Genomic DNA, 72,089 nt, shown 5'->3' on the forward strand with positions numbered 1-72,089 from the left:
ATTTTCCCAAGGTAAATTCATTTTTTTCTCTAAATTGGGTGATATATTTAGATTGATTAACGACTAGATGATTTTAAGAACTTTTAAAAAAATATTTATACTTACGGTTTAAATCAGTGCTCTTCAGATTTGTTTAGCTCACCACTGTGGATCTTCAAACTATTTGTTTCTGTTTGTACTAAGTCCAGTTCGCAAAGTAATTAGAAACTTTTATAGCAATTTGACATTACTGTAACATTTTTATTGTATTTTACAAAAAATGTCAGTCCCTGATGGACTGGGGGAAAAGCCTCATTACAGAGTTTGAGTAGTACTTGTCTAAGAAAGTGTTTAACTTAATTACTTAGTAAATTTAGTAATAAATTTTGTTTCCAATAGCGAAAGTTAATTTAAAAATGGCTTCAGTTATCTTCAGTTAGTGTGGTCCTTACTGAGCACTTAATAACAGTGCACTTTATCTTTAATGCCAAGGGTCTGATAACTTGCAAAAAACACTTGGCCATACTTAGAGAGCAGAATTATGAGGAGTATCAGTGTTGACCTGGTCTACTTGACTATAGTTATACTATGGGACTTGGCTTGCCAGTATAGAAGATAAGCTTATTTGAGTAATTGTGTTTTGTGTGAGATTTTTGCTAAAAAAATGGCTATTTGACTGTTTGCTTAGTCATTTGCAATGCACTGATGGACCTCATGTGTGTGTTTAATAGATCTGAAACATATTTTTGAGGGGTCATATAGTCACATACTCAAAGTAAGAGTAAAGAAGGATAAGTAATTTCATTTTTTAATTGAAATGTTTTTATGATATAAATATATATATATTTATTGATCCTCTCCAAGAATGTAATTTTAATTAAAACATTTATTTAAATGTTTGCCCTTGAAACATTGATTTTAGTTTTCCAGTAGCACAAGTTTGGAAGCAACCTAAATGTCTACTAATAAGTGACTAGTTTAAAAAAATGATGGTGTATCCATTCAGAATGATAGAGGTCTCCATGTGCTGATAATGGTAGCTTGTCAAGAAATACTAAGATAAAAATACAGACTAGCATCTATAATATACTCCTTTTTTTTAAAAAAAAAAGAGGAAAATTACATGTATTTGATTTTGCTTGTATATGTGTAAAAAAACTCTGTAAGAATATTACATGAAATTATTAACAGTGGTTATTTATGATAGAGTGTGTATCGGTTACTAGGTAAATGGGCGAGTGAAAAGGAAAATTACTGTATAATTTTCTTTTAACAAAACATTTTGCTGTAACAGGTTTCAACAGAAAAATCGAAAGAATTAACACCCGTTTAGTTACCACCTAGATTCTGTAATGAAAATTTCATTATATTTATCATATATTTACTCAGTTTTCTATACATCTTCAATGCATCACTTTTTTAAAGTGCATCTTTCTTTTTTTGGTGCATTATAAAGTATGTTGTACATGAAGACATCATATTTTTCCGCTACACATTTCAGCTTACACATCAACGAAAATTCAGTGTTTCTTTATGGTTCTTTTTCTTTATTTTGAGGTAAAATTTTCATACATTGAAATGCTTAAGTCTTTATTACACCTTTAATGAGTTTTGACAACCTGTGAAACCCAAATCCTTTTCAAGGTTTAGAACATTACTGTCAGGAAGTTCCACCATGCTCTTTTCCAGGCAGTCCCAGCCCCTGCACCATGAATGTCTGATTTTCTTTTTCCTACCATAGATTAATTTTAGCTGTTTTAGCACTTAATATAAATGGGATTGTTCCAGTACATACTTCTTCATGCAAGGCTTCTTTCATTCTACATTGTATTTTTGAGATTCATCCATATTGTTGAGTACATCAGTAGAATCATTGTCTTTTTTTTTTCTGAGTAATATTCCATTGACTGAATATATCCACTTATTTATCTAATTTTCCATTGATGGGCATGACTAAAGCCACTAAGAACTTTCCTGAATGAGTCTTTTGTGGACATAAGTTTTGATTTCCCGTGGGTAACTACAGCTTTTTATATTAAAAAATTTTTTGAACCGTGTGATTGGATTTGGTGATACCAAATCATAAAATTAAATGAAAATTCAGCCTTGAATCTCTTAAGGAATGAGACTAGAAAATTATACTAGGAAATAAATGTTTAATGAATAAATGTTTGTGTCTTACTGCATGGGGCTTTCCTGATGACTCAAGTGGTAAAGAATCTGCCTGCAATGCAGGAGACACAGGAGATGCGGGTTCAATCCCTGGTTTGGAAAGATCCCTGGAGAAGGAAATGGCAACCCACTCCAGCATTCTTGCCTGGAAAGTCCCATAGACAGAGGACCCTGATGGGCTACAGTCCATAGGGTCACAGAGTTAGATATGACTAAGCTTGTGCACGCGCACACACACACACATCCTATTACATATGAAATCAAACGTGAATTCTTTGCATGGCAGTTAGGGTTGACTCTACAGAATGTTCCTTTGATTCTGTTACAAATTATTGACTGTCCTCCAGAACATCTATAACTTTTCTGACTTTTGTTGTTATGAGACTTAACCTTACAATAGGATTTATCCACTCACTTCTGCTCATCTAAATCTTGCTCATTCTCAAATGCCTGTTTGTTTGGTTTTTTTTTTTGTCTTCTTTAATTTGAAGGCCTGCTTTTTAATTCTACTTCCTCCTGAAATCCTTCTCTGTGCTTTATTTGAACATAAAATACTGTTGTAATTTCTGTCTCCTTTGAGCCACTATAGCACACATTATCCATGTCATTCATTTAGCAAGTATTTATGTCCTGTCTGGGAATGCTTTCCTTTTTTTGTCTTAAACTTTTGTATGTATCTTAAATTATTATTTATATCCTAACCGCCAAGATAGGATTTTTTTTTTTAAACTTTTGATAGCAAGAATAGTGTCTTTTCCTTATTGCTGAGCAGTTTGTTCCTTTACATATTATATGCTCAGTAATTGTTTGTTAATATAGTGTTGATTGATGTCTTAAAACTTGATTAACAGTTTTGAAATCAATTAGGCAAAAATAACAGCACTGATGTTTTTTATAGAGCTTAAGTAGTCTTCTGAAAGCTGTAATATTTATTTAAGTCTTTCTCTATGCAGAGTGAAAAGAAGATAAAGACAACAGTACTAACAGCTGCACTTCTATTATCTGGAATTCCTGCTGAAGTGATAAATCGATCAATGGATACTTACAGCAAAATGGGCGAAGTTTTCACAGATCTCTGTGTCTACTTTTTTACTTTTATCTTTTGTCATGAACTACTTGATTATTGGGGCTCTGAGGTACCATGACGCCTGCAGAACTCAGGAAGAAAAGCTTATAAAAAATAATTTCTATATTGCAGTGTCTTTAAAGGAAGAATATTGGTTTACACCTTCATGTGATTCTTTTACTTTTTCAGTTTGTAAAACCACTTGATTAGGAATGGAATGACTGGTTACCTGACTAGAAAGGATTGAGTTTGTATTAATACTGATGCGATGACTAGAATGCCAGTGTCAGTAATTGATTTTTCTTGTTTGATTAGAATTCCTAGTCTACACTTTTTCCTAACTTCTCGGATTTGTGATTTATCTTTTGGGAGCTGAGCTTGTGCTTAAGAGGGCAGATGAATGTGGTCTCAGCCAGTCCCAAGAACTGCATCTTGTATTTGTATTGTTCTGTCCTAAGAAATGGAGCCATCTTAAAAATAAAATGGAAGAACTCAAATTGTCTGTTAAGTTTGCACATTTTAACTTATAAGGGCTGCATAAGGTAACCACATTGAGTCAGTATTTTCATTTTCATTCCAGCACAAATATTTAATGGAGGTAATGATTAAGATTCATACATGTGAAATTAATAGGTATTTATGAAATCTTTCTGAAAATTTTTATTAGCAAACTTAAAAATTGGAAATTTTTACTTTTGAGTTTTCGATTTTCAGAAGTATTTTTTTTTTAACCAGTAGAATAGAATGATTAGATATAAAAATGGGCTTTGAAAAATTGACTGAGGAATGCAACCCAATAGGAATACCTCCTTTTTTAACTAACTTAACACTGTCATATTTGGAAGGTTTGTCTTAAAAGAGTATAAAGCATAAGTGTAATGTCATTTGGTATTACATTTCCTTAGTTTTTTGTATGGTCTGTTTGATTAATTCTTTGATATTAAAAACACACATGCCTTTTTTTTTTATTATTAATTACAAGTTCTTTTTATTTTGAACCATAATAATGGATAATAAGTATAGCACTGTAAGTCTATTCCTCTGACTCAGAGTAAGATTATAAGCACACATTTTCCCCTAAGTCCATAGAAATCTAATATCTAGAGGATTAGATAGCATTCTTGAATTTGTCACTCTCTCCCCAGTCCCTGGGAAGACATTTGGGGTTTTTGATTACATGTTTTATTTCTTCCATTTTGTCACTTTATATTTGCACAGTTTTTGTATTTGTAGATCATTATCAAATATATTTCAAAGAGACGACATGAGTTTGCTTAAGTGTGTTGAATTGTATCAAATGGGAGTTTATTAGTGTTTGGGATAAGTAAGAAGAATCTTTTTACTTAGAAATTTCAGGGATCTGAAATGTTTATGAGTTAAAACTATATTGACAAGAATGGTTGTTGAGAGGTGACGTCTTTGACCAGTAGCTTTTTAGTCTTAGTTGTATAAATGGACATGTGGACACAAAGTTGGTACTAAAAACGAGAGTTATGAGATTCAGGTCTAGGGTAATTAGAATCAAAATCGCTTTGGAAGCCAGGTTAGTTTGTTAAATAAGTGATGTATTGGAGACATAGTGGACTATAATTACTTCTTTCACCTCTGCTAATAGGTAAAGGTAACTTCTTCAAGGACACATAAATTCTGTAAACTTACCGTGCATATCCTGTGGCATAAAAAGCCAGTTAGAATTGTCATGTGAATGTAATCTCTTAAAAGGGAGTTAGAAATGAAGTATCTGGGAAAGGACTCTAGCCTGGGTATCAGATACCTGAGTTCTGGTTCCAGTTTAGATTCCAAAAGATCAGTGGTCTGGGATTGAATTTGTTTCCCACGACTCAGTGGCCTCACTTAAGAAATTTGAGAAAGTGACTTGAAAAATCTGTTCCAGCTTTATCACTAAGTCCTTCATGGCCTCATCCAGTTCCCTGGCTTCAGATACCAGGTACAGAAGGACCTTGAATTAGGGTGGTTTGACTTAGAATTTTTTGACTCTATGATGATGTGAAAGTGACACATTTGTTAGAAACCGTACTTCAAATTTTGAATCTTGATCTTTTCCTAGGCTAGCCATCTGCAGTATACTACTCTCTGGTGATGCTGGGCAGTGGCAGAGAGCTGCAGCTCCCAGTCTGCCACTCCATGATGATCCACTTAAAAGTTTTATTCACATAAGCCATTCTGCTTTTAACTTGCAGTGCAGTGCAGTTCAGTGCAGTCGCTCAGTCATGTCTGACTCTCTGCAACCCCATGGACTGCAGCACGCCAGGCTTCCCTGTCCATCACCAAGTTCCAGAGCTTGCTCAACTTGTTCATTTGAGTTGGTGATGCCATCCAACCATCTCATCCTCTGTCATCCCTTCTCCTCCCACCTTCAATCTTTCCCAGCATCAGGGTCTTTTCAAATGAGTCAGTTCTTTGCATCAGGTGGCCAGAATATTGGAACATCAGCTTCAGCATCAGTCTTTCCAATGAGTATTCAGGACCAATTTCCTTTAGGATGGACTGGTTTGATCTTGCAGTCCAAGGGACTCTCAAGAGTCTTCTCTAACACCACAGTTCAAAAGCATCAATTCTTTAGCACTCAGCTTTCTTTATGGTCCAACTCTCACATCCATACATGACTACTGGAAAAACCATAACTTTGACTAGATGGACTTTTGTTGGCAAAGTAATGTCTCTGCTTTTTAATATGCTGTCTAGGTTGGTCATAGCTTTCTTCCAAGGAGCAAGCATCTTAATTTCATGGCTGCAGTCACCATCTGCAGTGATTTTGGAGCCCAAGAAAATAAAGTCTGACACTGTTTCCATTGTTTCCCCATCTATTTGCCATGAAGTGATGGGACCGGATGCTATTATCTTAAAGTTTTTTGAATGTTGAGTTTTAAGCCAACTTTTTCACTCTTTTTCATCAAGAGGCTCTTCAGTTCCTCTTCGCTTTTTGCCTTAAGGGTGGTGTCATCTGCATGTCTGAGGTTATTGATATTTCTTGTGGCAATTTTGATTCCAGCTTGTGCTTCATCCAGCCCGGTACTTTGCATGATATACTTTGAATATAGGTTAAATGAACAGGGTGAGATTTGATTAAAGACTTACTGAGCATGGCCCTGCCCATCAGAATAAGACCCAATTTTCCCCACAGTCAGTCTCTCCCATCAGGAAGCTTCCATAAGTCACTTATCCTTATTCATCAGAGGGCAGACAGAATGAAAACCACTATCACAGAAAACTAACCAAATTGATCACAGATAAGACCACAGTCTTATCTAACTCAATGAAACTATGAGCCATGCTGTGTAGGGCCACCCAAGATGGACACGTCATGGTGGGTTCTGACAAAATGTCGTCCTCTGAAGAAAGGAATGGCAACCCCTTCAATATTCTTGCCTTGAGACCCCCATGAACAGTATGAAAAGGCAAAAAGATAGCACACTGAAAGATGAATTCCCCAGGTCAGTAGGTGCCCAATATGCTACAGGAGAGGAGTGGAGAAATAACTCCAGAAAGAATGAAGAGACAGAACCAAACAAAGTGAAAACAGCGCCCAGTTGTGGATGTGACTGGTGATGGAAGTGAAGTCCAATGCTGTAAAAAACAATATTGCATAGGAACCTGGAATGTTAGTTCCATGAATCAAGGTAAATTGGAAGTGGTCCAACAGGAGATGGCAAGAGTGAACATTGACATTTTAGGAATCAATGAACTAAAATGGACTGGAATGCGAATTTAATTCAGATGACCATTATATCTACTAATGTGAGCAAGAATTCCTTAGAATAAGTGGAGTAGCCCTCCTAGTCAACAAGAGTCTGAAATGCAGTACTTGGGTGCAATCTCAAAAATGACAATGATCTCTTTATTTTCAAGGCAAATCATTCAATGTCACAGGTACTCCTAGTCTATGCCCCAACCTCTAATGCCAAAGAAGCTGAAGTTGAACGGTTCTATGATGACCTACAATACCTTCTAGAACTTTGAGTACAGTACTCAATAAACTACATGATAGTCAACACTTTATTATAAAATAGGGTTTGTGTTAGATGATTTTGCCCAACTGTAGGCTAATGTGTCAGTTCTGAGCACGTTTGAAGGTTGGCTAGTGAAAAAGTTGGCTTAAAGCTTAACATTCAGAAAACTAAGATCACGGCATCTGGTCCCATCACCTCGAGGGAAATAGATGGGGAGACGGTGGAAACAGTGTCAGACTTTATTTTTGGGGGCTCTAAAATCACTGCAGATGGTGACTGCAGCCATGAAATTAAAAGACACTTACTCCTTGGAAGGAAAGTTATGACCAATCTAGACAGCATATTAAAAAGCAGAGACATTACTTTGCCAACAAAGGTCTGTCTGGTCAAGGCTATGGTTTTTCCAGTGGTCATGTATGGATGTGAGAGTTTGACTGCAAAGAAAGCTGAGCACCAAAGAATTGATGCTTTTGAACTGTGGTGTTGGAGAAGACTCTTGAGTCCCTTGGACTGCAAGGAGATCCAACCAGTCCATCCTAAAGGAGATCAGTCTTGGGTGTTCATTGGAAGGACTGATGCTGAAGCTGAAACTCCAGTACTTTGGCCAGCTCATGTGAAGAGTTGACTCATTGGAAAAGACCCTGATGCTGGGAGGGATTGGAAGCAGGAGGAGAAGGGGACGACAGAGGATGAGATGGCTGGATGGCATCACCGACTCGATGGGCATGAGTTTGAGTAAACTCCGGGAGTTGGTGATGGACAGGGAGGCCTGGCGTGCTGCGATTCATGGGGTCGCAAAGAATCGGACATGACTGAGCAACTGAATTGAACTGAACTGAGGTAGGCTAAGATGATGGGTAGGTTCGGTATATTAAATGTATTTAACACTTACAGTATTTTAAACTTAACTATGGGTTTATCCGGAGAAGGCAATGGCACCCCACTCCAGTACTCTTGCCTGGAAAATCCCATGGAAGGAGGAGCCTGGTAGGCTGCAGTCGATAGGGTCGCTAAGAGTTGGGTACGACTCAGCGACTTCACTTTTACTTTTCACTTTCATGCACTGGAGAAGGAAATGGCAACCCACGCCAGTCTTCTTGCCTGGAGAATCCCAGGGACGGGGGAGACTGGTGGGCTGCTGTCTTTGGGGTCGCACAGAGTTGGACACGACTGAAGAGACTTAGCAGCAGCAGCAGCAGCATGGATTTATCAGGAAGCAACCCTACCCTCAGTCAAGGAAGATCTGTATTATACGTTCTATAAAGTATGATCCCTATCTCTCCAATCTCATTCTCCTTTGAACTCCAAACTCACACATTCGCTTTCAGCCATTATCATCTTCTGGATACCTGGTAGGCAGAAACACTGATTTTTCTCTCCTTTTCCCACCAAATCTGCTGTGTCCAAGCCTTTTTCATCTCCACAAATCCACCACAATCCACAGTAGCTCTGTTCAAAACCTAGGAGTCATCTTTATTCCTCCCCTTACCAGTGCATTTCACATCCTTTTTATCAATTCATGTTTGGAAAGCTGCCTGGGGAATACATCCAGAATCTGACCACTTTTCACTGTTCCACAGTTTACATCTTTACATCTTCTTATTTCTTTTAGACGTAAACCTACACTCCTTAACCTTCGGCCCAAATATGAACAATTTACAGTGGCTCTGATACCAGACTCCGTGATGTCCATTCTGTCACATACTGGCTCAGGCTCTCTTTACCCTTGGTGTGGGCTGAACTGCTGCCACAAGTGGTCAGCAAATCACAGATGAAGGGCAGAAGCCTGTCTTGGGGGTCTTGACTTCTTGATTTCATTTTCTAAAAATTCAAATTTATTGAGGTAAGATTTCCATACAGTAAAACACACCAATTCAAAGCATATAGTTCAGAGAAGTTCTTGGCTGTCCAGTGGTTAGAACTTTGTGCTTCCACTGCAGGGGATTCAGATTGATCCCTGGATGGGAACTAAAATGTCCCATCGGCTGTGGCATGGCAAAAAAAAAGCATAAAGTGTACAGTTCAATGAATTTTGACATGCATCCATGCAATGATTGCCACAGTGAAGATATGGAACTTTTCTATCACGTGTAAGAACATAAAATAGTTCAGAGACATGTAAATGAGAGCCTGTCCCCAACTCCTTTATAGATTTCTGCTAAAACAACTCAACATTTCAGTGTGTGTCCCAATAGGTGAGTCATTCTCCACCTTGACTGGATTGTACTTCAGAAGTATCTGAGAAGCTTGAAAATTCCCATGCATAGGAGGGACTCCAGCCCAATTAAATCAGAATATCAGAATGGAACACAAGCATCCATATGTATATATTTAAGCTCCCAAGTGCAGACAACGTTAAGAACCATGATAATCTTTGTTTTTTTGTGGCTCCTCGTGGCATGTGGGACCTTAGTTCCCTGACTAGGGATCCCAACCTGGACCTCTGTATTGGAAGCACTGGAATGCTGCCAAGAGAGCCATTATAATCTTGTGTACAGATATTTAGCTCATCCTCCTCTTCACGGAGTTAACTCCTTCTGAGTCTTCAAATCTTACTTCAAAGGTCACTTCCTCAGGGAACTCTTTTTCTGAATCCTGCTCTTATGGTAGAATCTCTTTGCTGTTGTAAAACTTCTGCAAGTGTTTGTATTAATGTCTATGTATGCCACTGGGCTTCCCTGGTGGCCCAGACAGTAAAGAATCTGCCTGCAATGCAGGAGACCCGGGTTCCATCCCTGGAATGGGAAGATCCCCAGGAGAAGGAAATGGCAACCCACTCTAGTATTCTTGCCTGAGAAATCCCACAGACAGAGGAGCCCGGCGGGCTACAGTCCCTTGGGTGGCAAAGAGTTAGACACGACTGAACAACTTTCACTTCACTTCATGTCTGCCACTACATTGAAAGCTCATTGGAATCTAGAACATGCCTGACACGTAACAATATGTATAAATGAATATATAAATGAATGAGAGTGAATTGAAATGTTGGTAGCATCACTTAGCTCAGGTTAAAGCAGATGTCAGTATACTTCCTGGGACAGCTCGGGGATCTTTATGGGGCTTCAGTGCTAGTGAGAAAGACCCTCCCAAGGTCTGCAAGGTTGAGGCATTGCCCACTACCGCACCAGACCGGCGGGCTCCCGTGACTATGCAAGGAAAACTCAGCGGAGGCAATTTTCGCGTAGCCGGTGCTTTGCGGCCTCCAGCCTATAGGGGGCGGTGTGGAGTGACAACCACTTCCGGCCCGCTTTTTCCTTCCTGCCTCTGGCGCCAGCACGTCTTGATTTCGTTGGCCGCGTTCGGATGGCAGCTGCCGCTGTGGCTGCGGCCGCCTCTTAGTGGTGCCCCTTTCCCGGCGTGCCGAGGGCGGTGCGGCCTCCTAATCTGTCCGGTTCTCCTGCGCGTGGTTCCGAAGGGCGCCGGTTTCCCGCAGCAGGCGGTATGGGCAGGGAGTCACGGTAAGGCGGGGTGCCGACCGCCGAGCGGTACAGGCGGGAGGCGAGGTGGCCTCGGGGCCCGGCCTGGCTAGCGCTACCCCACGTGTGGCCGGCGCTGCCCGCGGCTGCTGGAGGGGCTGGGGGACCTCTGCTGAGGCGAGTGGCTGCACTTGGGTGCGCGGTAGGCACAGGGTTCCCCTGCCCTGCCGTCGGCCGGTTCGAGCCCCTGGAGCGGGAATACCTTTCCAGGACTTCTAAGAGATCCCGCCATTTCCGCGGAGCTTACCCAGATCTCCTCATTCAATGGCGATCCCAAGTGAATTTCTCACCACTTCGCGTTTGGACCGTATCTTTGATTCCTATCGCTTCTTTAGTTCTTTGTGAGCGCGGGATATTTTCTTAAGTTAATTGAAAGGAGCGTGTGGTCATACATTTTTACAACACCCGTAACTTTGTACATGACTAGGCTTTTATTGGGCTACAATAAATGCTTGTGACATAGACATTTACTCTGTAGATAGATCTCAGATTTCTTTGTTATGTGTTTTTTATCCTTTTAAAACTGAGAATTGGGAGCTCTTATTAGAACTCTTTTCAAAAACAGTTTATATTGTTCCCTGGTTTGGGATCTTGAGATCTTTATCTTAATGTACACATTTGGTTAATATTTAGCGGTTCCTGAAAGATAATTTATATGTAGGATGTAAATAATAAGTAAGGTAGTAGTAGTTTACTGAGGTATAATTAACTTTCAGGGAAATGGGCAACGCTTAAGGGTAGAGCTCAATGAAATTTAACAAATCTATAAAGTGTTTATTCTTTTACCTGGAAAAAGAGTTTCCATAACTACGGAAAGTTTATTTAAAAGTCTTTGAAATCTCCGTGAAAGCATTGGTATTTGTCTGGTCACCCAGGTGGGAAACCTGGAAGTGGTATTTATTTGACTCATCCTTCTCTCAGTGTTTACATCCAGTTAGATTCTGCACTCTGTTGCCATTCTTGCTCCCCCTGACTTAATTCAGGCCTTAATCATATATTGTTCAGACTGCTACATCTCCATCATCTTCCTCTGATCTTGCTCTCCTAACTGATTCCACACTGCAGCCAGAATGATACTTCTGAAATAAACATAAAGTTATGTATTTCCATGCTCTCATGTCCATTGATTCTTACTGCTTTCAAAATGAGTCCTTGAGGGCCCTTCCCAAGAAGGTCCCTTCCATCCCTTAGGCCTCTCCCCCTCTGCTCTGCCTTCCCTAACTTGTGCAGGAGATTTGCTGTTGTACTTGACATTTAATTAATTGTTAAAATACCCAATACCCAGCTTTTGATACTTGTCAACAGCTCTACACCTAATGTTCTGATCCAGGCCACCACTGTCTCTGACTTGCTTGCTATTTACCTGTTTTCCCTGCTTCTGCCCTCACCTTTCTTAGGTTTGTTTTCTCCTCAGCAGCCAGAGTAATGCTTTAAAAATAGTAATGCTTGGGGCTTCCCTGATGGTCCAGTGGTTAAGAATCTGCCTTGCAATGCAGGAGTTACAGGTTCGATCCCTGATCCAGGATGATCCCACATGCGTGAAGCAGCTAAACCTGTGAGCCGCAACTACTGAGCCCAAGTGCCTAGATCCCATGCTCAACAACAAGAGAAGCCACTGCAATGAGTAGCCTGCTCAAAGCAACAAAGGGTAGCCCTCACTGCAATGAAGAGTAGCCTCTGGTGCAACTAGAGAAAGCCTGGGCACAGCAATGAAGACTCAGTACAGCCAAAAATAAATAAATAAACTTAAAAAAATAAAAATAAAAATAGTAACAAAGTCTTGCAGTAGCCTTCTCAAAGAAAAAAAAAGACTGTCCTGATAACTGCCTATAAAACTCTCCATATTTGGCTACCATGCTACTCTCAGCTGTTTTTCTCCATAGCTCCAAATGACATTGTATTGACTTATTCATTTTTTTTAACTTGTCTTCTCTTCCTTTACCAGAGCACAAAGCTGCTTGAGCCTCAAAAGCAGGAACTAGGTCTCTTGCTTACTGTTCTTGCTTCTCTAACAGTTTTTCCTCTCTACATGTGCTGTAGCAGAAGGGTTCACTCTTCCCCTCTAATTTTAAAGAAGTTGATCTGTAAAAAGTCCTTTCAGTGTTTATCTGCTGAGACTTTTAGGGAAAACAGTAAAATAAATAAGATGTAATAGAGGCTAAGTGTGCTTGCTAAGCTTAATCTTTAACTTAATATTCTAGCCACTATCGGAAGCGATCAGCATCACGGGGACGCTCTGGAAGTCGATCTAGAAGTCGTTCACCCTCAGACAAAAGAAGTAAACGTGGAGATGACAGACGGTCTAGAAGCAGGGATAGAGATAGGAGGAGAGAGAGGTCTCGTAGCAGGGATAAAAGAAGATCTCGGTCCAGAGACAGGAAGCGTCTGAGGTAAGACACTAATCTCCAAAGAACTCTTGATAAATTGGGCCTTCTCAGCTAAATTATGCTTCTTTTAAAAGTTTTGGTGGTCCCTTTAATTGGTGGTAGAATTTGGTGGTCTGTTTGCTGGCTGTCTGTTTTAATCCCAGCTGATTTGATTAGGTACATAAGTGGTTTGCCTAGAACAAAATCTTTCTAACAGTGTTTTTTTTCCCCCTTTCTACTGTCAAGCAGTTTTTTTTTTTTTTTTTTTCTTTTTTTGGTCAAACAGTATTTTAAGTTTGTAAACGTTAGGTGGTATTTCTTGTAATCCAAAGAGAACTTAAAAAAAATTTTTTTTTAATTAGAGAAAAACTGCTTTACAATGTTCTGTTGGTTTCTGTTGTGCAACACCACAAAGAACTCTTAAAGCCCCCAGGAGAGGTTTAAAAAAAAGAAGTAAAAGTTGAGGTAATATGTCATTGAGGGAGTTCTAATCTAATCCTGTCCCAAGAAAGCCGATCCACGTGTTCAGAGCCACCACTAGAGCTGATTGGAGAAGGGAGAACAGAACAGAGCCATGTCCACTTGTTTGAAATGAATTTAAATGATTTAATGATTTTAATGGTTTTGTTTTTATTATTATGATTTTAATTAAATCATTTTTAAATGATTTAATGATTAAATTTAATTTAAATGATTTTAAAGAATTTTTTTAGATTTAACCAAAGAACATCCTAGTTTTTAAAAACTTATGCTTGATTAAATATTCCTTGGTACCACCCAAGCATCTGTAACTTCCCTGGTGGTGAAAAACAGTCTTTAAATAAAAATAATCTCACATGCCAAAAAAAGTTTTCTAATAAAGTTTCTCTTTAAAATAGGAAAGAAGACACAGTTAATACAGGTGCTGTGAACTGATCTCAGAAAGAACTTTTATCTTTTTGAGATATTGGTTCTTAGGAAAAATATTCATCCATAACAATGTGGATAGTATTAACTTACTCAGTTTTATATTATGTGGCCTCAGGAACAGTTTCATACAATACAGTCAAGTACTTAGTAAGTGCCATATAAGATTTGGTCTCTTAACTGGTTTTTTTTTTTTTTTTGGTCTCTTTTTGATGTGAAAATAAAATTACAAGATTTTAGAGCAAGAAGGATTTTGAGATTATTTGGTGATGTCTCTGCATTATATAGATAAGGAAACAGACCCAGAGAGTTCATCTACCCTGTGTGTGTCACTAGTTAGTAGCAGCGCCAGGATAGACATTCTTATCCCCTAATTTTTGTATCTGTAATCTTTCCACAGCCCCATTCTGCCCATCCTTATACTGAGATTTCAGCTGTCTTTGAAATTTAGATTTTGTTCTATAGGTCAAAGATTTCGGGCAGTTATTACTACATATTTCCTCCGTTTTTCAATGAACATCATTTCGAAATTAGTATCCTCATTTTTCCCATTGACCACTTGTAAGAATTGGCTTTACTGTTAAATTGATTTGATAGTTAATTGAAATCTGTCTTTAACAATGGTAATAATTTAGAAGCTTCTCTCAACATGAGGCAGAAACCATGATTTGAAATAGAAGTTCTACTTGGTCATAGAATAAATGAAACGTGTCCCCCTTGCAGGCGTTCCAGAAGTAGAGAGAGAGATAGAAGTCGAGAACGAAGAAGATCTCGAAGTCGGGACAGGAGACGTTCAAGGAGTAGAAGCCGAGGCCGAAGATCCCGATCTTCCAGTCCTGGCAATAAAAGCAAGAAAGCTGAGAATAGGTAATGTTAACATTGGTTGTATCTATCATGCAGGTTGGGAACTAACTCTCTTCCTACACTTAAAAAAAAAAAATCCTTGTAAATGCTGAATTTGGCTGCTACCATGAGCTGTTAGCTTAATTTTATTTCAATAAGTTATAAAGCTTGTAGTGCTTTTAGAAGATACCTAAATTCTGTTAGTTTTAACACTCATAATGCATTGTTCCTTCATTTGATACCTACTGTTAATGATCAGAAGTACATTTTATATACATCTTTGTGGGAACTATGTTTTTTTCTTTGAAGTTATTTTCTTAGTATTTCTACTGTTGATTGAAAAATAACATTTTTATGTTGCTGAGCTGCTGTTCATAGTGGGTGAACTTTGCTTGTGTAAGTTAAATCGACATGTTTCCTTAAGATGTTAGTACTATTGAATTTTGAGATATTAGTTATATCTATTAGACATAATATGTTTACTCTATATTTCTCTTGTTAATGCTTTGTTCTTTGCCTATTACTGTTTCTAAAGTGGTGTACTGGCATATATGGCTTTGTTTATGTTTTCTTCATATTGGTTATGAAGATTTTTCCTCATTTATTTACTTTCTAAATTTTACTTTTATCAGGTCAGTATTATAATGCCCATTGGGATAATTTTAACTTTAAAATATAAATTCAGAGAAATGAATGAAATATAAACATGCAGTTTATTAAATAAGTGTAAAGCAAGATTCATGTAACCACCACCGAAGTTAGGAAATAGAACATTGTCTGTATCCCACTGGAAGCCCTGCATGTCCCTCTGCTAACCCAGCTTTCTACTTGCTAGATAAAATCACTGCTGAGTTTGGTGTTAGTAGTGTCCTAATTGCTTCTTTATAAATGGAAAAAGAATGATTTAGGTTTATGTGTTTTTTAATTTTACGTGAATGAGCAATGTCTTCTTTTGTGTTTTTGCTAAACCTTGAGAGTTATCTCTGTTGCTCATAACATTAGTTTATTTTATTGCTGAACCACTGTCTTGTGGTATAAATATGTGTGCTCAGTCGTGTCTGACCCTTTGGGACCCCATGGATTATAGCCTGCCAGGCTCCTCTATCCATGGAAGTTTCCAGGAAAGAATACTGAAACAGGTTGCTGTTTCCTCCTCCAGGGGATCTTCCTGAACTGGGATAGAAGCCTTGTCTCTTGGGTCTCCTGCCTTGGCAGATGGATTCTTTCCCACTGAGCCATCTTGGAAGCCCTGTGATATAAATTTACCACTGTATTTATCCATTCTGCTGAGATGGATGTTTGAGTTGTTTTAACTTTGAGGCTATTATGAACATTTTTGTATATGTGTCCTAGTATACATGTGAATGGGCTCCCCCGGTGGCTCAGACCGCACTTAATCCACCTGCATTGCAGGAGACCCGAGTTCAAGAGTTGGACACCACTGAGCAACTAAGCATATTAGCATATACATGTGTATTAGTTCCCCTTGGGTGTATATCTAGGAGTGAAGTTACATGGTCACAGAGTAAACATAGCTTCACTTTAACTAAGTAATCCCAAATGCTTTCCAAGTAGTATATACTAATTACACTTCCAGCAGTATTAGAGAATTGTGTCCCTTCATGCCCAGTATTCGATATTGTCATTCCTTTAAATTTTTATTTGATAGACATGTAATAAAAATATCATTATGGTATTAATTTGCATTTCTTTGATTACTGGTGAAGTTGAACACCTTTCCATATATTTTTTGGTCATTCAGACTTCTTCTAAAGTACATGTTTAAAAAAATACATGTTTAAATCTTTTTCTCATTTTCCTATTGGTTTGTTTCTCTCTTTAAAAATTAATATGTAGAAGTTTTTGTTTTTAAATATTCCAGATAATTGTATTTTGCTATATGAGTGGCAAATATTTTAGTCTGATTTGTCTTTTTACTCTGTAATGATACTTTTGAGGAACAAAGACTTAGAAGGAAGAAACAGTCATAAAATGAAGGCAGTTAATAAAAGGATGAGGAAAACCTGACAAGGGCAGTGTGAAAAAATAAAATTATAGGCTGTACTCAGTCTGAACATAAAAGATTAGCATGCTGCTTTTAACAGTATGTCAAAAAGATAAGACAAATCATAAACTAGTTGGGTTTATACCAGGAATGGAAAGTTGATTTAACATTAGAAACTCTATCAGTGTGATCCAAGATTCAAGGAGAAAAGTCATGGTTACTTAAGTAGATTCAGGAAAAGCATCTTATTAACTTCAACATATATTAATGTTTAAAAGTTCTTGGCAAACATGAATAGAAAAGTATTTAACAGATTGGTTATAAAATTAGGAAGCACTTTCAAAGAACAAGATATAAGGACTTTCGCTACCAGGTATCAAGGCTTGTCATAAAGTTGTAGAAATCAAGAGTGTGGCTTTATTGTAGGGGTAAACAAATAGATTACTGAAACCTTATAAAGAACTTACAATCAAATCTACACAGATAAGATCATTTAATAAATGACTATGGTGACATCATAAATAGTGGGGAAAAATTTTTCCAATAAATGGTGTCAGGGACATTTGCTATCCTTTGATAAAATAGGACTGGCTACCTCCTTCTCTGCGCAAAAAGCATTTCCAAACAGATTAAAAACCAAATAAGATGGTTACTTAAAAGTTTATAGCTTTGCCATCTTATTTGGTTTTTAATCTGTTTGGAAATGCTTTTTGCGCAGAGAAGGAGGTAGCCAGTCCTATTTTTAGAAGTTGATGCTGGAGAATATCTTCTTTGCCTCTGGGTATCTTCATCAAAATTGGAAAAATTTCTGGGTGCCTTATTTTTTAAGATTTATTTATTTTTTATTTATGGCTATGCTGAGTCTTTGCTGCACGTGGGCTTTCTCTAATTGCAGTGAGCAGAGGCTACTGTTTGTTGTGGTGTGCGGGCTTCTCACTGCAGTGGTTTCTCTTGTTGTGGAGCACGGGCTCTAGATGCTGTGGCTTTAGTAGTTATGGCTCACCGGTGTAGTTGTCCTGTGGCAAGTGGGATCTTCCCTAAACCCATGTCCTCTTCATTGGCAGATGGATTTTTTACCACTGAGCCACCAGGGAAGCCCTCTTAAAAACACTAATCATAAAGGAGGGGAAAGGTCAACTAATTTGATTATAGTACAGTTAAGGAATTTAACTCATTTTTAGATGCCATACGTAAGGTCAAAAATGCAAATTTGTTGGGATTTGAAATATTACATATATCAGTTGTCTTATACTGTTAAATGTTTTGGTATAGTTCTCCATTTGTTACATTTTTAATTTCTTATTTAGATTTTTATAATAATTTTTACATGCTGTGTCCAATTTACTTTTGGTCAGTTTTCAGATATGGAGTAATATTTGCAATTAGTGTTATGAGATTAATTCTTCATTGTATTTCCAAATTGCTTATTAACAGTATATAAAAATTCTCCTGAGCCTTGGAAGTTTATTTCTTACTTAAAAAGTAAAATACAAGTCTAAGTGTTTTAAAATGAGTGTTTCCAAAAACAGATAGATGATGTCCCCCCCCCTCTCTTTTTTTTGGCAGGTCTAGATCCAAAGAGAAAACAGATAGTGGGGAAAGTTCTAAAGAGAAGAAAAAAGACAAAGATGACAAAGAGGATGAAAAAGAAAAGGATGCTGGTGTATGTTTACTAACATAAAAAATAGTATGGTATTGAATTTGTTTCTGTAGTGACTGGTTTTTGGTTTTAATGCTGTATGTTTTATTTTTAAGTAAATGATAGCAAATTTGTAAAATACATATAAAATGATAGTTTTCCCCATGAGAACATTTTTCTGAAAGTTACATATCTATACACATTATCTAATTTTATATATAAAATGTGATCATTACCATATGCACTATTCTGTGCCTTGCTTTTTTGTTGCTTTTAAATTATGAATTACTTTATCAATATATAAGGTCTTAAGAATAATAAATTGCAGTATACAAAGATTCTAACTTAAGAGGTAGAATACTTTTCTTTTTCCTTTTGTTAAATGTTGAATATCTTTATGTAGCTGTTTACATAGGTAGTGCTTGTTGTTTTTAATGCCTGCATAGTGTTTTGTTGAAGAAAAGGTAAATGGGTATTTAGGCCCTCTCTAGTTCACAGTTATAAACAATGGTAGGTTAATCCTAGTACACATGTGTTCTGTGAATATAGTATAGGGTAAATTAATACCAGTAAGATAAATTACTTTGTCAGTGGGTATACAGCTTTCCCTCAGTATTGGAGGGGGATTGGTTATAGGACCCCTTTGGATAGCAAAACCTTCTGATGTTCAAGTCCTTTATATAAAATGACTTAGTATAACCATAGGTATCCTCCCTGCATAGGTTGTCATCCCTAGATCACCTGTGATACCCAATATGATGTAGATGCTGTGTGAATCGTTGTAAATACAATGTAAATCCTATGTGAGCAGTTGCCAGCCTAGGGCAAATTCAAGTTTTGATTTTTGGAACTTTCTGGAATTTTCTTTTCCCGCATATTTTTGATCCAGTTTGTTGAATTTGGAGGATGAGGACTCAGATCCAGAGGGCTGGATCTAAAGATTTAACATTTTGATTGATAGTATCAAATTGCCCTCCAGAAACATTGTGAAAATTAAGATTTTACACATTCTTGCCAACATGGGCATTTTGAAATTTCATTTTTGCAAATGTTACAGGAGGTAATTGATTTCTTGTTATTTTGAGTTACATGTGTTTAAACATGAGTAAATATTTTTAAGTGCTATGAACATAATGTAAACCAATAATTAAGGCATTTTTAAGTTTATTTACTATTTGCACTTTTCTTTGAATTGCCTATTCATATCTTTTGCCCATTTTATAATATATTATAGCTTCACTTCCTTTTTTTTTTTTGAGGTCAAATTTTGTTTTTTAGTGGTTCTTTTTTTAAGGGATCTGCTTGCTGAGCAGGTTATCTAAGAAATTAACACAAGAAGTCTGGAGGTCTGGTTTCTGCTTTAGTTTCTACTATGGAATGACTGTGACCTTGAGAAAAAAGCATAAGCTTTCTGGGGCTCATCTTCAGAGAGTATGGAATTATGAAGGATGTAAATTCAGGGACAAAGGTTTTGTTTGTTTAAGAAATAAATTTATTTTAAAAATATAAGTAAAACCATATTATAAAATACTTGGAAAGTCAGAAATAATTCTCTGTAATTCTAGATACCTAAATGCCATCATCATTGCAGTTTAATAGTATTTTCTTTGATTGTTTTTTTACATGTGTGTTTCTATACCTATTTATATAATTGTAGCATGTATAAAATTTTGATTTTTATGATGCTTAATCTTTTAAGTCCTTGATTATGACTGTGAAAATGATTTGTCTTTCCTTTGAAGAGTATTGTTGATAATCATGAGGCAAGCTTTCCTAGGCTGTTTCTAGGAAACTTAGACCTAAAGGCTAAAAGATCAGAACTTCTTAATGATTTGATAAATAACTTTCATTTATTCACTCGTTTGAAATAGAAAATTGTGATTAAAAAAATCCTTCTCATGGAAGCAGCCTTGGAGAAGTTTAAAGGATTTACAGTTGAGAGTAAAAATTAGGGAACTTTGCTTGCCAGTTCTTTTAGTTTCCACTTTGAGGGAGAAGTTGAATTCATGTGTGCATATTGGTAGTGACTAAAAGGAGAGTAAGTTAGTGTATTTGAAGTCTGTCTGGCTTCCCTGGTGGCTCAGAGGATAAAGCATCTGCCTCCAATGCGGGAGACCAGGGTTCGATCCCTGGGTTGGGAAGATCCCCTGGAGAAGGAAATGGCAACCCCCTCCAGTACTCTTGCCTGGAAAATCCCATGGATGGAGAAGCCTGGTAGGCTACAGCCCATGGGGTCGCAAAGAGTTGGACACGACTGAGCGACTTCACTTTTCTGCTTTATTAGTTGAAGATGCTTTTCATTGTGATTTCATTTTGTTAGTTTATTCCTTAATATATTTAAAAGATGTGTAATCTAAATCTGGTCAGAATTTAGGAGTTTTGTGTAGACACCTGTTTTTCCTTTTCTTTTTTGATACTTTGAAGAAGTTATTTGGAGTGTCAGTAGGAGTAAAACTGTTGATCCTTATTTTCTTCTCTTTATTTTTTATTTTCACCCCAAGAACTTTGACCAGAATAAGCTAGAAGAAGAAATGAGAAAGCGAAAAGAAAGAGTAGAAAAATGGCGAGAAGAGCAACGTAAAAAGGCCATGGAAAACATAGGGGAACTGAAAAAGGAAATCGAAGAGATGAAACAAGGGAAAAAATGGAGTTTAGAAGACGATGATGGTATATTCATTTGTTTGCTAATAGCCTAAATAACAATTCATGTAGAATATTCTAGGATTATTAAGTAATAGACCATTTTTTATTGTGAAAAAATACACATAATGTTTACTATTTTAACCATTTTTTAAGTGTACAGTTCAGTGATATTAAGCAAATTCAGTGTTGTGCAGCCATCACCACTTTTCCAGAACTTTGTCATCATTCCAAACAAAACCCCTGCCTTATTCAACAGTAATTCTCTACCCTGCCTCCCCTTCCTCTTCATTTCTAATAACATCTAATCTACTTTCTGATTCTATGAATTTGCTTATTCTAAGTACCTTATATAAGTGGAATCGTGTAATGTTTGTCTTGTGACTAGGCTTATTTTATTTAGCAAAGTGTTTTCCAGGTTCATCCATATTGTAGTCTATATCATAATTTCCTTCCTTTTTAAGTCGGATAGTATTACGTTTTATGTATATACCACATTTTGTTTACCTGTTCATCTGTTGTTGCATATATAAGTTGTTTCATCTTTTGACTGTTGCAAATAATGCTTCTTTGAGTATTGGTGTGTGCATATCTGGTTGAATCCCAACTTGCAGTTCTTTTGGGTTTATACCTAGAAGTGGAGTCACTAGATTTATTTTGAGGTTTTTCAATGCCCCTGTTCATATTTACTTTAAAATTTTAATTGTAGAGTAGCGTTCAGTAAGGATCACTGATTTTACTTTAGAGTGGAGAGTTGGATGCTTATGGGCAGTCAGTAAATAGCTCTTTAATTTTTTTCTTCAGATATTAGTAGTGAAGGTAAGTTAAAGGTATGTTTCCAAGTCCCTCTGATTTTTTCCCTAACTTAGAAGAGCAGCATTTCCCCTGCACATCTTGATTTTTTTTTTTTAATTATGAAAGTATGATAGTACATTTATAGGAAACTTGGAAAATACAGAAAAAAGTTACATATATTTCCACTATTTTTACAATTATTTTTTAAGTAGATAAATTAAGGTATTTAGTTGGAGTTTCAGTATCAAACTCTGAAAAGTTAATGGAATGAATAGATAGAAAAGTAGAAGGATACAGTAGACCCCAAAAGCACTATGAACCAATTAAACATAATTAAGATTTACAGTTTTCACACTGAAGCAGGATACAAATTCTATTCAAGTGTCCATAGACTGTGAACCAAGAGACACTGGAACATATCCAGGGACATAAAGCAAGGTGCAAAAATTTCATGGTCAACATGTGGTGAAATCATACAGTCTGTTCTCTTATCATGGTGAAATTATGTTAGAAATCAATATCAAAAGATACTTGAAAATAACACATATTTCAAGTGCAGTGTGACATTTACCAAGAGAGAACTTTGACGTAATCGTTGAAAGTCTCAATTAAAAAAAAAAAAAGTTAATAAAGTTAAGAGACTGAAGAAACAGAGAGTGATTGCAACGAAGAAAGCAATTAAATGAGAAATTAGTATCAAAATGAGAAATTAATATCAAGGATACTTTAAAAACTTCATGTATTTGGATAGAAATTGTCCACTTTTAAATGATGGTTGTATCTAAGAAATCATAATAAGGAAAATTAGAAAATATTTGTAGCAGAATAAAAATGAAAAGAGAATTTATCAGAATTTGTTGAATGCAGCTGAAGCTGCTCAATACAACTAAATGCAACTTCACAACTGATTTTGATGTGTAAGATGTTAGTTAAGTGGAGTAATGAGATTTAATAGGAAAAGGGAATTTTGCTCCTTTTTTTTTTTTTGTGAAAATCCCTGTAAATTTTTCATTTTCTGTGAAAGTTCAGCAGAGTGTTTTGTTCTGAATGGATTAATGGATTATGTCTTTAAATGGTGATGATGTTGTTCAGTCACTAAGTTGTGTCTGACTCTGTGAGCCCATGGACTGCAGCCTACCAGGCTCTCCTGATGATAGTTATGTAAAAAACACGAGATTGTCTTTAGAATATGCTATTAATTTTTTCTTCCTCTGATTAAAGAAAAGTGATTGAAAGAAGAGAAATAAACACATCCTTTTAGCAAAGTTTTTAGTTTTGCTTCTGTTAGTGTAGTTGTAAAATAATATCAGAGATCCATTTTTTAGACGTGTTAGTGTTTCTTCCTCTTTTCAGTTTAATGATTTATCATTTATTTCTTTTATTATTAGTATTATTCATATTTATTTGATTTAAAACCTTGCCAGTATGAGTATTCTAACTGTATTGTGCCTGGGTTAATTGATAAGGAGGGTATTTGGGTAGTTAAAAGAAAAGGCTTTAATAGTAGGGTTGTGGTCTGATTGTGAAATATTCCCTGTTGAAACGCATATTCAAAGTGTGTTCTGATATTTTAGATGATGAAGATGATCCTGCAGAGGCTGAAAAGGAAGGAAATGAAATGGAGGGTGAAGAGTTAGATCCATTAGATGCTTACATGGAAGAAGTGAAAGAGGAAGTAAAAAAGTTTAATATGAGAAGTGTGAAAGGTGGTGGGGGAAATGAAAAGGTATGGGATTCTTTTCCTATTTTATTTTTAAAGATTTATATTCTTAGTTGAATAACTTGAATTCATTCTTGCATTGACCTACTACTGACTTGCATGGCTTTATAAAGTTAATGATTTTGTTTCTTCTGCATCTCAGAAGTGTCCGTACTTTTTCTAAAGAGCAGAGATACTAGCAAATTTTAACTGCAAATGTCCCTTTAGAAGTCATCATTACTATTATCATCTTTGTTTAGTGTTTTTGCTTACTTGTTACTTTCTCAGTAGGTCCTTTTCCAACACTCCCATCATTTATACTCCTGATCCTTTTTAGTCTAGGTTTTCTTTTTCTTAATAGAATTTATTACCTTTTGATGAATTGTATAATTCAATGTTGTGTGTGTGTGTTCCTTATTTCTTTCCTTCTAAAATCTTCCCAAGAGCAGTGATCTTACCTGTTTTGTTTATTGATTCATCTTAAGATCCTGGGATAGTATTTGGTTTGTGGAATGAGTGAAAAGTACTATTTACTAGTATTTTTTAAATATATAAAATTACATACTACATACCCAATTACCTATGTATTAATGTGTTAGGAAATATAATGCTATTGTATTACATTTTTAAATTTAAGTAAGTCGGTAAGGAGAAACTGGGGTACTGTTTGTTTTTGTATTGGTAGTCACTACAACTAAGTTAATTCAAATTATAAATTGTTACAGTTATCATTGTGTTTCATTTGGTTTATACTTTGTGTTTCAACTTTTGCAAAATATTTTACATTCTTTTTTAGAAGTCTGGTCCAACAGTCACGAAAGTTGTCACAGTTGTCACAACCAAAAAAGCAGTTGTAGATTCTGATAAGAAGAAAGGTGAGCTAATGGAGAATGACCAGGATGCCATGGAGGTAATTCTTCTTTAATTTTTTTACTTTGTTCATGATACCATAGAATGAAACAGCAGCCCACTCCAGTATTCTTGCCTGGAGACTTCCATGGACAAGGGAGCCTGGAAGGGTACGGTGCTTGGGATCACACAGAGTCAGACATGACTGAGCACACAGCACGTGATACCACCCTATGAGTATTTATAAGGAAGTATTGATGGAGGTGTGCTTTTCAGTTACGCAGTTTACTCTTAGGAGAAATTCTTGCTTTTCTCAACAGTATTGTAGCCAGATATCCAAACTGGTAGAACATTTTAACCTCTTTGACCTCTTGTATACCTGCTTTTTTTTAAATTGAAGGATAGTTGATTTACAGTATAGTGTTAGCTTCAAGTGTACAGCAAAGTGATTCAGTTATACACACACATACATATTTTTAGATTCTTTTTCATTGTAAGTTGTTACAAGATATTGCATGTAATTCCCTTTGAAAGTGTGAAAAGTGAAAATATTAGTCATTCATGTCCAACTGTTTGGTATCCCGTGGACTGGCCACAGGCTTCTGTCCATGGATTTCTCCAGGCAAGAGTACTGGAGTGGATAGGGATTCCCTTCTCCCACAGGATCTTTCTGACCCAGGGATTGAACCCAGGTCTCCAGCATTGTTCAGTAAATCCTTGTTGCTTATTTTATGTATAGTAGTTTGTGTCTATTAATCCCACATTCCTGATTTATCCTTCTCCCTTCCCACTCGCCTTTGGTAGCCGAAAGTTTGTTTTCTATGTCTGTGAGTCTGTTTCTGCCCGGCCTGCCGGCTAGATGAACAGGTCGAGGACGCAATCACCACAGCACCTGAGAAATAAAAGACTAAGAAAGATGGGGTTGAGAGGGACGGAGTCAGCTTGTGACTGATTCCGACGACTTTATTGAGGGGTAACATACATATATATACTAACAGGATTCACCAAATTTTAGATCAAAGACTTGCATACGTGCAGAACTGCAGACACTAGTTTTAGCTCAGGAGTTTTATCTTAACTCCAGCAGAGCATGGCACCAGGTTCTTACAATCAGGTAAAGACTACCTAGACATAAGCCATTCACAGGAGCCCGATAATCTTATCAGAGTCAGGAAGATGGGCAAATGGTGGCTGCAGCGATTTCCTTGAGGGAGGTGAGAAAGGCCAATTTGCACTTTAACAAATCAGGGGTGGCGGGACAGAGAGGGACCTTTTGATCTCTCTCAGGGCCGAGAAGGGGCCTGAGCAGTCAGGCCGGCTCCCCGCATGTTTCTGTTTTAAATTCATTTGTATTATTTTTTTTTATTCCACATTTAAGTGATATAATATTTGTCTTTCTCCGACTTACTTCACATGGTATGATGTTCTCTAGGTTCATCTGTATTGCTGCACATGTGTAGGCCAAATTTTGATTCATCCTTGTCCCTCATCAGGACATCCCAGACATAGAATAGGGAGAGAAGAAATGAAGTGACAGAATGAAATTTTTTACTATTAACATTCATTGTAATGATCTATATAGAGAAAACTATAGCAGAACTTCATTAAAGCTGTGTTAGAGTTTGTTTTCTGTTTTAGCTTTATGCTGTTACTGTAGCTTTCTATAATGGCAAAGAAAAACTAAAAAAAAACTAGCTAAGTTGGAAAGTTCAGAAAATAAAGGAAGAGGAAGAGAATGTTTTCTAGGAGTGGAACATTTTTAAAGTTAGGAATATTTCTTCCCATAGAAGATAGTAATAGATTTAGCTCCTAATTTCTCTCTTTTTGTTACAGTATTCTTCAGAGGAGGAAGAAGTTGATCTTCAGACAGCTCTTACAGGTTACCAGACAAAGCAGAGAAAGCTTCTAGAACCAGTGGATCATGGAAAAATTGAATATGAACCATTCAGAAAAAACTTTTATGTTGAAGTTCCAGAATTGGCAAAAATGTCTCAAGAGGGTAAAATTTGTTTATTCATTTATCGATTATTGTGGGGGCAGGGGGAAATACACTTCACCTTGCCTGGGAGGCATGTTGATAGGCCTGTGAGTTGACGGATGAGTAGGAGAAATGTGCCTGACTTACCTGAAGAAATGAGAGTGAACTAGAACATGAGAAGTCATTCTAGAGAGTGAGACTACATCTGCAAAGATTAGGAATAGTTAGAAATTAGTGTGTTTGGGGAAACATTTAAAAAAATGAGCAAAAATTAGTTTGGCTTACGTAGTTGAGCTTTTTAGGGGTGAAAATACTCTTCATGTGAAGTTAGCAAGTAGAGTATTGTTATGTTTTTCTCTTATTTGAGAATTACAAACCAATATGAATCTGTGTGATATTGACAGAAAAAGCATGATATGGGCAACCCTTGCTTAAAGAACAAGTGGTTGTATTACTTGTGAATCACTGTTCTTTTATTGCTGTTAGAATTTAAGTCAAAATAAAAGCCAAGTTGTAGAAATTAGGGTGTTTCTTTTGTTCCTAGTTGGTTGCAACAGTAGTCACTTTGTCTGTCAGAGCTGTTCAGTGCATTGTCATGGAGCTTTTATATGGAATTATCTTTGGGAACACTAAAAAAGAATTGATTCTTAATCTTATCATGCCTCATTGAAAAGTAGAGGGCACTAATAGAACAATATTTAAGAGTTTTTAATCTGGATTTTGTTTTGTAGAGGTTAATGTATTTCGGTTGGAAATGGAAGGCATTACTGTCAAAGGGAAAGGTTGCCCCAAACCAATTAAATCTTGGGTTCAGTGTGGAATTTCTATGAAGATCTTAAATTCTCTCAAAAAGTAAGTCTTCAGCAGTTGTCCACATTTTTCAAAATCTTGCTACTGAAAATAACCTGTTACACAAATAATTCCTTTGCTTATGTCTTTACTCTGATGGAAAATACTGATTTTTGTTAAACAGCTTTCTCGAGATATGATTTACATACTATAAAGTTTACCCTTTAGTTTATGATTTTCAGTATATTTATGAAGTTGTGTTGTCATTACCATAATCTAATTTTAGAACATTTTCATCACCCAAAAGAGGCCTGATCTATTAGTATTCATTTTTCTCTCTTCTCCACACAAGGCAGCCTCTTACCTACTTCTTTTTATAGATTTGTGTATTCTGGACATTTCATATAAATTAGATCCTGCTTATATATAGTGCTTTGTTACTGGCTTCTTCCAATTAGCATAGTATTTTCAAATATTTCTACATCATCCATGATGTAGAATGTTTGAGTACTTCATTCTTTTTATTCTCCAAATAAAAATTTCATTATATGGATATACATTTTGGAAAACTTACAGTTTGAGAGTCCAAAGATCACCACAGTCCTTATTGTTGTCTTCCTATGGTTTGCTTTTTAAGGCATGGTTATGAAAAGCCCACGCCAATCCAAACCCAGGCGATTCCTGCGATAATGTCTGGACGAGATTTGATTGGTATTGCCAAGACAGGAAGTGGAAAGACCATTGCCTTTCTGTTGCCCATGTTTAGACACATCATGGATCAGAGGTCTTTAGAAGAAGGAGAGGGGCCAATAGGTACAGTTCCTTTCATTAAACTATTTTTTCATATAACAGCTTTGTCAGTTAATCAGAAAGACCTGATGCTTTGTAATAAGTATATCAATAAAGATGTCTTTATGTACAGTTCCTCTATAAATTTGGCACTTTGGGGCTGATTTCCCCTTACCAGCAGGTGGAGTGAGACTCTTCAGAGCTCTGGAATGACATCTCAGAAGTACAAAAACAGCCTCTCCTGGCACAGCTCAGTTTTTAAACTCTGACTTGACAGGTAGAATCCTCGTGCATCTATCTGTTTATTTATGTTGAGGTTTGTTCTTAGCCCATATGAGTGGATCTATAAACTCAACATAGAAGATTGTAGGGAAGTGTATTTTTGTTTTTGTTTTGGCCTTAAAAGGCTGTAGTGCCAGCATTTCATTCAGGATCAGGTCTTCAGATTCAGTTTTCTTGATTCATTTGGCAGAGATCTCTTCTCCAAATTTGAATAGGGTTTTGAAAAGTTCTTCAGCTCCTCTCTTGGCAACAGAGGGCACAGTATGTTTCTCCTCTGTCTGTGCCCCTCAGACCAAGGTTGTTTCTGGAAGCCACGGCATGGCTCTGCAGCACAGTGAGTCACTTGATTATCTTTGCTCTGTGATTTGCAGTTGAGACTGATTTGCATTCTTTTCAACCAAGTATTTTCCTGATGGTTGAGTAAGGCATTTAACTCTTATTTATCTTCTTATAGCATGTTCTTAAAATCTACTTAAAATTATCCTTCACCACAGTCTCTGCTATTATAAAACTTCTGAAATAGGATTTTCAGAGGTACATAAAACAAATTAAAACAAAAATTAGATTAAGCTCTGAACTTGATTGCAGAGGTTACATTTAGCACTTCAAAGATTAGCTTCAAGAATTTTGGTGGTTAGGCTTTTGACATATTTATCTTTTCAGCTGTCATCATGACTCCAACTCGAGAACTGGCTTTACAAATTACTAAAGAATGTAAGAAGTTTTCGAAGACCTTGGGCCTTAGAGTGGTCTGTGTTTATGGAGGAACAGGAATCAGTGAGCAGGTAGGTATAAAAGGAACATTCAGTTTTTTTGGTTTTTTGGAATTGAATGATTTAATAATGTAAAAGTGATTCTTTGTTTTAGTGTTTTCTATGATGATTGCTTCTAAAATCTTAAAAAGTGTGATAATAAGAATGAATTATGTTAAAGTTATATTTTAGAATTTTTGAGTAATATTCATATCTTAGCTTTACCATGCTTCTTCACCTTTCCCTGCTCAAGGAAGCAGATAGTTTTTTCATTTAACAGATGTTCAGAAAGGTTAAGTTGACTGAAGTCTTCAACTTTTAAAAAGACTTTGTCCTAGAACTGAGGTGTTATGATTCCTGGATCAGCATTTATTCTTTAATCTAAGTTACATCATTAAAAGGTGGTGTTGAGTGCGATATACTAATATCAGAGTTTCATTTGCATTCCTAAATGATTTTAGTGAGAATTATTTAAACATACCTTCATTCACTCTAATCTTTTAACTTGGCATTTTTCTATGTGTCTTCTAAAGAATGATAGCCATCAGATATTTTGCTTTAACTAGAAGAAGGAAAAAAAGCTGGTCAGATTAAGTTTTGGAAATGTTAAACTGCAAAATTAAATCTTTCCTGCAAGACTGCATAATTGTTAAAAAGCTAGTGCATATTGTGATGCTGGCAAAAGGGATAAATGACATTTTCTGAGCATATTTAACCCGAAAACCCTTCTTAAGGACTTAATCTTCTTAGATTTTAGATACATTTTGGGACTATTTGCTTTTGTTATCCCAGTGCTATTTTTAAATGTTGCACTTAGTTTTCTGAGTTTATCTTTGTCATTTTTTTGGCCATAAACTATAGTTAAGAAATACAGTTACTAAGTAAGCTGGTACATGCCGCATATTTATATAGAAGTCAAAGTTTTATGGTATCTTAACATAGTGTTTTCCATTTTACTTTGTTTCAAAAACAGTTTGTGACTTAAACTGATTTCGTAATTCATTAATGGAAACAACTCTGAATTTGAAAACCATTGACCTATTACATTTCTTTACTTCTTGCTCTCTCGTCTTCCTTTCTTGGTTTTGAGGAATTGTGTCAAATTAAAATTGGTAAAAATCTCTGATTTTCATTGATTTCAGCGTTATAGCACCATGTGGTCTTGTTGCTGCTACCTATTCCTTTAGTAGTTCTCCCACATTCCAAAGAATTAAGTAAGAGGCTTTGGTGTTTTCTAATCAGACCTGGCTATCTTATCTTATAGAGCTCTGCAAGGACCTAGAGCAGTATTTTCAAGTCTGTGAAGAGGTATTAGTGATAGAGTATAAAATTTCATCTTTTTTTATTAGATTGCTGAGCTGAAAAGAGGTGCTGAAATTATTGTTTGTACACCTGGTCGAATGATTGACATGTTAGCAGCTAATAGTGGTAAGTTGGGGATGGGTTTTTGTTTTTGTTTTTATTTATCTATTTATTTTTTGGTTCTCTTTTCTCCTTTTTGAATTATGTACATTTCTGTTAAATCAAAGCATATATAAGAAACCACCAAAGGGTTTCTTTCTACATTTCTTCTTAAAGCTGTAATATCTTAAAATTTGTATTGTAACAAGCTTATTGTTGCAAGTGTTCATAATAATATTTTTGCAGTGTACTTAAAAATTTTTTTTGATAACCATTCCATCTGATGTATTGTTTTTTTAAAGTGCTTAACATGAATTCTTAATCTGATTTTGGCCTACCTTTGCTTTTGAAAGGGTAGGGGACTATGTTTTTTTAATTGTACAATTTAGATTTTTTCTCCTTAGGAGCTAGTATTTTCTTACAATACTAGATAAATTAAGATATTGCAGCTTCAAGGACATTTATCTTTTGTAAATACTGCATGTTTTTAGCTCAAATATTGTGCTTTGTTAAATTATTCCCTATCAAAACTGTTACTAAACTGTTGACATTATTTAACTTCTGTGGAGAAAGGCCCTTCAAGATTTATAGAACTGGGCTTCCGAGACTTAAACCATCAAAGGTAGGTAATTTAATGCTGTTCCCAATTGTGCGAAACTAATTGGGGCTGCACATGTTAGTATGGAGTACTTAAATATTAGAAAGCATTTATTTTGGCACATTTCTGTTTTTTTGAAGAAAATGCTTTCAAAGGTTTCCATTGTATATTCAGTATATATATAATAGAGTATTTAAAACTTTGAGTAGTGCATGTTTCTAATAGCATTTTGCTTGGATTTCTGTGTTCATTTAATTCTAATTCTACATAAAATTGGTAAAGTGATACTGATATTGACAAGTTACCGTGCTTGTACAGCATATGAAACGTTTTGGGCTGAATGCTGATAAAATAATTCCTTGTTTTTTCTCAATGCTGCATTGATTAAGTATCCTGAAATTCATCTTGATTAATTTTACCTTTTCCCTTTATCTGTCCTTTTGGTTTATATTTAATAACTATTTTATACATGTTTTTGCCAGGTGATTGAGTCAACATTTGATAGAAATGCTTACGTTAATCCTTTATAAAGGGTTTCCTATGTATGTGTTCAGTTTTCTCTGGCTAAGAAGCCAGTTGCACTTATTTAAACCAGTGTGAGCACTTAGTGAAATTGAATTTGTATTTGTAAAGTATATCTTTGTAATATAATATATTTGATTTCTTAAATTTTTGTGTAACATGTTAATTACCTAATGGTATTGAATAGCTTCTTACTATGTTTTGACATGCTCATTAGAAGCTCCTAACTATTTGTAAGTAGGTTATGTACTACGTAAAGTATAGTAAAGAGAGATTTTCTGCGTCTGAAGTAGTTAGCACTGGAACTTGCTTTCCACACATACGCTGTAATCTCTAATATGTTTTTTCCTAGGTGATGCTGTCAGATAATGGCTGATGTGGCTCGATGCTCCATCTCAGTCTTAGTTTTATGATGTGTTTTGGAGAGGGCTGTTTTCTGAATTTTACAGGTTCTTCAGGCCCTATGATGGTATGCAAGAGACGAGTTTGACAAAATAAAGGGCCTCATATACCCATTGTCAGAAAGTATATACCATTAGATTAAGATACTGTAAATGAAAATTTCTTTTCACTGTTTAAAGATACTTAACTTACCCCTCTGGTTAAGTCAGGCATTTTAGTTCCCTTTACAGTTTTTTAAAGTTTTTGGTAGTCATAAAATGAATTGTGACTGATTTTTAGTTTTCTTTTTGTCTTTATTTTTTTTCCTCATGTTAGGTCGGGTTACTAATCTTCGAAGAGTGACGTATGTTGTTTTAGATGAAGCAGACAGAATGTTTGACATGGGTTTTGAACCACAGGTATTCATTAAATTTCTTTGTGTTTCTATCTATAAAATAAACCTTGTAATTGCCATGAGCCTGAAATATTTGTATGATTTCTGAGATTCTCGCATTTCTTTTGTGTGGTAATACAGGGAATTGAGGATGTGGGGAATTGAAATAAATATTTATATTTTGGATTCTTCATTAAACTCTTCAGGATGTATTTCTGCAGTCTTTCCTAGGCATCATTGGTAAAGTTAGTCATAATAGAAGGTTAAGCTTTCATATAATATGATTTTCACTGTACTTCCAAACACATGGCTTTAACTTATGCTTTTCACTACCTCATGATCTAGTTAGCACAGGTTGGTTATATCCTCCAAATGTAAAAACTAAGGCCCAAAGCATTTGTCTAGCTTAGATTTTATGTTCTTAACACATGCAGTTTCCTTAAATATAAAATTTCAGTGGTGAAAACTTAAAACTCATTGTAAAAGGTGGTAGAATTTTTTAACAAGAAGAGCAGAATGAGCTGTCACTGTGCTGTGGACAGCAAAATAATTTTTTAAAAATATTTTTTAATTTTATTTTTGGCTTCTCTGGGTCTTCATTGCTGCATGTGGGCTTTCTCTAGATGGGGCGAGTGGAGGCAACTCTAGTTGCAGTGTGCAGGCTTCTCTGATAGCTCAGTTGGTAAAGAATCCACCTGCAATGTGGGAGACCTGGGTTTGATCCCTGGGTTGGGAAGATACCCTGGAGAAGGGAAAGGCTACCCTCTCCAGTATTCTGGCCTAGAGAATTCATAGACTGTATTGGCCGTGGGGTTGCAAAGAGTCGGACACAACTGAGCGACTTTCACTTTCCCAGTACTTTAAAAATATGTCTACAAAGCTTGAAAAAATAAATTTGACAATGTAAGACATATCTGAAGAAAATTGTGAAATTTACTGGACAACATTAAAGATGGATTGACTGAAATTTATGTAAAGATCAAGTAGTAAAGAGTAATCCTCCTGAAAAAGATGAACAGGCTAGGGTGTAAGAGATGCCACTTCTTGAAAGTTTCGTTCCTTCCCATTTTAAGATTTAGTTTTCTTGAGTCTGCCAAGTCAGGTATCACTTAAACAAAATGCTGTTGCTGTCACGTCCTGTCTTCTTTCTTTTTCTTTAAAAAAAAAAGAAAAGAAAATACTATTTATTGATTATTTGGCTGCACTGGGTCTCAGTTACAGCACATGGAATCTTTCAGTTGTGGCATGTGGGGTCTAGTTCCCTGACCAGGGTTCAAACCCAGGTTCTCATCATTGGGAGCACAGAGTCTTAGCCACTGGACTATCAGGGAAGTCCCCGTCTTATTTTCTTTGTTGGTTTGAGCAATTTTTTAAAAATCTTGTTACATTTTACAGGGTTTTTCAAGTGAAGAAAAGTAAATGTCTATGGGCAACCACAGTCTTTAACTGAAAATACTGGCATATGTTTTAAAGTCATAGTTTTGGCTGTTGAGTGGAGAATAGACTTCAGATTGGACAGGAGCAAAGGCAGGGAGACCTGTTAGGAGACAATTGAGATAATCCAAATGAGAGTTGAGAGATCATTTGGACCAAGAGCTCAGGATTTCCATGTGCCATGGGTATAGCAACCTCTTTCATAGATAATTACATCATCTTTGATTAGAATGAAAATGTGGTCCTGCGTATTCCTGGCAAGACCTTTACCCTCCCCAGTTTCCAACCATACACCACTGTCTGCCTTGAAACCATCATTACTAGTTTTATTCATTCTGTGTTTCTTTTTCCTTGTTTAAGGCCATAAGAATCCTATAACTCCCTCTTTCCTCCAGGACTCTTAAACACGGACATAATTAATTGGTCCCCCAACAATACTTGCACCTTCATTGTTCTTTTTTATCCCGTAGCTCTTATTACTATTTGTTACATAATATTTATCCACCCTCATTAGACTGTAAGCTCCGTAAAGACAAGTTTTTGTATATTGCTTATTCCAAGCACTTAGAACAATGTCTGGCACATAATGGTTGCTCAATAAAAATGGGTTGAGTAAAGAAAGGAAAACAGTAATAGCAGTGAGGAATACTTGAAGGAATACTTCAAACTAATGAAAGTCAAGACTACAGAATTTGTTGATGGATTGGGTATGAAATGAGCAAGCGAGAGAGTAGTTACAGATGGCTCCTAGATTTTGGGCATAAAGCTATGTGACTAGAGTTGCCATTTCTTCAGAAGGGGAGACTGAGAGGAGCAAATTTTAAGGTGATAACAATGGTAATATTCTAAGATAACAAGTTTAAAAGTCACCAAATAGATGTTCTCCAAAAGTTCCTTGTACTTGTTTTCACCATCCTGTGATTTTTGGAGACTACTCTCACCATATTTATTTGTAATGTTTTCTCAGGTCATGCGCATTGTGGATAATGTTCGCCCTGACAGACAGACAGTTATGTTTTCAGCTACTTTCCCCAGAGCTATGGAAGCCTTGGCTCGGAGAATCCTGAGTAAACCCATTGAAGTGCAGGTCGGAGGCAGAAGTGTAGTTTGCTCGGATGTGGAGCAACAAGTGGTGGGTACAATCCTTAGGAAACCCCCAGTTCCCTATATGTTTAGGCAGTGTATCATCCTTTTGGGATCACTGTGATGTAGGCAGGTACTTTCTAAAATTAATATACATCAACTGTAGCCGTTAACATTTTACCAAATACATTTAAATATTCTATTCCATGGAACTGTTTAAAGTTTTTTTTTTTTCACCAGAAGTTGTGGGCTGGTAGATAAAATGTCGCATACCTATGTTATTTGGTTAATAGGATGTGAAGTTAAGAGTCAGAACAGATAATAATCTGTCCACACTTGTAAGCCTCTTAAGTCTTTGAAAGTTAATTTTTATTTTTTTGGTCTTAGTGATTTACCAATTAAAGTCAACATTTTCCTACTGTTTCCTAAAGATACAGCAGTATGTCATTTATTTTGAATATTTTTGTTCATGAAATGTATTTGAATTTTCAGTCTGTTAATGTTATACAATGTGTTGTTTTCAGATTGTGATTGAAGAAGAAAAGAAATTCTTGAAGCTACTTGAACTTCTCGGTCATTATCAAGAATCAGGATCTGTCATTATATTTGTGGATAAGCAGGAACATGCTGATGGTCTTCTGAAAGATTTAATGAGAGCTTCTTACCCTTGCATGTCTCTTCATGGAGGTAACATTTACTGAAATATCTATAATGGACTTAGGTTGGCTAAGCACTGTACTGTGTATTTCCTTTGTCTTGAACTTAGCACTAATTTTTTTTTCCTTTTTTTTTTTTAACTTTTTATTTTGTATTGGAGTATAGCTGACTAACAAACAATGTTGTGATAGTTCATATGAACAGTGAAGGGAATCAGCTATGCATATACATGTATCTGTTCTCCCCCAAACTCCCTTCCATCCAGGCTGCCACATAACACTGAGCAGAGTTCCATGTGCTATACAGCAAGTCCTTGGGGATAGTTAGGGAGTTTGGGATTGACATATACACAGGGCTGTATTTAAAGTGGATAACTGGCTAGCACTAAGTTTTATGTCAATGTCAGTTTTCATTTATGACAGTTCTGTGCGGGTAAGCATTATTATTATTATTATTCCATCTCAGTGATAAAGAAAAGAAGCCAACAACACATTGGTTTGACCAAATTCCATAACCAGTAATCAGCTAAGGAGAAATTGAACTTAAAAATTTTGATTCATGTTTCCATTGTACCATGCTACCTAGAGCCTTTTATGATTAACATTGGAGCTTTACTTAATTTCTGTGTAATATCGCCATTGTTATATATACATGGGACTTAGAACACTAAACACATGGAACAGAGACAGTTGAGTTAAGCCCACTTACCAAGTGTTCTGGTAGTATGACTTTGTGACATACCATCCCCAAATTGAGTGGCAATGGTCATTTATTTTGCTTATGAATCTGCAGTTTGTATAGGGCTTAGCACACATATCTAGTCTGTCTTCCATGCTCTGTCTCCTGGGATGGCTCAGTTGGGATTCCATTCCCAATTTGCCGTGTTTAGGCAGCTGACAAGTCGTACTGGCTTTTGACAGACAGCTCACTCCTATTGGCCAGGAGTCCTAACTTCCACTTGTGAACCTCTGTGTGAGGCTGCTTGGCCAGATGGCAAGAATCAGAAGCTGCCAAGACAGTTAAGGAGGATACTGGGAAGTGGTAGAACTTTTATTTCCACCATGTTCTATAGGTGAAAATAGTCATTAGACTGGCCCACATTCAAGGAAATGGAGGCATAGACTCCATGTCTCATGGGAAAATGTCATTCAGTATGCAGAAGAGCATGTGGGGTAGGACTTGCTTACCGTCTCCCACACTATCACGTGGAATGCAGTTAAAAGGACTGACGATATGTATTTGGTTAACTTTTAATGTTTGAAAATGACTCATTTTGTTTTCCTTTTCTTTTTAATTGGTTAAATATACATTACATAAAATTTGCCATTTTAACCATTTTTCAAGTGTATAATTCATTGGCATTAAGTAGATTTACAATGTGGTGAAACCATTTCCATTATCTGTTTCCAGAAATTTTTCATCATTTCAAGCAGAAACTCTGTATCTATTAAGCAATACTCAATTCCCCATGCCTCCCACCCTCCCAACTCCTAGTTACCTGTATTCTACTTTTTACATTTATAAATTTGCCTATTCTGTGTACTTCACTGAAGTGATATTTATCTTTTTGTGCTTGGTGTATTTCACTTAGCATACTATGAGTCTTCAAGATATACCCATGTTATAGCATAGATCAGAATTTTCTTTCTTTTTTAAGGGAAGAAATGTAATATTAAATATTCCTATATATATGATATTTGCTTCATTTATTCATCTATTGATGGACACTTAGGTTGTTTCTACCTTTGGCTTTGTGAATAATGCTACTTTGAACAGTGATACACAAGTATCTGCTTGAATTCCTGTTTTCATTTATTTTGGATATGTACCTGGGAGTGAAATGATGGATCACATAAGTATATGTTTAACTCTGTGAAGAACCACCAAACTGTGTTTTATAGGAGCTGCACCATTTTGCATTCTCATTAACAGTACATTAGGGACTCAGTTTATCCACTGACTAGCACTTGTTAGTTTCAGTTTTTTTGATAGTAGCTATCCTTATAGATGTGAAGTGGTGTGTCATTTGATTTGCATTCCCCTAATGACCAATGAGTTTAAGCATCTTTTTATGTGCTTCTTAGACATTTGTATATCTTTGGAGAAATGTCTGTTCAAGGCCTTTGCTTATTTTTCAATCAGCTTGTTTGGTTTTTAGTTGCTAAGTTGTAGGATTTCATTACATATTCATTACATATTCTGGATAGCACTCCCTTGTCAGATATTTGCATGTCTTTTCTCCCATTTTGTTGTTATCTCTTCATTCTCTGGATTGTGTTCTTTCATGCTTTAGTTTTGAACTGTATTGTATCAATTTTTTTCTTTTGTTTGTTGCCTGTTCTTTTGGCGTTATGTCTAAGAAATCATTGCCAAATCCAGGGTTATAAAAAATTTCCCCTTTGTTTTCCTCTAAGAGGTTTAAAGTTTTAGTTCTTAAGTTTTGGTCTTTGATTCCATTTGAGTTAATTTTTGTATATGGTGTAAGAAATGGGTTCATCTTCATTCTTTTGTATGTAGGTGTTTGGTTTCCCAGCACCATTTCTTTTTTTTTTTTTTTTTTAATTTTTTTATTTTATTTTTTTTCCCAATTATTTTTATTAGTTGGAGGCTAATTACTTTACAGTATTGTAGTGGTTTTTGCCATACATTGACATGGATCAGCCGTGGATTTACATGTGTTCCCCATCCTGAACCCCCTTCCATTCCCCTCCATTTTTATCACCAAAATTTTCAAACACCAAAAATCTGAGAAAACTGTATAGTGAGCACCCTGAAATAGCTAATACTAGATTCTACAATTAACATTTTGTTATATTTATTTATCACATCTTTAGCCATTTTTTCTTCTATCAACCCCTCAATTTTTCTTAGTTTTTTCATATTTTAGAGTAAGTTGTATATCAGCATATTTCACTTCAATATGCATGTGATTAACACTAGTTCAAAAGTTTTTTTAACGAAAAAAGTATTAAGTGAACTGTAGCAAAATGTACAGTTCCTAAGTGTACCATTTGATGAGTTTTGACAAATGCATGTAAGTTGTGAAACTTTCCAAACCTCTATTAAAATATAACCTCAGAAATTTTCCTCAGTCCCTGCCCTACTTTTTACATTTTTTCCCCCAACATATATTAATTTTTCCTGTTTTAGAATTTCAAATAAATGGAGCCATACATTATGGACTGTTTTGTGTCAGGCATCTTTGACCTTCCATATTGCATTTTTGAGATTCATCCATGTTGTTGGATGTGTCAACTCTTCCATTGTATTGCTGAGTAATACTTTAATATATAAATATGTCATAGTTTTTTTTGTCATTTCTATTGGACACCCAGGCTATTTCTAGTTATTTAACCATCCGAAAGATGCACCATAATCAGGATACAGAACAGTTCCCTCACCCCCCAGAACTCTTTGTCATATCACTATACAGAGTAACTCTAAGATTATCTCTCCTCTTCTTGTACAGTCTCTGGAAAACACTGATGTTCTCTTAGAACAGTGTTTGTAAATGCAATCATACATTATGTAGCTTTTTGCAATTGGGCTTTTTTTTTTTTGCTTAGCATGATGGCTTTGAGATCCATTCAAGTTGTTGCATTATTCATTTCTTTTTATTATCTAGTGTGTGGAGGTACCACTCTTTATGTATCTTTTCATCTGTTGAAGGGCATTTGGGTTCTTTCCAGTTTTACATAAGTATGAATAGTGCTGCTATTAAATATGCAAGTACAGATTTTTATATGAACATTTCATTTTTCTGGGGTTGATAACCAGGAATGGCATTGCTGGATCATATGGTAAGTTGACTTGGGTATTATTCATACTCATTGGGGTTCACCAAGCTTCTAGAATCTGTAAATTTATGTCTTCTATCTAATTTGGGAAATTCTTGACTGTTATTTCTTGATTGTTGATTTGATTTTTTACTGCCCTATTTTCTCCTCTCTTTTTAGGACTCCAGTAATGTGTATGTTCACCTTTTAATACTGTCTCACATATCACTGATGCTCATTATTGATGTTCAGTCTTTGTTTTTAAGTCTTTTTTCTCTCTAATTAAGATTAAATAATTTCTTTGACTCTGTCTTCCAACTTTACTGTATGTTTTTGGCCATCTCTTATCTGCTGTTAATAAGTCCATTCAATGAATTTTTTTTTTTTTTTTTTCATTCAATGAATTTTTAAATTGAATTTTATATTTTTTTAGTTCTAGAATTTCCTTTTGGTTCTCCTTTATATTTTGATTCTCAAATTATATTTCCTAGCTATTCATTATAAGCATGTAAATTTTTTTTTCCCTAAATCACAATTATAATAGTTGCTTTAAAATCTGTGACTATTAATTATAATGTCTTGGTCATTTAAAGTCAGTTTCTATTGTCTTTTAATTTTGTTTTATATTTTTCTGTTTCTTTGTATGTCTAGTAATTTTGGTTTGCCTACTGGCCTTTGTAAATGATACCTTGTAGAGTCTAAATTCTCTTATGTTTTGCCTAAAAGTTTTTTATTTTTTTAAATAGGGCATTACCTTGGCTAGACCCATATTAAACTTTCTTTCAATGGGTGACCTCTGAAATCTCTGTTAGCCAGAGCTGGGCTGGTTGATGTCTGCTTCATGTGTGTGTAGTTTAGGTGTCAGATAGGTGGGCAGTATTTTTATGCACAGTTGGATGTGCCTACTCTGTTCTTCTTCCTGGGATTTATCCCCTCTTCTGTGGTCCTGAGTTTATCCTAATGTCTTTCTTCTGTTTCTTCTTGTCAATAAGACCATGACTTCACTACCTGGGTTGCTCAGGGCATGCTCCCAAACAGAAAGTTTAAAATAAGTAAAATCCTATAAACTTAACCAATGCCATTGCATTCTTTCAGATGTCAACTCCCTTCCTGTTTCTCCTTGCTTTTAGTCACTCTCTGGTGCCTTCAGGTAGTTCTTTATATTTAGAACTCATAGTTGTTGTCCGCAGGATGGTTAATCTAATAAGATTTCCCCCTATCTTGGTGGAAATGTGTATTTTTTATATAAGTAAGAAAACTTTTTGCCTATAATCCCCTTCCTGTACTCTGTCTCTTCGGCCAGAATTGCTTCACTTGCTTATGCCTAATTCATTCATAGGCATGTGAAGAAGTGAAGTGAGGTGAAGTCGTTCAGTCGTTTCTGACTCTGCGACCCCATGGACTGTAGCCTACTAGGCTCCTCTGTCCATGGGATTTTCCAGGCAAGAATACTGGAGTGGGTTGCCATTTTCTTCTCCGGGAGATTTTCCCGGCCCAGGGATTGAAGCTGGGTCTCCTGCATTGTAGGCAGACGCTTTACCATCTGAGCCACCAGGGAAGTCATTCATGGGCATGGGAATGACAAATGGCTCTGAAAATATTGTCCTCACACCCCTGAGGTCTGTGAGATTTTCAGGGTCTTCATGAGGTCAGAAATATTTCCATAATAGCCCACCAAGTTACTTGCCTTAAGAGTGCACAGCTACCTGAGCACAGGAAGTTTGAGAAGGGCTAGTTTACACTAAACAGTATTCAATTCCTGAGACTGAATTAGGCTCATCTTTGGTTTGGTATTAGCTCAGTTGGTGAAGAATCCGCCTGCAATGCAGGAGACCCCCCGGTTCAATTCCTGGGTTGGGAAGATCCCCTGGAGAAGGGAAAGTCTATCCACTCCAATATTCTGGTCTGAAGAATTCCATGAATTGTATAGTCTATGGGGTCTCAAAAAGTTGGACGACTGAGTGACTTTCACTTTCACTTTGGTTTGACATATGTGATTGTTTGTTGGGTGGATAACAAAATTGGGAATATGTTAAAAAGGAAGATGGTTAATGGTTGCTGCCAGTAACTACTAACTCTGTTGCACAGAGGAGATATCTTAATCTAAAGGAAAAGTTTTGGTATTTTTAAATTATAAACTTAATGTATGTTGTTATTCATTCCATTAATTTTTCTTGTGAGGTTTTAGAGATAGTATTGAACTGCTAGTTTTTTTGACATAAGATCCAAATACTTTTTATCATTCAGTCTTTGAAGAGTACATTAAAAATTTTAGGTAATATAAATTAATACTGATAAATACTTAGATGCTAAATGTTCAGTATATGTTAAATACAGGGTTTATACTAAATGTTCCAATATTTCTTGCTGCAAAAATGAATTTCAAGGTTTGAGAATTTATTGCATTCCCTTCTCTGATTACTAGAGATTCCCAGGTATCCCATCATAAAGTATATTTGTGGCCTGGACTTTTTATTATAGAATATTTTGATATTTTATGTTCTGCTCTGTAACTCATCCTGAGTCTCTTTGAGTTAACAGATTTTAAGAGTGTTCCAGTCGGGTCCTTTTTAAGCAGTGCACTGTAAACATTAATGTGCGTATGTAATCACCTAACTATCTGGTTAAGATGCAGAACCTGATTAAATAGTTTGCAGTAGAATCTGAGATTCTGCATTTCTAACAAGTTCTCATGTGATGCTGTTCCTTGCCTTTGAACAAAACTGTGAGTAGCAAGGCTCTAAATAATCTGTGGGAGAAGTCAAAAGATCTGAATCCTGTCATTATAGGCTGGATGTACCTGCCTTTTTTTTTACCTTTGCCCTGATAACAGTTGTAGGTTAGGGATTCTGATTGGGCTTCTGCAGTTGTTAGCTTTATGTACAAGAAAGGAAAGAAAAGAAGGGCCACTGAACCTTCTTAGTCTTTTAAAAATTTTTATTGAAATACAGTTGTCTTACAATGTTGTGTTTCAAGTGTACAGCAGAATGATTCAGTTCTATATTATACCTGTTCCTTTTTAGATTCTTTTCCATCATATGTTGTTATGGGATATTGGGTATAGTTCCCTGTGCTGTACTGTAGATCCTTGTTGGTTATCTGTTTTACATATAGTAATGTGTATATTTTAATCCCAAACTATCCCTACTCCCCCAACTCTCTCAGCCCCCTGCAAATTTTTATTTTCTATATGGTGGTTGTTGACACATGGTCAGTATAAGTTGGACATGTTCTTTACCCTGTGTTTAGCTTCTTTGGATGTCAGAGAAAATGGAAAATTTAATTTGAATATGTGGTTTTACAACTCTTTAATTCATTTGCAGGCATTGATCAGTATGACAGAGATAGCATCATAAATGATTTTAAGAATGGGACCTGCAAACTTCTTGTGGCTACATCTGTTGCTGCCCGAGGCCTCGATGTGAAGCATCTGATTCTTGTTGTAAACTATAGCTGCCCCAACCATTATGAGGATTATGTGCACAGAGCAGGACGGACTGGAAGAGCAGGCAACAAAGTAAAGAGAATTGCTTTTAAAGTTGATTTCCATTATGTTAAAATATAAGTGTTTCTTTAGGACTTTAAAGTGTAGATAATAGGAGTTATGGGGAATCTTCAGAGTATGGGGATTAGTTGATGTCATTTATATATATAAACATGTCTTAAGTGCTGTTAAAATTGTCAGATACCTACCTGTTCTCTATAGGCAGAGAGTGTTAACCACTTGTGTCCCCAGAAAGGTGTTTTTTCCCACCTAAAAATTTCTGCATGTACATTATACGTATATAGTTCAAGAGCTTTCATTACTTTTTTAAGAATATGGGATCATAAAATATACTCAGCCCAGACCTATCACCCCGTCCTTAGCCCCATACAAATGTATATTATTTGCTTTTTTGACACCTGTATTCTGTTGAGTATATAGTTTTAACTCATTGTTTTTGAAAGCAGCAGAATATTCCTTTGTTGGAAGCACTGATGGGCATATATTTGGTATGATAACCATGGACATTTCTACATATGAAAGCAGTAATATTATTAATAGGTTATATTTATGGAGGATTTATTAAGTGCCCACCACTGTTTTAAGTGTTCTATGTATATCTTGTTTTTTTCTCACAAATTCCCTTTAAGGTCAATAATATTACTGCTTTAAACAGATGAAAGAAGTTGAGGCACACTGACATTAAGTTATTTGCCAGATTTACACAGCTCATAAGGAGTGATGGCATTCTTTTAAGCTGAGTTATTCTGGGATTTGGGAGATTTTTTGTGTAGTTAAAATTGTAACCTTTGTGGGTCACACACAGTCTCCGTCACATCCTATGTGTATTTGTGTATACAACCCTCAAAAGTGTAATACCACTTTAGCTCATGGGCTGTATAAAAGTAGGCCAGGGGTCAAATCTGGTGACTAGGTGAAGTGAAGTGAAGTGAAAGTTGCTTGATCATGTCTGACTCTTTGCGACCCCATGGACTTACAGTCCATGGAATTCTCCAGGCTGGAATACTGGAGTGGGTAGCCTTTCCCTTGCGGTTGATCCCTGGGTTGGGAAGATCTTCTGGAAAAGAGTAACTTTTAGGTACTCCTGAAATAAAATATTAAAGCTAGTTTTAAAATTTATAACAGTTCACTGGTAGGATAGAGCATTTAATGAAGATGGCAGTCTAATTGTAATTTGCTTTTCCTCTGCTTACAACTGCAGTCTTTTCTCTTACCTGAACCAGAAAGCTGTGGGGGACACATGAATCCTTAGACATTAGAGAATTGCAGGGAAGTGATGTAGTTGACTTCATTTTTTATTTGAAAACATATAAGATATATGTGTGTATATTTTTATATCTTTTAACTGGTCTTTAAAGAATATGGGATGCTATATTCTAGGAAGTTAACAGGTTAGCTGGGGTAGAGGGGTACAGTAGGTAGTAGAAGAAAGGAATGCAAGCAGACAGGGAAAAATAAGATGTGTTAAAATTAATACTTACAATGCAGTTGTACATTTATGTAAAAATCATCAACTTATGTGATTTCTCTTTATGCATAAAGGAGTTAGAAATTTTCTAACTTATTTTTACAATAAATATTAAACTTAGATATTAAGGAATTTAGTAAGTCTCTATTGTGATCTTTAAAATTCTTTTTAGTGGAGTAGTGGAGTTGTCTTAAAGAGGGTATATTAGGTGACTCAGATTTCATCTTACTTGTTTTCTGAGGAGGATTCATCTTGTTAGTGTTTAATAGTACCACTTTTTCATTGTTCACTAGGGCTACGCATACACTTTTATCACAGAAGATCAAGCTCGGTATGCTGGAGACATAATTAAAGCCCTTGAACTGTCAGGGACTGCAGTGCCACCTGATCTAGAGAAACTCTGGAGCGATTTCAAAGATCAACAGAAAGCTGTGAGTTTTTTTTTTTTTTTTAATAACTTTTCTTATTTTTATACAATTCACTTATTCTAAACCTTGAGTATTAACACCAGTAAATCTTGATAGTATTATTTTCATTTATCTCTTTAGATAGAAAGGGAAAGGACTGAGAACAAAAGTCCTCTCTTCAACTGAGTATTTTTGTAGTGTACATACAGAGCTCTTGTTTTTTCTCTCATACTAAATAAAATGTTTTTGTTGCATTGTCATACCCCACCTTGAAAACTATTTAATTGCCATAAATTTCTGAACATTAAAGTTTTTTACTATGAATTTAACTTTCTTGTTTTTCCTTGAAAGGAAGGGAAAATAATTAAAAAGAGTAGTGGGTTCTCTGGTAAGGGATTCAAGTTCGATGAAACAGAACAAGCTTTGGCTAATGAGAGAAAGAAGTTACAAAAAGCTGCTCTTGGTCTGCAAGATTCAGATGATGAGGATGCTGCGGTTGATGTAAGTATTGTTGTCCTAAAGCCTTATTCTTAACCAGTTGAAGCAGTTGTTCGTCTTGTACTGGAAGTCTTACCCTAGGCTTGTTTAGGCAGCAGATTACTGGAAACTTTTTGGTGGGTGTGCTTCTCAGTTTTTTTGTGTGTGTGTACAAATGTATTCACATATGCCCGTAGTTTTGTATTTTCATAAAAATGAGGTCATACTGCTTTATAATTTTCTTTACAATAGTAGTCCTATGTTAAAATCTTCCCTTTTAGGAAATCCACTCTCATGCAATTTTTTGGCTACGTTTCATTATATGGATGTTCTACAGTATGATCAATCAAATCCCTATTTTTGAATATTTGGAAACAAATACTTGGAATATATATTTGTTATTATTTGGAGTATACTGTACTTCATTGCACATCCTTGAACACTTAACCTTGCACATTCATCAGATTAAGTCTTGAGGAAGAGTGTGTAAGTGTATAAATAGAATTGCTCAGTCAAAGGGTATATCCAAATTTGGTCTTAAAACATTGTTAGATTGTTCTCCTGCAAGGTGAGTACCAGCTTGTACTCACACTAACGATGTATAAGGGTGTCTGGCTCCCTGTATCCTTAGCATCATTGGTACTAATATTGTTTTAAATACTTCACAATTTGATTATTATAGAACATCCTTATTAATAATTGTTGTTGTTATTTAGTTGCTAAGTTGTGTCCTACTCTTTTTTGACCCCATGGACTATATAGCACACTAGGCTCCTCTGTCCATGGGATTTCCCAGACAAGAATACTGATGGGGGTTGCCGTTTCCTTCACCAGGGGATCTTCCTGTCCCAGGGTTTGATAGTGAACATTTGTGGCATGGTGCTAAGTTCCACGTCCTGTGCCAAGTGCTTTACAGGGATTATTTCATTGACTTCCTCACAATAGCCAGAGAAGTGGATACTCAAAGCATTCCCTTTTTTATAATTGAGGAGACTGAGGCTTAGAAACAAATAATAACTTTTTCAGGTTTGCGTAACTGTTTAAAGCCCATTTTCTTAGCTTACAGCATTGTTTGTAACACAGTGAAAAGAGACCCTAAGGACTCAACAAGTTAAGGGTTTCTTGGAGTATGCTGTGGAACCCTAATCCTGGAGCTTGAGCTTTAGATGTTTTCATTATAAAATACTTTTGGAAAATCTGCTGGTATATTCCACTATTAATGGTATCCTATCAATGGGTATGAAAAGACATTAATAAAATTATTTTAATTATGAAATCTTCCAACATATTTTATATTTGATCATAGAAATTTTTTTTTTTAAATATACTGCATTAAACCTTGGCTCAGAGCACAACTTAAGAATTCAGGAATTTAGTCTTTCAGGAAATGACCACACTGGCTGTTAAACACAGGAACCAATGTCTCCTATTAATTCTAGGCCTTTTTTTACTAGTATACCATATTGGCTTAAAATTCAGTGAAGTCAATGTATTTAGGTATCTGTTACGGTATAATAGATCAGTCCAAAACTTAGGACTTTATTGTGGGACTTTTATTGTGGGTTATAATAAACATTTATTACCTACTATTCCTGAGGGTTAGGAAATCAGGAACAGTATAGCCAGATAACTTACTTAAGGTCTTACTTAGGGTCTCATGAGGTTGCAGTCAAGCTGTTGTTCCAGGTTGCAGTTATCAGAAGGCTTCACTGATGCAGACCCATCTTCTTCCAAGATGGCTCACTGATTTCACTGTTGGTGGGATGCCTCTGTTCTTTCCTCTGTATTTGTGTTCTTACGACATGGCAGCTGGCTCCCCAGATTGAGTGATCCAAGAGAGAGCAAAGAAGAAGCCTTAGTACCCTTTATGACTAGTCTCTGAAGTTATATGCCGGCTTTTCCACTTTATTTTGTCTATTAGAAGCAAGTCACTAAGTCCAGCCTACATTTAAGGAGAGGCTCCACCTCATGAAGGGAAGAGTATCGAAGAATTTCTGACTTTGTTTTTAAAACCACTTCAATTTTTTTTGTTATTTAAACATTTTTTAAAAATCTCGTAATAAAACATTAATTTTTCCCCCTTTTGTTAAAATCTTATTGTAATTTCATTAAAAAATTAGAGCAATAGTAAAATGCTTTGTGTTTAATTGCTCAGTCATGTCCCACTCTTTGAGACCCTGTGGACTGTAGCCTGCCAGGCTCCTCTGTCCATGGGGATTCTCTATCCAGGCAAGAATACTGGAGCAGGATGCCATGACCTCCTCCAGGGGATCGTCCCAACCCAGGGAGTGAACCCAGGTCTCCCACATTGCAGGCGGATTCTTTACCATCTGAGCCACCAGGGAAGCCCAAATAATCTTCTACCTGAACAAGGTTGAACCCTGGAACCCTGAACCGTCAGGTTAAAAGTCTGATGCTCTACCAACTGAACTATCTCGGCTCTCAATAAATTAGAAGAAAATTAAAAATTAAGTAAAAAATACTAGAGCAATACTAAAATGAATAAAGTCAAAAGTAAAGTTATCCCTGTTACCTAACACTGTGTGCATTCCCCATTCCTAATTTTATGCATTTGTTTTGGGTTTTAATGTCATGTATTCTGTTTAAAAAGAGTGTTACTAAATTAAAGGTTAGTTTAAAAGTAATTCATAGCTCAAACACCTTATTAGATAACAAATGCTTTAAAAAGAAGGGACGTTGTCTGTTTCCATTTCAGTAAAACTTCTTTCTAAATTAACCAAGTTAATTTTAAACCCTGAAAAACTTTTTCTTTGCATTTGGGATTTGAAATATTAGCCTAATTCCTGCATATGAAGGGATTTGCATTCTTTACATGGTAGTGTTAGTATTCATTTTGGGGCAAAGACATTTTTAAAAGGAAATGCTTATGAGATACAAGTGGCTAACCTGAGGATTACACAGTGGCAGTAGGACTCATGTGACTCCTGGAGAGCGAGGATTGTCAGTATTGCTCTTGATTTCATGGGGAAGCCCACCTTCATGCCTTTCCTTCCTGGGTTCAAAGAAATAAAACAATAAAGGTTTTTCCCCCTGATTCTCTTACCCTGTTTTTTGGGTAAACCCAATTACATTTTTGGAGTTGGAAAGAATTTTAGGAGGCCTGCCTTGAGAACCTGTTGTATCATTTCCCCTGGTAACCATTGGCTGTATTTTTAGTTGTTCACTGATCTTGAGTTATTGCCCTTCTTCAGCCTCTTTGATTACAGTGTATATAATTTGGCCTCAAGGCCTGGGCGGCAGAGCAACTTGGCTGCATCCAATTGGCTACTCTGTTTCGACAGCCCGTGTTCTTGTTTACTGAATTGGGATGTATTTTCTGTAATACTCAGGAGTCTGCTGAAGTGGTTCTTGCAGCACTGTATCTCTGTTTCTTTCTTTCCTTCCTCCCTCCCCTTGCCCCCTGACTTCCCCTCACCTCTCCCTTTCTTCTTACCCCTCCCCTCCCTCTCACCCTCTCTAAATTGGTATTTTTAATTAGATTTTTACTAATGCTTTTTTTTCTTTAGATTGATGAGCAAATTGAAAGCATGTTTAATTCAAAGAAGAGAGTGAAGGATATGGCAGCTCCTGGAACATCTAGTGTGCCTGCTCCCACTGCAGGGAATGCTGAGAAACTGGAAATTGCAAAGAGATTGGCTCTTAGAATCAATGCTCAGAAGAATTTGGGCATTGAGTCTCAGGTATTAAGTAATTCGTTCCGAGTCTTAGTACTTTTTGTAAGTTATTTGATTTAAATGCTTTTTAAATTGTATCAGCACAAGTGAACAAGAAGTTGTTTTAGATTTTGAGGTAATAAGCATTTAACATTTGAATACAGAATTCTTTAATTGTTGACCTTGGTTGATTTCTCTAGCGTGGTTAGCTGAGGTCTTAATGCCTATTCTGGAAGGCCTGTTAACCATAGATAATTTTATAGAATAGTATTCCAAGTGACCTTATCAAAATCCTAAGGAAAGAACTCTCTTTTTCTTTCTTTGTGTTTACTGGTGGATTATTGAACAAACAAACAATACTGTGGAAGTACAGACACCCAGTTATATAACTCAAACTAACATGAGTTTAGACAATGGAAAACTGTTAAATATTTTACTTGCCATCTTTCTCTTGGGAGTTTTTTGGTTAACTTAATGCTTTTTGTAGTTGATTTACAATGTTGTGTTAGTTTCTGTTGTACAACCAAGTGATTCAGTTACACACATATATATATGTATCTTTTCTCTTTTTTTTAAACTTTTTGTTTTCTATTGGGATATAGCCAGTTAACAAACAGTGTTATGATAGTTTCAGGTGAACAACAAGGGGATTCAGCTATATATATATATATACATGTATCCATTCTCCCCCAAACTTCCCTTCTCTCCAGGCTGCCACATTACATTGAACTGAATTCCATGTGGTTTACAGTATGTCCTTGTTGGTTATCCATTTTAAATACAGCAGTGTGTACATGTCAATCCCAAACTCCCTAACTGTCCCCTGTCCCCTTACCCCCTGCAACTATAAGTTCATCCTCAGAAGTCTGTGAGTCTGTTTCTGTTGTATAAGTTCCTTCATTTGTATCTTTTCTTTTTAGATTCCACATTAAGGGATATAATATGGTATTTCTCCTCTGACTGACTTCACTCAACTAGACACTCTAGGTCCATCCATGTTGCTACAGATTGCATTGTTTCATTCTTTTTAATGGTTGAGTAATATTCCATTGTACATATATGTACCACATCTTTATCCATTCCTCTCTTGATGGACAGTTAGGTTGCTTCCATGTTTTGGCTATTGTAAAATGTGCTGCAGTGAACATTAGGGTGCATGTATCTTTTCTGATCATGTTTTTCTCTGGAAATATGCCCAGGAGTGGAATTGCAGGGTTATGGTAGCTAGGTTTTTAGTTTTTTAAGGAATCTCCATACTGTTCTTCATAGTGGCTGCACCAGTTTACAATCGCACCATCAATGTAGGAGGGTTCCCTTCTCCCACATTTCGTTTAACTCTTTCCTGCATTTTGTTTAACTTAATTTTTAATCAGGGTTAAATTTTCATAGCATTCCCAAAGAACAGTTTGTTAATGTTGACAGTGTTTAAGATTTTGAGTGGTTGAGGACCTGCATGACCCTGTGTCCAGTAGTTGTATGCAGGTTCAGGTCTGCGGTGCCCAAGTGGAATGACCAAGCTAGAGGCCAGTGGACTGACCTGATGAGGCAGCCAAAGTCAAGGGTCAGAGCCTTGGGTCTTTGAATCTTTTTTAATCAGTGAGTTACTGTGAAGTGTTTACTCAAGCCTGTGCCTCTTGTGAAAACAGGGATGCAGCTTTTCACCTAATATTCTCTTGTGTTATTGTCACTAGTAACTTTTGTGAAATCATATGGCTTTAACTTTTCACTGTTTTTGGAAGAGCTTGAGGTGTGAGTCATGTATTACCCACAGAATTATCTCTGTATTAGATACATAGTAAAATTAATTTCAAATGTAAAAATATGTTGCATAAAGATATTTACAATAACTTATGGAATGTTGGGTTTGTCCATGAGGGGAAGAGGAGTTCATTGGTAGTAGTGGGCAAACATACTGATTCAGAGGAAACCCATAGTAGCCACAAGGTATGTAAATGATTTTAGAAATATTATACTGTATTTGATATCAAGAGTTACCTAATGTTCAGTAGAATTTTTTAATATAGACTTGGGTATTTAGTTTTCACATCAAGTAAGGCAGATATATTAAACTTTCTATTATAATTATATGCTGTTAAATTGCCCTTTGGGTCAGACTCTACATGCTTTTAGTTAGTGCTTTCCATAGAAGAGTTTGTGGTGGGATCTTTGGTCTTGTCTCTACCCTCATTTGAGATTTGACTGTAGGTCTTCTTTAACTGCAGGATGTGATGCAACAGGCCACCAATGCCATTCTCAGAGGTGGCACCATCCTGGCTCCCACTGTATCTGCAAAAACCATTGCAGAGCAACTTGCTGAAAAGATAAATGCCAAGCTCAACTATGTGCCTTTGGAGAAACAAGAAGAGGAGAGACAGGATGGTGGACAGAATGAATCTTTTAAGAGATATGAGGAAGAATTAGAGATCAATGACTTCCCACAGGCAAGTAGCAGATTTAAACTTTTTTATTGAGTAGAAACCCTGTTTTTAGGAGTGAAAATACCTCATTTAAAACCTATGAAGGGTCTTTCCTGATGGTCCAGTGGTTAGGAATCTGCCTTCCAATGCAGGGGATGAGGGTTCGATCGATCCCTGGTCAGGGAACTAAGATTCCACATTCTCCGGGGCACCTAAGCCCTCAAGCTGCAGCTAAGACCTGACACAGCCAAGTAAATAGATAAATAAAAAGAAAAAGCCATGAACATTTTAATGGCTGCTTTACTTTTTATTTACATGGGGAGACAACACTGGAAATTTCATTTTTATGATTACTTTCTAGGTACATTAGAATCTAAATGAATTTATGATGAAGGTGTTAATTAGAATTTTAATATTGACAATGACATGATTAAGCTAACCTATTCTTTTAGGACCTCAGGGTTTTTTTTTATCCTGTTGTAAAGAGATTTCTTCTCCCCCAACCCTTTTCTTTCCTAGACTGCTAGGTGGAAAGTTACCTCTAAGGAAGCTCTGCAGAGAATCAGTGAATATTCTGAAGCTGCAATTACAATCAGAGGAACATACTTCCCACCTGGCAAAGAGCCCAAGGAAGGAGAGCGGAAAATTTACTTGGCAATTGAAAGTATGTACTGTTGGTTCGGTTTCCATCTTGAGTTTGATCAAAGTTGATATAGATGTAATAGACCCAGAGAGACTATGAGGTCAGTTCTAGAGAGGACTGAGAATGAGGAACATCTGTTAAAAAGTTTCACTGATCATTTGTGGTCTTTATTCAGAAATTTAGTATATATAGAGGTGAGTAATCTTTGTTGGGGACTCTTTCATTTTTGACAAGTTGGTCAAATTGAAAATGACTAAAAGAACACATGTATTTTGGGGACTAGTCCAGTAAGTCCTTATGCTTCCGGTAAGTAGAATATTCTGGCCAAAGTTAAGGTTAGAAAGTAAATCAACTATATTAATCCCCTTAATGCTTGTTTACCCAAGCAGATATTGCCTCTGATTTTATGCCTGTAAATTCATACATGCCATTTTTAGAAAAATAGGACAATTAATACCACAGCTCAAAGGCTGTAAGTAATGCGTTATCCAAGAGTGATCAGGTGTGCTTTTTAACCTTACCTCATACATTCATGAATGAATTCAAAAGACAGTTTCTATTTTGATTTTTTTTCCTAATGTATTATATATAACATAATAGGACAACTTATCTCCTTTCTTTTATATTTAATTTTAACATCTTTATAATAGATTTTTAAGAATAGACCAGCCACAGCTCCATTTCATTTATTTCATGAACTAAATGTTTATTGAATACTGGTATTGGAGCTGTGAGGTAGTTTATTCCATGTGCCATGTAAATCTGGAGTCTGCATACCTCCTGCTTAGATGGCTACAGTGATGCTACCCCCATGCCCTGTACAATCTCAAACACCGGCCTAGACCACTGAATCATACACATCACTGCCAGCGAGGAAATGATCTTCCTCTCACTTCACCGCTCTGTAGCTCTGGACTTGCTTTGTTTCTCGTCACAGTACTCATTACATAGATGTTATAGTATGTTTATACTTGTTTCTCTCTGCCCTACTCAAGCTCTGTGAGTGCAATGACTTTATCATTTGCTGTATTCCCAGTGTTCTACACATGGTAGGCACTTGATAAATTTTCTGAAAATGCATCTGATTAAGCTCTAGAGCTACTTCTTTTCTGCACAGATAATATTATTTGACAGGCATATGCATATGATCTCCCTAAATCTGCACTGTCCAGTGAAAACTATGCTGGCTCTGGAATACTCGAAGTATGGCCAAATGTGACCAAGAAATGTTAAATTTAGTTTTTATTAACTTACATCTAGAAAGCCACATGGCTGATAGCTAATGTATTGGCTAGCTCAGCTCTAAAGTTTTTGTTGAAAGATCAGTGGAAGTATAAACTGAAAATATTATTGTAATAAGTTAGTGTTTTCTTGTTATATTTTGACATTCCTTTGATTTTTGTGAAGACTTTGTAACTTTTAGGTAAGTTTCTTACTGAAATAAACATAAGTTAAAACTGATTTAAATATATATGAGGACTGATTTTTAGGGTTTGATTCTTTTCCTAACCAAAACAAAGATAATTTTCATATGTGAAAGTAAATTAGTATTGTGCCTGTTTACTTTTTTTTTTTTTTTAGTGATTAAATTGTTTTTGTGTGACTTGTTAACATGAAGACTACAAGAAGAGAAATGCATGTGCAGTGTGCATCCCATCTACTCTAAGTAGAAGTTATTTCCTGGTCGAAAATGCTTGATAGGGTCAGAGTACGTTATAAAACAGAAAAGTTTTGTTACCAGGATTGAGTTGGGATTTTGTTTTTTTCTCCTTTAATAAGGGTTTGCCCGGTTGATGTAAACTTTCGATTAGTTTCTGAGTTCTGATAAAGTTGATTTTATCACTTTTGCAAATATATTCAATGTTTTGTGGAGGTTAAGCTTTTGAAGTTCCCTCCTATGCCATTTTCACTGATACCGCTCTCAATTTTGTATCTTTTAAAATTAATAATAATGAATTGTAGTAAAGGTATAAAACTCAGATACAGCCTTTATGTTTTCCATGCTGTTGATACTCTACCATTACTGTACAGGAAGATTCATATATATTTCAACTGATGTACAAAGAAAGTGGGTCCAGAACTAGGCAAATTGCATTTTTTGGTTTGTGATTGTGACTTTGGGAAACTGGATCATCAGTTAAGTTCAGTTCAGTCGCTCAGTCGTGTCCAACTCTTTGCGATCCCACAAACCACAGCACACCAGACCTCCCTGTCCATCACCAACTCCCGGAGTTCACCCAAATCCATGTCCATCAAGTCAATGATGCCATCCAACCATCTCATCCTCTGTCGTCCCCTTCTCCTCCTGCCCTCAATCTTTTCCAGCATCAGGGTCTTTTCAAATGAGTCAGCTCTTTGCATCAGGTGGCCAAAGTATTGGAGTTTCAGCTTCAGCATCAGTCCTTCCAATGAACACCCAGGACTGATCTCCTTTAGGATGGACTGGGTGGATCTCCTTGCAGTCCAAGGGACTCTCAAGAGTCTTCTTCAACACCACAGTTCAAAAGCATCAATTTTTTGGCGCTCAGCTTTCTTCACAGTCCAACTCTCACATCCATACATGACCACTGGAAAAACCATGGCGTTGACCTTTGTTGGCAAAGTAATGTCTCTGCTTTTTAATATGCTATCTAGGTTGATCATAACTTTGCTTCCAAGGAGTAAGCGTCTTTTAATTTCATGGCTGCAGTCACCATCTGCAGTGATTTTGGAGCCCAGAAAAATAAAGTCAGCCACTGTTTCCACTGTCTCCCCATCTATTTCCCTTGAAGTTATGGGACCAGATGCCATGATCTTAGTTTTCTGAATGTTAAGCTTTAAGCCAACTTTTTCACTCTCCTCTTCCATGTTCATCAAGAGGCTCTTTAGTTCTTCTTCACTTTCTGCCATAAGGGTGGTGTCATCTGCATATCTGAGGTTATTGATATTTCTCCTGGCAGTCTTGATTCCAGCTTGTGCTTCTTCCAGCCCAGCATTTCTCATGATGTACTCTGCATATAAGTAAAATAAGCAGGGTGACAATATACAGCCTTGACGTACTCCTTTCCCTATTTGGAACCAGTCTGTTGTTCCATGTCCAGTTCTAACTGTTGCTTCCTGACCTGTGTATTGATATTTCAGGTCAGGTTTTTAAATAGTACCCTTTTATATATCCTGAAAGACTTTTGCCCTGCCAGTGACTCAGTGTGTTTTTGAATCATGTGACACTGTTCCTTATTGTAAGGTTAAATGGGGATTGCTGGCATCTTGATGTTCAAGGAGAAGAAATTACATTGACATCTTTCTGTGCTTGGAAGTAGACAGCTCTCTCTTACTGTTGTATTAGGCCATACAAGATGTCGTTCAGTGGAATCTGATGATAAAACCTTGGTAAACATGGAGTCATCCTTGTTTATTCAGCTTGAATATGATAGGTGTCATTTAAGCAAAACTGGTATTTAATTTTTTTGTAATAACATACAATATTTTAAGTATCTCTAAGATTTCAAAATCAGTATTTTAAGTGACATTGTTTTAAAGAGGTAAATCAGATTTTTTTGCTTTGAAAAAGATTCCTCTGTAATTTATTAATTTAAAGGTAATTATGCTTATTTAATGAAGTATAATTAATGTATGCCAGGTTTAATTTGTATTAACTTCATAAGAACACATCTACTGTACTACCAAATGAAGTGAAATGAGAAGCCATGGCTTCTGCCACCTTTCCTATCTGCCTACAATGGTTCTGGGTGCTTTCCACTGTGAACTTGTACTTAGGAAGTAACATCTAACTTTTATAATCTAAACAGGTCTTTCCCTCCCAGTAACAGGATAACCTTGTTAAGAATGAATTTTGAAAATTCTAGAGACATAAAGATGCTAAATAAGGGCTGGAGATTGGTAATTAAAATGATCTAAAGCTTTGAGAATTTGCATAGATGATTAGATTTAAATGATCTTTTAGTTTTTGAAACTCCAGCCAAATCAACTGAACACTAATAGGATGAAAACAGGTGTTGTAAGGAGCCTAGTGTCATCTGTTTCTGGTTCTGTAATTGGAGGGGCCCCACTGCCTGGCTCCTTAGAGGCTCCGTGTGGCCCAGCAGCTCCAGGCCTCCCACCAGGCAGTGGGAAGGAGAACAGGAAGGATGGACGTGCCTAGCCAGCCTGTATAATTTATAGCCTGTTTTGTGACCCTCTCTTTTTACTGGTGGAGAATCCCTTAAAAGCAGCCAGAGTTGTTTTGGGACCAATGAAAGGAAATGCCTCTTTTTCATGACAGCTTATAAACATATGTAACCCATTACCTAAAGAAGCAGTATAAGTCAAAAATTTAAACTGGTCCAAATGGTCAGGTTCTGACTAACGCAGGAAAATTGCTCTTCTGCTTTGAGCTGGGTGAGAGTATCATTTTCCTTACTTTTAAAACAGCACAGAGTGTCAAGCTGCACACCAGCTCATGCCAAGGAGCATATTTTCCTTCTGAATTTTGGGTTTTTTAATACTTTTCATTCTGACTCAGCTCTTGATTCTACCCTTGGCTTCACATGCATCCACCTCTCTTCCCTTCCAGCACCCACAGCTTTAAAATGTTGTGGTCAATGGCTTGTGGAGGTGGGGGTCTTAGGTTAGATTAGATATGTTGCTGTGACTTCATAGCCATAAGCATGTCTCTTTTCTTCCTGTTGTTAAACTGTTTCTTCTCCCTCCTCCTCCTCCTCATCCTCTGTTTTCCTCCTCCTCTCCCCGCAGCTCCTCCCTTCCTCCTTCTCTGTCCTCTGTGGGTTTGAAAAAGTTATCATATCTAATAAGGGGGAGAATTTTCCCATTTCTTGTGAATCGTTTTCCATATTTGATTTTTCTTACAAAAATAATAAAAACATAGTTCTCTACATTACAACCCTGGTTCTTTTATTCTTTGACATTCTCTCACTCCTAGTACTTAACCTCTGGTCTCCTTTGGTCCAGCGCTTTTCCTTTTATAGGTGTGCACCGAGTTCCCTGTCTAGACTTGCCTGCCTCCTGGCATTGTCCCCTGACTTCAAATCCTTCCACGCCTATCCCTGATGGAGCTCTAGTCTCCATTTCCTCTACTTCTGCTCCTTGTTTCCATTGGTCTTACTGACGTTTCCAACTTGGTGTGTCCCATGAGAACCTCCGCTACAATGATGTCAATTAACCACCATCACTGTTAATAATAACACCTGCTCTTCCTCTTGGATTCAGTATCTGCTTTATTACATTTTAGTTTCTTTACTTGTGACTCAACTCTTAGCATCTTACTTTGTTCTTCACTGTTCACATCTAATCAGAAAAAACATTTTGTTCTTTCTACCTCAAAAATGTGCTTTCAGGATGGTATGAACACAATCCTGTGATAGCACTGAGGGAAGAAACACTTAACCCCACATGGAGAAGTTAGGGAAGATTCTTGGAAAAAATGATATTTGAAAGTTCCTCTGATAAGACTACTTCCTGATGTACTCATCTTGCTATAATATTGTTCCAAGTTTGTTTTCCTAGTAGCCTACAGGATCACACAGAGCATAGATGAGTACTTTGTATAATGCATCTCATACAGTATACCACACATGATGGGTGCTTCTTGAATTTATATACAAGTGTCTCCAGCCTCCCTTATCTGTTTGGCTGTTTTGCTGTGTTCTTTCACACACTTTTTTCTTTCCACCATACTTTAACTTCTCTTACTCTTTAAACATGCCTTTCTTAATCTGTAACACTGCACGCATGATTGATTCCCTTTGTAAAATGCTTTCCCTGTCATCTCTCCTCCTCCAACTTTAAGATTTTTGTTCAGATGGCACATTTCTGAAACATTTGCTGACTTTAAAGAACATAATAAACATCCAATAAGTATTTGTTAAATAACTGAACCTAGGAGGGTGTATTTTCCTTTTCCTTTTTCTTCTTCTATTTTGGACAAATTGCAAATCATTTTTTCTTTGCATACCAATATACCAAGAACTTGTAACACTAGTACCTCACTGACCTTAACCCTCTAAGCACTAAGCTCAGTGCTCACATTTGAAACTCTTAAAAGTAATCATAATAATAAGCAGCCATGATACAATGTAGATGATGTTCCACCAGGTATTGAAAGACTTCTTGGCAAGTAGTACAGTGTTCCTGAAAGTCACCTGCAGTGTTTCTGCTGGATCTCAATGACTCGGATAAACATCCAGTGTAATTCCAATAATATGAATAATGTTCTCCACTCACTCACCAGGTGCCAATGAACTGGCTGTGCAGAAAGCGAAGGCAGAAATCACCAGGCTTATAAAAGAAGAACTGATCCGATTGGTGAGTGAAAACCTCAAGGACTTGTTTGTTCTAATAAATGTTTTATTTAGCCATTTAATAGAAATACAGCAAAGTAGACAGGTGATATAGTTTGATGAATTTTCAGGAACTGAGCACACTGGTGTGATCACTGCCTCGATAAGGAAGTAGAGCACGTTACCAGGATCCCAGAAACCCTGCTTATGTTCCTCCTCGTTGCTGTTCATTTTGCCCCCAAATGGGACTTTCTGACTTCCAGCATCATAGATTAGTTTTGCCTAGTTTTGAACTCCGTATAAGTGGAATCAAATGCTGTGGAGTCTTCTGTATATTAAGTTCTTTCTCTCAACATTACTTTGAGGATATCAATCCATGTTTTTACATATATCAGTTATTATTTTTGTGGCTATATAGTAGTTAACCCCGTGGATTTACCACAGTTAATTTATGTTTTAGATTTTGAGGTCATTTTAGTTTTGAGTTTTTATGAATAATGCTTCTCTGAACATTCTTCCATGTCTCTGTAGTACACTTCAGTATATTTTTCTTTTGAGTAAATGCCTTAAAGTAGAATTGCTAGTTACAGAGTATGTATAGTTCAGCTTTAAGTTGGTATTGCTAAGTAATTTTTCAGAGTAGTTGTACCAGTTTGCATTGCTTTTGGCAGTGTATGAAAATTCCAGTTTCTCTACATTTTTGCCGCTGTTTTTAAACTTAGGTGTTTGTCAGTGTTTTAAACTTAGGTACGGACTTAATTTGATTTTGGATGTAGACCTTTTGTAGACCCCCTTTCCAAGGGAGGCAGACACCTTGTAAATTCCCCCTACGGTGTGCACGTTCGGATGAGGAGCCTTCCAAAGGAAACTTTACAAAGAATGTGTCTTTTAGGGCTTTTCTAAAATCCCCTCACAGAACACCCTGGATGGGTGAAAATAACTTAAAGAATGGAATGTAAACAAAGCAAGAGCAAAGAATAAAAACAAACTTTGAATCAAGTGACTTTTACCAAGGAGTGATAGAAAGGAGCGCGGCCACTGTTCAGTCGGTTCAGAACCGTTGTGAAGGGAACACAGAAATGATTGTTAAATAGTTCGTTCTTTATCACTCAGTAATATTTTTATTTTAAACATCTGATAGTTGTATAAGTTTGTAAAGGAAATTACTTAACATATTTTTTTCCCTTTTATTTCCTTTTCCTTTTACTAATCATGTGCCTTTTATTTTTTTCTTGTAGCAAAATTCATACCAACCAACAAATAAAGGAAGATACAAAGTCTTATAAAACATCTGGGAAAAACTTTTACCTGTGCTGGTCTGTGATAAATGTGGCAGTTGTTGTCTTCAGTTTATAATGTATTTTAAATTAAGATTTTTTAAATTTTGTCTTGCTGATTTTTTTCCTTAAGTATAAGAAACCAATATTTGTTAACAAATCTTCTTTCTGTAAGTACCCCCAGAATTATCAAACTCTATTTAAAGCAGGCCTGTTTTCATTAAAGTGTCCTTTAATGCAAAACTTAAATATCAATATATTAACTATCTGGGTAATATTCCAGAAGTTTAAGACAATTAAAATATTTGAACTTTCCATTGAAGATAATAAACTATAAAAGTTGCTAAGGGGTTGTTCACCTCATCTTCTTGCAATGAAACTGTGATCATCTCCTCAGAAAAGGTAAAATTCTCTAATTTTATGTCTACCTTGAGCTTAAATCTTGACTCAGTAGAACAGTATGAACTGGATATAAGAGTGTTGCAATAGAATTTTTACAAAATGGGTTCAGAGTTTTTGTTTCAATTTTTATCATCTTAATAAGGGTCATAGTAGGACTGCTTTTTGGTTTTGTAAAATTAAAGTTTTGTAGTATAAGAATTTTTTGCATTCCTTTACACTGCTAAGAATTTAAGTATTGACTGCTTTTACGTTCCCTTCACAACCTCTGGCTCTGTGCCTATCTACTAGCTCTTTTCTAATCTTCCTGAAGTGAAAGTGATTTGTCACCTGTAAATATGAATGATTGTTTTTCCCCTTTAAAGTGTTCGTTTATACAGCTGTACATATAAACACCCTACCAATCGATTTTTCTTCAGGATTATTGAGTAGGTTGTGAATTTTCTTTTTTTTTTAAAAAAGCATGACACCCACATTTTAGACTTAGACTTTAAGCATTTCTCAGTGAAATTTAGTTTACAAAGAATCATAAATTATATTTTTGAACCTTGATATCTATTTCCTGAGTATCCTAATTTAAATTGTGATAATTGGATCACCTAATGTTCAGACTCCTGGTGTGTTAGAACTTCATGTGGTTGTCAGTCTTTAAAAAATAAAATTTTCAAGAATTAAATAGTTGTATTTCTTAAAAGATACAGAAGTTCCTTTGAGTATTCCTGACTTAGAGCTTTTAAAAGTGAAAAAACCCAAAGTGTATTATAGCTGTTAAATCATTTCAATAGTATATTAGATGGTTAAAGTGACAGGAGGTATCAGTCATGATTTCCTCAATCTGAAGTTATCCTTACTGAAAATCTCAGGTATATTCTTGAATCTCTCACATATCCACTTTTTTACTTGAGGAAGAAAACAGATAAAACACATGTAACAATAGAATCAAATAAACCATTTTCTCTAAAATTTTAGGCATCTTGGGCTCTTCCACCCCCACCATTTTATTTATATCCTTATTTTTATTACTTAGTGATAGTTTGTTTCCTTTGATAGACTATGTCAGTCCCACATTGATGGCAATTGGTGCTCCCTTCAGCCTGCTCCATCACTTTGAGATTCATAGTTTTACATCATTTTAGTATTATTACCTTTATGTTTGTACATCTAGTTGTCATAAGCCACTGATAGTATTTTGTTAAAATGAAGCACATTTCTTTGTTACTACATTTTTTAGTGTCACATTGACTCTTTGATTTTTAAAATTTGAATAATGTACAGATTAATTTGTTTTTTAAAAAAATGCAGTTATCAATATTTGCTCATGTTTTTAAAATTTCTTATAAAATAAAGTTAGCCTGCATTTTCCTAGAATTATCTTTGCTGAAATGTTTTCTGCTGCATATCTAGTTTTTTTACATTGCTAGGCATGTGAGAGAAGTATTATACTCTATTAAATTCTCACAACCCAAAATACATAATTCTATCCAAAAATATCTTCCTAAAGAAGCCTCTTAATCTTTGATGGTGTTTATATTTGGCATAAGATAGACTATAGGTGAAATAATGGGTTCATTTGCCAGTTGGTGTTTTATCACAGTGACGCTTATTCTTAAAAAATCGAAATATAGAATGAAATGATAATGGCTAGATTCTCTCCACCTCCTTTTAGACACTTTATTATCTGATATATTTTGTATCTTGCCAGCCTTGTCGGTATGCTAAGGCTTTCAGCTGGTGGTCTCTGTGCACCTGTGACTGCAGTTCTTCTTTTGAAGGAGGCAGATGCTGCATGCAAAGAAGTTTTTCTTTGAGCAGAACCAGCTCTTGAATGCCTGGGGTTTATAAATCCCATGAAGCCAGCTGTGGAGTCCACTTCTAAGTAATTCACCAGCACCTTAAAAATCACAGCCTAGAGAGCAGAGTCTCTAAAGTTATAACTTGGTTTTGTATGACCTCTTTGTCCTGTGATGCCTTGCTTTGCTTTATAAAACCACCAGCTAACGTCCTTTAGTGGCAGATAACTTACCTCTTGTTTGAGATAGAAGTTGAGGGGGAAAATGGTAATTGAAATGAAGTTCAGGGTAAACAACTATGTTTTATTTACTTAGTCCCATTTTGGTCATTTGTAAGATGACAGATGCTGAGTTCTTACAGCAGGCATAAATTCTGAGTGACTAGCCCAATGTGATCCATGAGAATACTTTTCCTCTTAGAATTGAGTCTGGAGCTTCCAGTTCTTCACATTTTGGTACATAGTTTTATATAAGAATCAGAATCTAATGACATTTTTTTATGCTGTCTGCTCTGGCGTGAAAAACTGAAGTTAATCTTTTGAAAAGATATATGTGTAAATAGAAAGAGAACAAATGAATGTGTGTTGAGAGGTAGAGGGAATGTCTTAACGTTGTACTCAGTTTAGGTGTTGTAACTACCAGAAAACCTTAATAAAATCTCTCCGGAGTGAGGCGTTTGGCTTGGAATATAGCAGCATCTCACACATTACTTGTTGAAACATGTGCTGTACTCTTAGGCCAGCTCTGCATTTCTGTTACTGGGTAAAGATTCCCTGCTGTATCTGCAATATTACCAATTGCAGATATTTGAAGGTCCTTTTTTTTCTGTATCAACTTATAATTTTATTTGAGCAGGAGTCCAAGTAGAAATGTGGAAAGAAAAAAAAAAAAGAAATGTGGAAAGAAAAGTGTAAATAAACGATTTCTCTCAGTGTCCCCACTGCAGTATCAGTGGTCTCACCTTTCTGGTTCGTTATGGCCAAACTGGTATATAAGTGCATACTGTCAAGTCACATGATAGGTAAAACATTTAGTTATGATTATTTTTCTTGACCTTGTCCTCTTCCAGATATGCCATAAGCTTATAGAAGTTCATGATGTTGAAGCTCAAACCTTTAAAAAGAAATTCTAAATTTGCATTAACCTTGTTCTTCTGGAGGGGAAAAAATGTGAAATAAAAATGTTCTAACGCCTTTGGGAAACTAGAACTCAGAGTTGCTCTCTCAGATATCACCAGGATTACTGTAAAACCTAGAGTTCCAGAATTTAAGAAAATCCTAATTGTCTTTAATATGTGGAAATGATGCGTTTTGGATATTAGTCTGTTTTCACAATTTTGCTTATTATGGAATAAAGAAAATGTGAGGATTCAGTATGAAAAATGTTCTATGTCCACAGCAAAAACATGTCATTTGAACTTGGCATTTGGTAATAGGTGGATTTTTTGCAACCTATCAACTCCTGGCAGTTCTAGCAGCCTTGAGTGTTAAAAGTGTCCTTGGCCTTTATTCCTGAATTTCTAGGAGGCTCTCAGGTGCCCATGTCCAGCCATATCAAGGTAATATCGAAGGTAATATTTTCTTTCCATGCCTTTGCCTGAGGGAGTCTTCTGGGAGCTGAGATTCCCAGAGTTGTACTGTAGACTTTTGGAAGAATCCTTGCCATCCCCCAGGCCAACCCTTGGCCTAAATCTCAGATTTGGAAAGCTCCATGGAAAAACGGGAGAGATGCCCTTAAAGAGAACACAAGTTCCTCTGTAACTGTAAAAAAGTCTAGGGTTGCTATTGTAAGTGTGTCTGGGATGGTAATGATTCTGTGATACATACTCAGATTTGAAAGCCACTGATAATCTTCACTTCGCTTTGTTCTTGGGTTTTGACTAGCTATTATCTAAAGCAGTGGTCTCCACAGTGGGTAACAGTAAGCTATTGGAAAGCAGGGAGAATATACTGGAGCCTCTGTTTGTATTTCATTTTTAACATCTCATCCTTTGAATTTTTTGAGTAGATTCTATGTCTTTACATGATATACCAGGTATAATATTACAGTTTAGTATAACAGTTCATATACATAAGTAAATTCACATATGGGGGACACTTGGGCAACCTTTGGCAAGTTGCTTAAATGCTTTAAAATGTCTTTTTTCACATAAAAGATTACAGTAATACCTATTTCAGGATTTTTGTGAGGATGAAATGAAATAATACATGTAAATCATTACAGCATATAAAAACAGTGCCTAAATAATTAGTACTCTTACTACAATGGGTGTATGGGAGTGCATTTTCTTAAGTTTTCTTTCTGTATTGCTGTATCTTTCAGTGTTGCTGTATGCTATATACTAGCAAGGACAGTCAGTGACTACTGATAAACCAAAATCTAGAAAATGAAATTCATTTCTCCTATAGGTATCTTTCAGTTCAAATGAATAGCATATTAGAGCACTCATTGCTTTAATTGAAAGGTCTTTAAGCGGCAGCCAGTTCCCACTCTATTTGAATATTCCTTTTTTGGCCTTTTTGCATGTATACAGTCACCGTTTATCATGATGGTTTGCCTATATGATCTGGCCTATTCTGGGCGGGGTTGAGGCTGTTGGGGAAGGAATGCAAAATGTTGAATTGAGTCCAAATTCTATTTCACAGGTGTACACTTTTGAAGAAGAAATGTTTGGATATAAGTCAAATAGTGTGACAATTATAAGTGTGCTCTTTCTACAAATGAAGTGAGGATAAATGCTCTTGAAAAAGCCTCTTTCAGCACTAGTTGTACATTCTGCCATGTTCTGTGTACTACAGTACCTCATTAAGACCAACTTGAGATAATTATCTGAAAATACCAGATTATTGCTTTTAACACTGTATTTTGATTATTTGCATTTTTTGTCTGCTGCACCAGAAGGTAAGCTTCTTGAGGTTAGGGACTATGACTGTCCTGTATTCTTAGTACTTTGACATTACCTTCATTTCACACATGTGGAAGCATTTGGAAAACGCAGTGATTTGTCCAAGCTGGCTTCCCAGGCAGCTCAATGGTAAAGAATCTTCACTGCCAGTGCAGGAGACACAATCTGTCTAGGTGGGAAAGATGAAGGACAAAATGGCATCCTGCTCCAGTATTCTTACCTGAAAAATCCCATGGACTGAGGAGCCTGGTGGGCTGTGACTGAGCGTGTGTATGCACGTGTGCATATACACACACAGGCATACACATCACATACTGTCCAAGGTCCCAAACCTGGGAATGTCTGACTTCCTCTGTTGCTCTGCTTCTCCATTGGGCCTGCAAATCATTTGACCTTACTGGTATGAAAATTTCCTTTTGGCCATACCTCACGGCTTGTTGGGGAGCTTAGTTCCCCTACGAGGGATTGAATCCAGGCCCTTGGCAATGCAAGAGTCCTTACCACTGGACCACCAGGGCATTGACAAGTTTTCTTCTTGAGTGGTTTTATATATAAATGCCATTTTGGTTGAAAATTTAAAGTTACGAAGATTAAGGATCTGGAAAAGTCATGGTATGGCAGCACTACAGTGCATTCTTATATTTCCCTTTCAAGAATAAAAAAGAAATCTTGCTTAGAGAAAACTTGTTTTTAAAAAGTCTTTGGAAGGCTACTTCATGTGCCTTAAAATCTCTGTATATGTTTTAGTTGTTTTCTGTGTTGGTATTTTTCTTTTATATGTGAACAATACTAGTATGATCAGTCCTGTTTTCTAGTATTTTATAGGGTTATTTATAGATTGAGAGTTAGAATCTTGTTACAGAACCCTGCTTGCCAGAAAATGATTGAGCTTGCCTGTTCTGTGTACTCTATTTGGGTTGCCTCCTGGTTTGTGTTGTTGCTGCTGCTGTTTTGTTGAGTTGCTAAGTCATGTCTGGCTCTTGTGACTCAATGGACTGCCATGTTCCTCCTTGTGTGTTCACCCAGAAAAGTTGTTACTCTTCCTTTATTTCCTGCTGGCAGCAGCACTGGGCCAAATGCTGTACTAGTGGTACAAGTCATTGCTAAGAATTATATCCTTAAAATAGTGTTCATCACATGGGCAAAAGGGTCAAGTACCTGCCTCGGGCTTTTGCCACACTGCCAGAAAAATTGCCTTCCTGGGAATCCTTTGGTGGTCCAGTGATTAGGACTCCACGCTTTCACTGCTGGGTCTGGGTTCGATCCCTGGTCGGGGAATTAGGAACCTGGAAGCAGCCTGGTGTGGCTGGGAAAAATATTTTAAAACATAAAACAACCATGATTTTAAAAATATATATCTTCTGCTCAGCAGCCTTCCTAATTCTGAATCCTCCCCTTTCTGACATCTTTGAATTAACTGACGGAAGAACTGGGGAAACTAATACCGTTTGCAAAATTGGCTTGTATGAGGTGACCCATAAGTCAGAAATCTTGCAGTAGCTACATAAATGGAGATCTTGTAAGCAAACTACCTGTCCTATCCCTGTGATGGTGGAATGAAGAATATGGTAATTCAGAGGAGATCATGGATATAAAAACTTCATTATTAACCTTTAAAGTTAGCCTCACAAAATGAGACTTCATTATTACATGATCCTAGGACTGACGGCTCAAACACCTCATTATTTGAATATTCCCCATTTTATTAATATTTGCAGGTGGCGACCTCACCCCGCGCATCCATAAGTAACTAAAAGGCTGGTCCTTTCAATGGACTTTGGGCAGTGCCTAGAACAGGAAGGCAATCTTTTTGCCAACAGCAATTAAAAACACAAGTTTCTAGAACAAGGATGCTGGGTGCAAATCCTAGCTCCACCATTTATTAGTCCTCTAATTTGAAAAATGGGGTCAGTAATAGATCCAGTATCACTTCAGTGCGATAAAAGTCCACTTCACGAAGTTACTAGCCTTTGGAGAGCGCGATCTGCACCAGAGCCTAAGTAGCTGTGGCCTAAGCTCCGCCTCCTGCCCTCTTCTTGCCGCGCAAGCGCAGTCAGGCTCCCTGGGCTACTCTTCCCCAGGCTTGCGTGCTGGTCCTCGGCGGGAGATTGGGGCTCGCGTCGTGCGTGTGCGTGCGTGGTACTCGCGAGCTCGCGCACGCCGCACCTCGCTCTACGGGGCTGTGGCGGCCTCTTCCTCCTGCGTCCGGGGCAGATCTGTGAGCGGTGGCTGCGGTGGGAGCTGGGAACCAGCGTCCGCTTCGCCGCCAACGCCCTCGCTGCTTTTCCCTCCGTCTCGGGCTCTCAGCGCAGTATAGAGGCGTCGGGCTGGGAAAGGAGCGGCGCCAGCGGGAGGTTTCCAGCCGATGGGCAGCCCCTGGGCCCGCTGAGGGGCCGGGCTAGTAGCGGCTGAGGTAAGTAGACGCGCGGGGGTTTGTCAGATGGGCCGGGGGCAGAGTCTGGGCGGCGCTCGTGGAGAAGGCAAGGAGAAGGCCAGAATGAGGGCCTAGCCAGCTGGTGAGAAGAGGTCTCCGGCCCGCGTCTGAGAAGGGGCTCTGGCCTAGCCCGGAGCGAGAGGAGGGGCCCCGGTTTGTAGCCTGCTCTTCGCTGGGCTTGAAGCCATTATTGGGGGGAAATTCCTCTTGCGGCGGGGGGAGGGGTCACCCTTTCTTTTCTTCGAGAGGTCAGAATCACTTCTCCCCCCGCCACTTTAAATTAATGCCTGCCGACTTCGAGATGGACACCTAGATGGAGTAGCCTGTGACTTGTGCAGCTTGCAGAACTCCCGGTGCACGACGGCGGGCTATCAATTTTGATTATCGGAGGCTACACAGCCCTTTCTCTAGTGTGGGCGTGTATCTCCTGCAAAGTTGTTATTGCTGATACACTAAGAAATCGCTTTCGGGCACAACAGGTAATATATTTCTACACGTCTCTTGTCAAATAAGGATTCCGGCACCGGGGAAGCTGCGCAGTGGGGCACAATTAAGGAGGAGAAAGAAGACAAAGAAGGCCGTTATTTATGTTCTGTTCTAGTATCAAAACTTTCCGTGGTGGGGCAGAGTGCATGGCTACTGGCATTTGTTTTAGCCTTTGCTTAATAGATTTTCTGAGTGAAGTCGATCACATAATGGACTTTTATTTAGAATTATAAAATCGCCTGTGATTCTATATGGCTGTTACAAGCCAAATGGCATGAAATAAACCTCTGAGAATTATGTGTTTGCTCTTTAGAAGAGGGCGGAACTTGGATTTCTTGAAAGGACAATTTTCTCCATGTTTAAAAATGAATACGTTCTGAAGTTACTAAAAATAGTTGTAGTTCTTTATGTTGGCAGTAATGACTGCTACATTCAGGAGAAGGAAAATGAATTGTTTCATAAAGAACAGCTCACGAAAAGACTTCTGGGGTTAAATGCACAGTAAAACAACTTCAGGGATGGCAAGTTTTAGCATATGCTCTAAGAATTCAAATTTAGGTGGTCCCGTGGCTAAGACTCCATGCTTTCAACTCACCGAGCCCAGTTCGATCCCTGGGCAAGGAATTAGTTCCTGTATGCCACAACTGAGACCTGGAACAGCCCAACAAATATTTGAAAAAAGAGAATTCTAATTTAGTCATTGTTAAAATAATGTAGAAGCTCTTAGTTGATTCCCTTATATTCAGTGAACTATTTTAAAAGATTATTAACCTTTGCTAGTCTTCACAGTCTGGTTTTGTATTGTTGGATTTCATTCAGTTCAAACTTTCTAGAAATGTAGTAGTTATAGTAGTAGTTATTCTAACTCAATTAAGAAATGAGGCCTGCATTGCTTTCAGTGAACTCTTTACTATAGTATCCGACGAGTCAAGAAAGAACAGTTATCTGGTGAGCCCTGAGCTGGGACCAGGGAGGCATTATTAAGTGTACAATTAAAGCTTGAATGTGTACATACTATGTACAAACATATCAATTCAACATGCACCTACCACTGTGTATGTGTATGACGATTGTGCACACAAGGATCTAATGATGCTGATTCCCATTCTTAAAAAGTTGACTCCTGAAAGTAGAGAAGGATTGGTTTTAACTCTGTTTCTTTTTTTTAATTAGCTATTTACATGGGTAACAGTCCTAGTAAATTTCTTTTCCAGCTTGTTAATTAGTTATTGAGTAAGGAGAGAATTGTACTGATTTTTTGGTGTTAGCAGGGAAGGAAAATATAGAGCCTTTCTAAACTAGCCTTTAGAAATCTTCTTTTAAGTAAGGATCTTGTTGTCTTAACTGGGATAAACAACTTTACTCCTGTCTGTTTTGTGTCCTGGTTCTTAGAATAGTGTTTTGCATGGAGTTGGCCCTCTACTAAAAATGAGCCATATCAGAAGTATGGCTTCCCTGGTGGTCCAGTGGCTGGAACTCTGTGCTCCCAAAGCAGGGGGCCTAACTTCCATATCAGGTTGGGGAACTAGATCCCACATGCTGCAGCAACTAAGACTTCACATGCCACAGCTAAGACCAGGAGCAGCCAGATAAATAAATAAAATATTAAAAAAGCATAATACAAACCAAATGCATACATTCCTGAGAAGATTAAAGGAGTTGAAGATGGGTGAATTTTTTTTTTTGTCCATATACTGTTTAAATGTGTTTTTCTTCAGTGTTGGTTGAACGGTGTTTGTGTCTGAGTAAAGAATATATGGCAGAATCTTGCTTCTGAAAACCTAAACATAATGTAAGCTGAGACTATATATCATGATAGTGATGATAGATGATGAATGTTCTGATATATTAAGAGAAAATGAAGCTAAGGGAAGTAGGTCCAGAGGGAAGGTTTTGGTTAGTGATAGGAACTTAAAAGGCATGAACTATAAAACATTGCAACAGATTGTAGGAAAAAAACCATTTTCTCTTTTACTGGCAGTACTCTCTGTGGAAGAGGACGGGTATCTTTCTGGCTGTTTATACTAGAGCTTTCCAGCAGGGTGATTTCTGAATAATAAAATTGAAAAATAAGTCACTTTGGGAATTCCCTGGCGGTCCAGTGGTTAAGATTCTGTGCTTTCACTGTGTGGCCCAAGCCACAAGGCATGACCAGAAAAAAGAAAGAAAAGGGGATCACTTTTTCTCTTACAATCTGCTCAGAGGTCTAGTGTGTTTCTCTTTGTATTTGCATGTGGTCTCTAGTCCAGTTTTATTGGCAATAAAATAGTATTTTGATTCCTATCTAAGTCCTGTGTATATTTCTCAATTAGTTTATAACTTGTAGGGGAGAGGAATGTGGTTGGTCTCTTCACAAATTTCATTGATGTTTGCAATTTGGAAAACAAATCTATTTGATTTAGATGTTGTAGATGTTATCAATAGAAAGGTTTTGTGGATATTTGAAGAGGTAGTAGTTTCAAGTTAAGCAAAGTAGTTATCGCTCAGTTGTGTCCGACTCTGCGACCACGTGGACTGTAGCCTACCAAGCTCCTCCATCCATGGGATTCTCCAGGCAAGAATAGTGGAGTGGGTTGCCATTTCCTTCTCCAGGGGATCTTCCCGACCCAGGGATTGAACCCGGGTCTCCCGCATTGGAAGCAGAGGCTTTAACCTCTGAGCCACCAGGGAAGTAGTAGCTTAAGAGTTGAATAAAAATTTTGACAGGAGTATTTTATTATTTATTTATTTATTTATTTTTGGCTGCGTTGGGTCTTTGTACTCCAAGGCCAAATTTGCACAAGCTGGAATCAAGATTGCTGGGAGAAATATCAATAACCTCAGATATGCAGATGACACCACCCTTATGGCAGAGAGTGAAGAGGAACTGAAAAGCCTCTTGATGAAAGTGAAAGAGGAGAGTGAAAAAGTTGGCTTAAAGCTTAACATTCAGAAAACTAAGATCATGGCATCTGGTCCCATCATCTTATGGGAAATAGATGGGGAGACAGCAGAAACAGTGTCAGACTTTATTTTTTTGGGCTCCAAAATCACTGCGGATGGTGACTGCAGCCATGAAATTAAAAGACGCTTACTCCTTGGAAGGAAAGTTATGACCAACCTAGAGAGCATGCTAAAAAGCAGAGACATTACTTTGCCAACAAAGGTCCATCTGGTCAAGGCTATGGTTTTTCCAGTGGTCATGTATGGATGTCAGAGTTGGACTGTGAAGAAAGCTGAGTGCCGAAAAATGGATGCTTTAGAACTGTGGTGTTGGAGAAGACTCTTGAGAGTCCCTTGGACTGCAAGGAGATCCAACCAGTCCATCCTAAAGGAGATCAGTCCTGGGTGTTCATTGGAAGGACTGATGCTGAAGCTGAAACTCCAATACTTTGGCCACCTCATGCGAAGAGCTGACTCATTTGAAAAGACCCTGATGCTGGGAGGGATTGGGGGCAGGAGGAGAAGGGGACGAGAGAGGATGAGATGGCTGGATGGCATCACCGACTCGATGGCCATGAGTTTGAGTAAACTCCGGGAGTTGTTGATGGACAGGGAGGCCTGGTGTGCTGCAATTCATGGGGTCTCAAAGAGTCGGACACGACTGAGTGACTGAACTGAACTGGGTCTTTGTTGCTTTTTCTAGTTGTGGCAAGAGAGAGGGCTCCTCTCTAGTTGCAGTGCCCAGACTTCTCATTGTGAAAAAGACTTCTCTTGTTGCCGAGCACAGGCTCTAGGGTGTGGGCTCAGTAGCTGTGATGCCCATGGCATTGGAATCTTCCTGAACCAGTGATCAAACCCTTGTTCCCTGCATTGGCAGGCAGATTCTTTATCACTGGACCACTAGGAAAGTCCTCAGCAGAAGTATTTTGAATTGACTTTTGTGTTTTCATTTTAGTATAGCTGAGTGATTCTCATGATGGGTGGTAGATTTTGTCCCCCCTGCCGCCCCCCAAGAATATTTGGCAACGTCTGGAAAATATTTTGGTTGTCACAAATTGAAAGGGAAAAGAGGAGGGTGTAGAAACTGACATCTACGGAGTGCAGTGGGTAGAGGGCAGGGATGCTGCTAAGCATTTTAAAATGCACAGAACAGCCCCCCACCTTCACCCTAGCTAAAGAATTATCTGACTCAAATAATAATTGTGCCTATGAAGAAACCCTGTTGATTCGAAAGTCACATTATCTGAATTTGTATTTGGCTTTACTGTTTCCTAATGTGTGACCTGGCAAGTTGCTTGAAATTAAAATAGAGCTAATAGTATGTTTCTTATAAAGCTGAGTTGTAGTGATGATAGAGTTGAGATGTAGTGCCAAACTTATTACCTGGCACATAAAAAATCTCAAAAACTGGTAACTTTCAGTTAATAGTATTACATTTGGAACATAGCTTGATGATCTCTTATTTCTCATCTGAAATTAGAATTTGAGCAAATGAAATGATAATTAATAACCTCCTTCTCATTATATGCTTGGGGAATGAGTTTGGAATTACTCCTTTTAATATTTGTGTTTAGCTCCGGTCTTGTTTAATGTTCTCAGATCCATAAGGCTTCTGCCATAAACAAGTAGCTTCTTATTGTAAATGTTTTTCCTTCATAGTTAAGATTTTTAAGCTAGCTGGAAAATGGCTCTATATCTGTTGATTTTTAGCAAATATTTAGTAATGTAACTGAATTCAGTTCTTTGACTTGATTCCCATATCCTTTTA

At 36.9% G+C, this 72,089-nt stretch overlaps 3 protein-coding genes across 4 annotated transcripts in view; all 3 read left to right on the top strand.

Moving 5' to 3' along the window:
* Positions 1 to 3,714, top strand: part of CAMLG (calcium modulating ligand) — a 7,869-nt gene extending 4,155 nt beyond the window's left edge. The window contains exons 3-4 of the mRNA XM_061151330.1: positions 1 to 11; positions 3,105 to 3,714. The exon at positions 1 to 11 is cut by the window's left edge and continues 55 nt beyond it. Of these exons, the coding sequence (XP_061007313.1) occupies positions 1 to 11; positions 3,105 to 3,296 (203 nt within the window). The 3' untranslated portion in view covers positions 3,297 to 3,714. The remainder of the gene's footprint in view (positions 12 to 3,104) is intronic.
* A 6,746-nt stretch (positions 3,715 to 10,460) lies between these two features.
* Positions 10,461 to 60,460, top strand: DDX46 (DEAD-box helicase 46). 2 transcript variants are annotated; one of them, XM_061151332.1, is made up of 23 exons: positions 10,461 to 10,646; positions 12,866 to 13,054; positions 14,660 to 14,803; positions 18,351 to 18,447; positions 20,925 to 21,090; positions 23,433 to 23,584; positions 24,354 to 24,467; positions 26,240 to 26,405; positions 27,116 to 27,236; positions 27,811 to 27,986; positions 28,908 to 29,029; positions 30,346 to 30,424; positions 32,235 to 32,317; positions 34,694 to 34,858; positions 35,334 to 35,496; positions 42,566 to 42,759; positions 44,509 to 44,646; positions 44,974 to 45,123; positions 48,627 to 48,800; positions 50,996 to 51,214; positions 51,710 to 51,854; positions 58,060 to 58,133; positions 59,347 to 60,460. In XM_061151332.1, exons 1-23 carry the CDS (start codon positions 10,630 to 10,632, stop codon positions 59,392 to 59,394), a joined length of 3,096 nt encoding a protein of 1,031 aa, XP_061007315.1. In that variant the 5' UTR covers positions 10,461 to 10,629; the 3' UTR covers positions 59,395 to 60,460. The 2 variants fall into 2 exon arrangements, with proteins under 2 accessions (XP_061007315.1, XP_061007314.1); XM_061151331.1 differs by having other exon boundaries at positions 10,462 to 10,646; positions 48,627 to 48,803.
* Positions 60,461 to 66,538: 6,078 nt separating this feature from the next.
* Positions 66,539 to 72,089, top strand: part of C9H5orf24 (chromosome 9 C5orf24 homolog) — an 11,338-nt gene continuing 5,787 nt past the window's right edge. The window contains exon 1 of the mRNA XM_061151333.1: positions 66,539 to 66,892. The gene's annotated coding sequence lies outside the window, so the exon portion shown is untranslated. The remainder of the gene's footprint in view (positions 66,893 to 72,089) is intronic.

This window comes from Dama dama, chromosome 9 (genome assembly GCF_033118175.1).
Source record: "Dama dama isolate Ldn47 chromosome 9, ASM3311817v1, whole genome shotgun sequence".
NCBI classification, from domain to species: domain Eukaryota; kingdom Metazoa; phylum Chordata; class Mammalia; order Artiodactyla; family Cervidae; genus Dama; species Dama dama.

Excerpts from the sequence above, each read along its gene's own strand:
- DDX46 (XM_061151331.1), top strand. Across the intron at positions 27,237-27,810 it reads ATCTTAAATTCTCTCAAAAA|GCATGGTTATGAAAAGCCCA; the intron begins GTAAGTCTTCAG and ends TTGCTTTTTAAG. Across the intron at positions 34,859-35,333 it reads CGGATGTGGAGCAACAAGTG|ATTGTGATTGAAGAAGAAAA; the intron begins GTGGGTACAATC and ends TGTTGTTTTCAG.